General features: G+C 32.5%; 4 protein-coding genes across 4 annotated transcripts; 1 reads left to right on the top strand and 3 right to left on the bottom strand.

Moving 5' to 3' along the window:
- Window positions 1-4,220: 4,220 nt before the first annotated feature.
- Window positions 4,221-6,303, bottom strand: LOTGIDRAFT_118054 (hypothetical protein; the record flags this gene model as incomplete). The annotated part of the gene is made up of 6 exons (XM_009056476.1): window positions 4,221-4,298; window positions 4,530-4,665; window positions 4,929-5,086; window positions 5,504-5,635; window positions 5,918-6,052; window positions 6,214-6,303. 6 exons carry the CDS (start codon window positions 6,301-6,303, stop codon window positions 4,221-4,223), a joined length of 729 nt encoding a protein of 242 aa, XP_009054724.1.
- Window positions 6,304-7,169: 866 nt separating this feature from the next.
- LOTGIDRAFT_118033 (hypothetical protein) lies at window positions 7,170-19,059 on the bottom strand (the record flags this gene model as incomplete). Its single annotated transcript, XM_009056477.1, has 9 exons — window positions 7,170-7,343; window positions 10,673-10,808; window positions 13,114-13,258; window positions 15,418-15,541; window positions 16,206-16,303; window positions 16,857-16,893; window positions 17,144-17,220; window positions 18,452-18,539; window positions 18,844-19,059. 9 exons carry the CDS (start codon window positions 19,057-19,059, stop codon window positions 7,170-7,172), a joined length of 1,095 nt encoding a protein of 364 aa, XP_009054725.1.
- Window positions 19,060-32,812: 13,753 nt separating this feature from the next.
- On the bottom strand, window positions 32,813-33,097 carry LOTGIDRAFT_118171 (hypothetical protein; the record flags this gene model as incomplete). Its single annotated transcript, XM_009056478.1, has 1 exon — window positions 32,813-33,097. A coding segment is annotated over one exon (285 nt), but the record flags the coding sequence as incomplete, so codon positions are not given.
- Window positions 33,098-70,189: 37,092 nt separating this feature from the next.
- Window positions 70,190-70,591, top strand: LOTGIDRAFT_99202 (hypothetical protein; the record flags this gene model as incomplete). The annotated part of the gene is made up of 1 exon (XM_009056479.1): window positions 70,190-70,591. A coding segment is annotated over one exon (402 nt), but the record flags the coding sequence as incomplete, so codon positions are not given.
- Window positions 70,592-72,089: the final 1,498 nt, after the last annotated feature.

Below are 72,089 nucleotides of genomic sequence, written 5' to 3' on the forward strand. Positions count from 1 at the left end.
GATTTAATGATGAGTTTAACTATGATGAATTTGTGGACAAATTTTGCTAAATATCAGAAACTTTTACAGAATTTTTACTATTTATAATTATAATATAATATATATTATAATATTTTAAACTATGAAATGAAATTTTTTGCTATAGCCAATAAGAGTGTCATCTTTTCCGATGCCATCGCTTAAAGCTAGTATATCATATTTGTGTTTATTTAGTATTTTAAACTGCATCTCAAGGATGCATCATCAAGCTACTATCTTGTAGTAAATAACGAGTAAGATTTGATGACATTGTCTGTATTTGCATTTTTTGTTATCGAATAGGTGTTCGACAACCTACTTTTGGACTGCTATAAACATAAGGACATGGAACTGAAAGCTACTATGGTGATGAGGCTGGTGCACTTTTATTTGGATTATACATTTATTTCAGTAATCCAACACCTCAACCAGTTTATGGATCGACATGGATACCTTTTACACCAGTCGATCCCTACCAAGATCATGTATCAGGATGGTAGCGACGCGTGCTCGCTAGTCCGGGGGTCAATCCAGTTTCTCCACGTCAGTGAGGCAGGCCCTGGGATTACTTGGAAAATGTATCTAATCGTTCGGATGTGACCACAAACGGAGGCCCCATGTGCTACAGCCTGTGTACGTTAAAGATCCCTCAATACTCAACATAAAGAAATAGAAAGAGTAGTCTGATACCGCCGATCTCAAAAACGCATATGCTCAAATACGGAGCACATGTGTCTTCTTAGATAGCTTGCCAACTTCTAGAAGTGAAATGAATACGATCATCCGATTGTTAACAATTTCGAAATTGACTGAGATCTCATCAATATACATACATCAAAATTTTATCAAGATGGGATAAAAAAATAATCTAGCCCCTATCTTGCCAAACCTAACACAAACTCAAGGGCAATAACTCTTAAAACGTCCATCCGATTATTACAAGTTTTGAACTCGACTGAGATCTTATCAATATATACATGCATACTAAATTTCATTAAGATTAGTTAAAACTTGTAGTCTCTATTGTGCCTACAAGAAAAGTGGACCGACGGACAGGGTCGACGACAATATACGTTCACATTTCCATATGGGCGTATACGAATGATTGATACATAGGGCAAAAAGAAAATCTTTAGGACAGGATACTAAAATGTTGTGTGAGCAGAATGTCGTAATCAATGTCCAAAAGAGTTCTTTCCTTATTGCACATAGAAACTAAAAAAAGCAGCCACTCCTAATGGAGGCTATTATGATCTGCCATACTGCCACAATTAATATGCTTCAATCCAAAAAACCTTGGGAAAATGTAAAATATACATTTCAATATGATAATAATTTTATTACAAAACACGTGACTTATTGAAATAGCAGTCAGTAGAAAAATCTATGATGATATAACTTAAAGACTAACACAGACTATAACATAACAGTAAAGAAGAACTTAAACTATCTTTCCTATCGCATGGGTATCATTTTCATATAAATAGCACATTTTTCTTATTACAATTAATGATCACTCAAACTGTCGTTCTAACTGATTTTATTTAATGGAACTGTAATTACAGAATTACAGTAATATTCTAAAATATCAAAGTAGATGTTCAATATTCTAAAATATCAAGTAGATGTTCAATATTCTAAAATATCAATGTAGATGTTCAATATTCTAAAATATCAAAGTAGATGTTCAATATTCTCAAATATCAAAGTAGATGTTCAATATTCTAAAATATCAAAGTAGATGTTCAATATTCTAAAATATCAAAGTATAAATTCAATATTCTAAAATATCAAAGTAGATGTCCAATATTCTAAAATATCAAAGTAGATGTTCAATATTCTAAAATATCAAAGTATAAGTTCAATATTCTAAAATATCAATGTAGATGTTCAATATTCTAGAATATCAAAGTAGATGTTCAATATTCTCAAATATCAAAGTAGATGTTCAATATTCTAAAATATCAAAGTAGATGTTCAATATTCTAAAATATCAAAGTAGATGTTCAATATTCTAAAATATCAAAGTAGATGTTCAATATTCTAAAATATCAATGTAGATGTTCAATATTCTAAAATAACAAAGTAGATGTTCAATATTCTCAAATATCAAAGTAGATGTTCAATATTCTCAAATATCAAAGTAGATGTTCAATATTCTAAAATATCAAAGTAGATGTTCAATATTCTAAAATATCAAAGTATAAATTCAATATTCTAAAATATCAAAGTAGATGTTCAATATTCTAAAATATCAAAGTAGATGTTCAATATTCTAAAATATCAAAGTATAAGTTCAATATTCTAAAATATCAATGTAGATGTTCAATATTCTAAAATATCAAAGTAGATGTTCAATATTCTCAAATATCAAAGTAGATGTTCAATATTCTAAAATATCAATGTAGATGTTCAATATTCTAAAATATCAAAGTAGATGTTCAATATTCTAAAATATCAAAGTAGATGTTCAATATTCTAAAATATCAAAGTAGATGTTCAATATTCTAAAATATCAAAGTATAAGTTCAATATTCTAAAATATCAAAGTACAAGTTGAATTTTATAAATATCAAATGTTCAATTCTCACTGTTGATAGCACATTCATACATTAGTATAGTATTTAAAAATATTTGACAAGCAGAATTTTTTTTTCATTTAGTCTTTTAAATATCACAGTTAACAACACTGCAGAACACTAAAATTTATTGTCTGATAAAATACACCCAGATTTAACTGATTAACGAAATGCATAGCTCCTTTGACTTAAAAACATTGACAATAAATATTCTTAAAATAAACTGTTTTTCTTCAAGCATTTCTAACTCAAGTTGTAATAACAATCTAATTCCAATCTGAGGGTATCTGAGACACAAAATGATACAAACAATATTTTATATTAAATAAAACTATATACAATTTTATATATTACTTCTATATACAATGAAATTATGAAACTATCATTGATTATTTCAATTTGTAATCATAGTTTATTGTGGATTATAGCATTTCATTTCTGTACACAGCAAGTCTCATTTTTGTATGTCAAAACTTATTTCTGTATACAGCTAGTCTCATTTCTATATGTCAAAACTTATTTCTGTATATGGCTAGTCTCATTTTAATATGTCATAACTTATTTCTGCATACTGCGAGTCTTATTTCAATATGTCATAACATATTTCTGTATGTGTCATGTCCGTTTTCTGTATGCCACACGTTGATTCTTTTTTTTAGACCACAAGTTGGTTGTTTTTGTACGCCTTATTTGTATTTTACATGACACAAATCCTTTCAGCTTACCAAAACTCATTTCTGTGTGCTCATAGTAGTTTTAAACATTTAAAGTTTAAACTTAAAATAAGTTATATACAATATTATAGTACACAGACATATAAAGCACTATACAAGTATATCAAGCATAACAATTTATTTCTGAACTGAAGGCATTTTTAAAGAAAGTAAACTAACAAACACAAAATCTAACTAGCCAAATTGCTATACGTCTAATATATTTTATTTATATATTGTATGCTTTAAGCTAGATAAGTGGAATTTCCAATAAATATTGAGTTTATTAAATTTCATAAAGATTTAGACAACTAATGAAGTAAAAAGTCATAAACAACCTCCTTCTACACATATATGACTCCATTCCAAGACAATACACAGCAGTTTTATACAAACAACTGATTATTATTGTATAAAAATGAATAAAAAAGTTGAATTAAACCTTGATTTCAATATGCAAGACCTTCTGCTTTCATTTCATCCATGAGATAATTCTGCCATTATCAATTGTTTATTTGAACTCTAAATTATATTTCAATGTATATCTGAAATGTCTCACAGTGATCTGACTCAAAATAAACTGAATCCAGTTAGCAAAATATTTGGATATTTGATTCAACATTCTCAGAATGGAGCCAAATATTTGCAATCATAATTAATACTAGTAATTCAATAAAAGACACATACAGAAAATGTATCTATTTTTGGCACTTTCCAATGATCTGTCATGGAAGAAATAAATACTGAAAACTGTATGTGTGGTCCAATTCTTCCAAATTGATCAGAAGTACAATTCAATACATTCACTAAACTAAATAGTTTATAGCACCTTGTTTGAGTCACTGTGACTCGTCTATAGTTTGTGACTCATATTTTGCATTCGTTATGACCTTGAGAATGAAGATCAAGGTCATGATGACAATGCTGATGGTGATTCTGGCTCTTTAAGGTAATCACGAACAATATCATGACAAAACTTGTACTGTTCCTAAAATTACAAAATAATTTACTTTATGCAAAGATCAAAATTGAACAAACAAATCTATAGAAAATGTTGAAAATAAGAGATGGATAAGAATTAAGTTCTTAGGAAAGTAAAATATAAATAACCAAGACCTTTTTTTTCAATTACAAGCTTTTGCTATGAAACGCCTTTCTGTACAGAGATCTTGAGGCCATCCAGCAACTTCCAAATCTATTAGGAAACAAAAAGACTTACCATGTTATCTATAAATTGTGACCTATTTAACCTAAGTTGTTTCACTGCCTGGAAGACATCTACTTCTTTTTCTATATTTAATCTTTCTAATATACAACTAACAGCACAAAATAAACCACTTCTACTGGCACCATTCCTAAAAATTGAGAAAAATCATTGATCCTGACTTCATAAATACATGATGGAAAACTGGAGTCAGTTACACCATCAGTAAAAAATGATTCTATGCTAAATTGATATCATATTAGAAAAACTTCTGGTCACTGTCACAGATGTAAGTGTTGCCTTTGCTAAAGTCAAACAAGTTAGATTGGTTACTATCTATTCATTGTACCAAGGCTTTGTAAGCAGAATAAGAATCACAAATGCGAAGCCTGTTTCATTCCTACTCTTACTTACATGCAATGGACGGTAACTGGTCTGTTGTCAGTTTGAGTCTGCCATCTTTCAACAGTGTCTAATAACTCCAGTAATGCCATTTTGGAACTTGGTACAGCACTACCTTCAGGCCAATGATGGAAGTGAAATTGTCGAATAACTCGAGGTGGTTCATCAGGCTTTGAAACAAAATGCAGAGGAATTAAAAGTCAATATCAAAGAATTGTTATCTGAGCCTTCATTTTCATCAAAAGTAGAAATTGACCTTCCCGAAGCATCAAAACCAATATATGAAACTAATCTTATGCCTTAAGATCAAAAGCACATTTAGTTATTTAATTGAGCAAGCTAATCCATGTAATATTTTGGCCTTCAGTCACTTAATGCAATATCAAACGGGTATGTTTGATAAACAACATTCTGACAAAACAATTGTCGTTAAGACTTACAGTTAAGTGTTTGTTTTCAGATAGATCCTGACCATATAATATGGCTTTGTTAATTTCTTCTAATCTCTAATGCCCCATAATAGTCACAAGAATCATTTCAGATTAATTTTGAATATTCTCAAAAATATACATAGGCTATATGCTTACCAGTAATGTATTTGTTATGGTGAAATCTCTAACTGTGACACTAGGATCTGATTTAATCTCAGCTGTGGTTTCAACAATAAATGGACCATAATTAATACCACAAGGGTCTAAACTCCAATATACCTCACATGTCTAAAACAAATATACATCATCATGAGCTTTCTTAGAAATAAGAGTAAACAATCTATCTTCAGAAGCAATTTGCTAAATATACAAATCAATATATTAAAGGCAGTGCAGGATCACAAATCTGTCACATGGATGGAAGCTAAATTGAACACAGCTTTATAAAGGTGAAGGTTGATTTTCAAACTGTTAGTTAAGGTCAAACTTTGAATTGTAACTCTATGTGCCAGTGCAACTCTATCTATGATTACCATATTACTAGTTAATAAAGGAAGTCAAACAGTTTACCTCATCATTGAGATCCAGTTCATTTAACATAACAATACAAGATGAATTATGATCATAAACCAGTCTCCAGAAATCTACCACTGTATTTGGTAGTGACATCTGGGTAACAATAAAAGCATCTTTAATGTGGTAACTCTGAAAGTATAATTAGTAGAATACTGCAGAAATCGATTCTTCCATAATCTCTAAGCTTCCCAGTAAGAAGTAGAAGGAAGACAATTTTGATATTTTTCAAACAAACTTTTGCTTAAACACCGTAAAAACATGTAATAGGGTCAAATATAATGACAACTTACATTTACAAAAACAGCATTAACATAATCATTGCCTTCTTCCCAAGGTGTGGTTAAATATGGCCGACAACGGTTAGCTGAAAGATAAATCATATGAAATGAAATAAAAAAACATACTTTTTGATCCTTTAAAGGGATTGTATAGAGGATTTCTTAATTTATTATGCTTATCAGGGACACTGATAGCATCAATTTCCACCATTCCAATTTTCAATCAGACATCTGTGGTTCCTGCAATTCCACTAAATCTAAGTGTATTACAAAAGACTTTTGTGGGGGTGACTTCATAAAACACTTAGTTTTAGTATAATAAGAATTGCTAGAACCACAGACTTCTGATTGAAAAATGGAATGCACAAATTGATTCTATCATTGTCCCCGATACATTCAAAATTTAGAAAACCTCTTTACAATCCCTTTAAGCATTTATTTGCACATGCACATGAGCTTGAACAAGTAACCTCATTGGAATAGATTTTTTTCAGTTTAGATAGTTCAAAAAGATTAGGCCTACATTCTATTTCAGACTTAATCATGCCTTACTATTTTACCTTCACCTTTACCCCGTTTAGTAAAACATCTACATTGCTTACCAGGCAGAATATTTTTACATCTATTCTTAAAGATATTTTCTGCTCTCAATGCTGATGTGGATTCGTCCCTTTCAATTGTGGTTGTTAATAATTTCAAGATCTAAAACATATATACAGTTAAATTAGCTAAATTTGTTATGAGGTTCTGATAGCAATACATAAAAAATGCTTACAAAGACATAAATGTGAAGCAATTACCAATGGATTTTCATTAGCTATTCATTTTTATGAACAAAACTTGCAATCAAATAAAAGTTATTGCCCTCTTTTGAGTATTCTTAGATATTGATAACCTTATATGCACTTACTGAGCAGTTTAAATAAGTATTCATAATGATAATCATAAATCAACTTTAGAGAAAGTTCCTATGCCAATGATAGTTTAAATACCTCAAATTGTTCATCCAACTTGGATTTGCCAATATTCTGATCATATTGTACAATATCTCTGTATACATGTTGATAGTTTACTATGGGTATTGTTGTTTCTCCACAAATTAAAGCTTCTAATAAACAATCATATACAAATATATATTGTTCCTGTAAATAGAAATATTGAAATATTAAAACAGAACCTGAAATATGTTATTTTATATTTCAATACCGCTCTACAATTTATGTATTGAGCTGTATTTCAAGAGTGAAAATAATTGTTCCAGAAGATGTACAAATATATATTGTTCCTGTAAAAATGCAAAGATATATTGTTCTAACACATATTACATAACATTGTTCCTTTTAATATGCATAAAATAAACTCCAGTAAATACAACAATATGTGGTTATCAAAGTAATTATTAATCTATTAGAATGTATGAACTCCTGATACCATATGTCACTTAATGATTTCACAAAGTCTAGTTTTAACTATTGAATTTCTCACATTTGTCTTCTTTGCTTTTGATTTTTTATTGCAGTATAACTATAACATTTAGTAATATTGTTGGATAAGGTCAAAGAATTAACAGATAATTATCAAATTGAATACTATTCAGGCATATAACAGTAACACGGAAATTATTCATTAACTTTTTTATTTCATTATACAGAAATTATTTCATAAAAAAATCCTAATTCTATTGTCACAAAATCAATACTTTAGCTATTTTCAGGCTTGAGTGATAAAAGCAATTTTCTAAAAGCAAATATTGGAGGTTGAGTTTGAGGCATTGCCTTTTGATCATTTTAATCAGAAGGGATGAAATGGCAATGTTTAATGGTATTGTTTATAGATTGTATGATACTAACTCATTTATAAAATCTGACAGTTTAAAACTGGATTGCTCTACCCAGAATTTGTCTTTAGAAATATCCCAGGTGAATTCTTTAATAAAACTTTATCATTTTTAGTGAGGATAAATTTTATCTATAAATTACTCAATCCAACATTAGTACGTTAAAACAGAGTTCACAAGTATTGTCCACAGCAGTTTAACCAGCCAGATTTGATCCAAAACCCTGTGAGTGGACAAAAGTGGTAACAATTATTTAAAGCAACACTTTCTGTGAATTTTACACAATAATTTCCAAGTTATAATTGTTATATTATACCATGAAATTACATCAGATAGTATAAAGATAATTATATCAATTTGCAGACTGGAATAATAATGGAAATCCATAGTAAAATTACATTCAGATACTAAGATAGATTGCCAGGCAAGGTAATTTATGCTCATTGACTTCAATAGAAATATTTGGCAGCACAGTAACAGTCACCAGTATGAAATATTCAACCTTCAGTCATACACTTCTTTTGAACATTTTGGGGTGATGCTGAACAAAATTACTAAGTTTTGTTAAATCTGGCAAGAATAGAGCCTTTTTACTAGTTAAATATTGAATGCTTTTCAAGAACAAGGTCAAGTCATACTTGGTCATAAATATTTTTTTTATTTTTTCTGATTTTCAATAAGGTTCATCCTTGGGTTAATACAAATACCCACACAAAGTTTTGTCAAAATCTGTTTTTCAATAGGGTTCATCCTTGTGTGATATCAAACACTCACACCTAGTTTTGTCAAGCCAAATCCCAATCTTGCAAAACCTATTTATATATGATTTATAATTTAGTTAAGTCACTTATAATACTGCATAGGAATTTGAATAATCAATTCAATTACAGGTAAGTATATGAATATCTTCATACTTTTTTACTCAAAACTTAAACAATTTGAAAAATTGAAAGATCATAATTGTTGTTAAGATCAGAATAGTTGAAGTCTCCAAGAAATGATTTGGCTCAGGTCTTGATAAATGATCAAACTCATTCTCAAAATGTTTTTTTTACTATTTTATAAATTATCACTGCAGATTTATAAAAGAGGAGTTAAGGCGACAAGAGCAGAATAATCATTGTCTTAAATTCAATGATTTTAATGTCAATTCATTAATTATCAAATCTCACCACACTGGTATTTTATCACAGGACTGTCAAGAATCACAGTAATGTGTCAACTTGTTAAGATTAATTAACAAATCAATTTAATGGAGTGTTCACAAAACTGACAACTTCACAAAGAACTTCTATTTTTTCTGCTGGAATTTGAAGTTCATCAGGGTTAAAAGCTCCACAATCTGACTGAATAATTCGACTCTTGCATGCTTTCAAACTTTTCTTCAGACAATTCTGTTTTTTATCATTTCTACTATTGTGAATACCAGTGAGATTGCAGAGTTCAACCAGGCTAAAAGCTTTATAGCCAGATGAATTTTATCATTCAATTCAAAGTATCTGCAAGATGTATCTAGATATAATGAGAGTAAAGATTTCATGGTGCATTGAATTCTATGAGATATATTTTTTTTCTTTTCCCATGAGAATCCTTGAATTTCATCCACCAGTCAGCCAATAGAATGTTTGAATGTCATCTACTAGTCACAGAATTGGAACTTCCTGGAGGCTTAGGAAATTTCAAGACCAGTGTAATAAATCTATAAATGACCTTGCTGTTCATTGCATTCTGGATAAGATGTCATTTTATGTTATTTTGTTGCAGTATGCTGTGATAGTTTTTGAAGTTTGTGTAATTTTATAAAAAAATCTTAATTAAAATCACTAATACGAACCGCAAAATATGTCATTTCACAGCAGTTTTTACCTTCCTGTGTTTAAGATATCAACCTATCCATGTTTAAAATGATAACCTACCACTGTTATCAACCAACCAGTGTTAAAAACATCAGTCTACCCATGTTTAAAATGATAACCCACCATTGTTTAAAATATCAACCTACCCATGTTTAACATGATAACCGACCACTGTTTAAAATATCAACCTACCCATGTTTAACATGATAACTGACCACTGTTTAAAATATCAACCTACCCATGTTTAACATGATAACTGACCACTGTTTAAAATATCAACCTACCCATGCTTAAAATGATAACCCACAATTACTTAAAATATCAACCTACCTATTTCTAAAATGATAACCTACCAATGTTTAAAATATCAACCTACCATTGTTTAAAATATCAACCTACCCATGTTTAACATGATAACTGACCACTGTTTAAAATATCAACCTACCCATGCTTAAAATGATAACCCACAATTACTTAAAATATCAACCTACCTATTTCCAAAATGATAACCTACCATTGTTTAAAATATCAACCTACCATTGTTTAAATCAAAGCATACCAGTTCTTAATGTTTAAAATGATAACCTACCAATGTTTAAAATTATAATCTACCAATGTTTAAAATAATAACCTACCATTGTTTAAATTATAACCTACCAATGTTTAAAATAATAACTCACCAGTGTTTAAAATGATAACCTACCAGTTTTTAAAATGATGACCTACCTGTGCTTAAATCAAAACCTACCAGTGTTTAATGTTTAAAATGATAACATACCAGTGTTTGCACCATATTCACTCTCTGTGTTCTCATCAGCTGAACAAAATTATGTACATCTATAATACCCTCTAATTTAGCTCTTTCTAATTGACTGTCAACTGAGATATAAGTACCAGTTCTACCAACACCAGCACTAAAAAGAAATTCATCATTTCAATTTAAAATATCAGGCAAGTTGCCATAGAAATATTCATTGGTTCGGAACCACTTTGATTGTCCATGATTATTTGACCAAAATGGCATCTCCAGCAAGTTATTGAATCACACGTGCTAATATTATTTTCTTAATATGAATAATCAGACTGATAAAGTGTTGTAAAATAAATATTAACAAGCGTTTTATGTAAATTACACACAAATTTTCAATTCCCTCAGCTTGAATAAAATTTCATAGTTGAAAATCGGGATAATTTTCTTCCGAGACAAAAATAATTAACAAACATTTTCCAGTCAAAGTTTGACAACTGACTTGATAATTACAGTCATATTTCAAACATGGCTGACAAGATCCCAGATAGTGTTACACAAGACATTCATTTCTGATGTCAAAGAATTCAAATCACCATAGAAATGAGAAAATTTAGGCAAATTCATGTTAGAAATAATGATATCTGAAATTGGTGAATTTAGTTTCATCTCATGCTGTTTAATAACAAAGCACTGGAAATTAATTTGACTTTTAAATAAATTAGACAGTAAATGGAGATAATAAATTCCTTGCCAATATCAGCATTTAAAGACAAAGAATCATAGAAAAGCTTTTATTAAGGGCAATGTGAAGTCTAGTTTTTATGATGCCAAATTTGTTATTTGTGACATGTTCAAACACAAATAACATTACTTTCAAGCATTTGTGGATGTGATTACATTATGAAGCATACTTTTCAGTGAATTTTGTGGTCTAAAAGAAATCTATTTGTAAGCTGAAATTGCTGAATGGTTTTTTTTTCCCGAGTATTGGTAACTTTTCAATTCATGATTTTAAAAGAGTGATTGCTTAGAGCAGAGTTGTCTTTAATAAGCATGTCTGACAGTTTCAAATAAAGAATCAAATAAGAAGAAAAAATGTTTTTTTTTTTAAATTTAGAAAACACTAATCTACATTGAACTTTTCTAAAGATATATTTATATGACAAAGCTGTCAAAAATAGATTGTTTCAAAAAGGTTAGAATCCTCTTTATAAATATCTTTATACCATTTGGACAATTTTACATTTTGCAAATGTTTATTAAATTATAAATCATGACTGAAACCACTGAATGACATGAAATTTTTCATTTAACTGCCCTGTTGACCACTTTTAGTTATAAATCAATATTATTGACATTGACATTCAACAGTTATTATGGCACTAGGGGGGTTGTTCAATAACACATCTATTATAGTTAATTATACCCCAACATTCTTTGTCCCATAAATATTTGTCCAATTTCTATCAAATATAATTTCCCTGACTTGCTGTCATTAATGATGACATCTGGCCACAATCATTCACTTTTGTGATTGTCAATTTTGCCCTAATTTTTTCATGGACATGAATAACAACAAGCTTTTTTTAAGGGATAGTAAAGAGGTTTTCTACAGTTTACAGTGCATCAATTTGCACCATTCAAATTTTCAGTCAGATTTCTTGAAATTATACTCAAACTTAGCATTTAATGAATAGCTATCGTAAGCTATTAGCAGCTCCTGTCATTTATGGACAAAAGTATGCTTTAATAATTTATAGAGTTAAAAAATCATCAAAACATATCATTTTTCAAACATTAATGTATCATTTTTGTCATGATAGTTTCATGAATATTTATGAAAAAGGAAACATGATATCATGAAACAATAGTATCCAGGAATCTAAATTACAACAGGATTTGAAAGAATTTTATCAAGGGATAACAATTTAATGAGAATGCCATATGAGCAAAACACAAAATTATAATCAATTATGCTTGTATTGTTTTCACGTTATGATAACTTTATGAATATTAATGCAGAGGCATTATTATAACATAATAAAATAGAATCTGTCTTAATAAATTACATGTTCATTACAACATTGATATCCTTTGAAAAAGGGTGAAATCAATCTTCTTAGTTCTTTCTACACACAAAAGGGTTCTCAGCCTCATTTATCAAATAACAAAACACAATTTCTTTGTATACCACTACTCTTGAGTTTTCTTGTACACTGTTACAGGCCTAATGGTGGTCATGTAAATTGTCAAAAGTAAACTTCCAGATATTATCCAGGTTATTGTCTCAATAATGACTTAATTTGTAAGCAATTATGTAATATAAAACAACGCTGTTGTACATTGTATTTGATGAAATTGTATTGTATATGACCTATTGAAAACAAAAAAGAATTTAAAAATTTAAAGTCACATTTCACGTTATGCAGTCAAAACACCTTGCTAGATATAGAATTATTAACACATACCTGCAGTGAACAACAACTGGACCATTATCAAGTTTATCAAATCCTCTAATCTTCTGACGGAATAGCAACAAAGAATTGCCAAATTTAGGTACACCATGATCTGGCCATGTTGTATAATGAAATTGTTTCACATATTTTGATTGGTCTCCCTGAAAGGAAAATAAAAGTATATATGCAGGTGAGCTATTTAAGATCTAAGTGGTTTTCATAACCCTTTTCTTGATTCTTGATTGATTGTGCTACCCCTCTTTCCTTCTATAAATCCTCAATATTTTAGAGAAGGTCGCGGCACTATTCATGGCAATCAAAATGTACAATGAGATGTTTCAAAGCAATTTCTTCAAATCGCACGACCATTTGCTTTAACAATACTATACAAATTGTAATTATGGTATTTAACTTGAGATACCAGTTGTAAAAAGGCAGACAAAAATACTTTGACTGTGGTTGACATGTCAGAAGCCATTTTCTAACTTAAATTCACCAATTTACTGTTCAAAACCATTACAAAAAACATTTCTCAATAGGAAACTAATGAGTGGTCTCCTTATAAACTTAAATGATTTTTTACCAAGCAATAACTTTTTTGAATTACAAGATTTCCTTAAAAACATGTAATAGACGACGGCCAAATAATTTATTTAACTGACACTGTAGGGGAATTAGAAGTGCTGGTGATTAGATGGCTATTGATGTGAAGGTCAACTCCTAGTGGATGATTTCAATAAATTGTTTGCTATTTTCTCTCTGTAGTAAAAGCACTCACTTTATTTTGATTAACTGACTTTGAAACAATTTAAGGCTTTCACTAGAAATCCTCTTATTCTTACTACCGTACTTTTCCCATAAAACAGCATGATAGATAGTAAAACAAGGAACACTCCACTTTATTAATGACAAGAAAAATAACCATATCCACATGAGTTATTGATTTTTGGTTAACCCCTGAGAAGTAGTATTTTACAAGATAAAAACATGCATACAAATTGCTTTAGATAGTTCCTACCGAATTTGGCATATCAAAAAATAGTGCCGGTTAAAGTGACCAATTTTTAAAAGTGAAGAAAGTATCTATAACCTATGATCAGTAATAATAAATAGATGCCTTCTTTATCTCAGAAAAGTAATCTAAGCACATGTATTTGATAAGTTTCTCAGAACACATTAAGGAAAAGCACGATTCAAAATGATTCTTTTATTTGAAGTCTCATCAGAAATATATTTAGACTTTACCGTTAGAATACAGCAACTTATAATGAACTCAAATTAGATAAATAAGGCATATCAATGAGCCTTGGCTGAAATAAGTTCCATTATCTGTGGTTATGTGGTCACAATCAGAATCTTCTAAAGATGATAGTATTGTACTATTGTACCTCGATATTATCTTAATCATGTATATCAATATCTTCTCAAGAAGAAAAAAATTCATCAAAGAAAAAAAATACATCCATTTAACTTTTTCTGACACGAATAAAAAAAGATGTGATATAAATGTCTTTAAATCTCCTTTTATTTTATTTATCCTAACAAACCAGAAAGTAACAAGCTAAATAAAACCTACTCATAAATCACACCATTTTCAATTAACGAATAAAAATGTAATTCAAAGAGATTATTTACATAGTCAGCTTATTTGATCTTGAAATCCAATAACGCAATTTGAAGAGTTGAGCCAAATTTAATCCTTCATTAATTTCACTTTAAGCTGAGAAAAATTGGTTTGGCGTGAAAACCAATAAAAGCCAATAAGTAGTGACTGTTACTCATGAGACAGTTTGGAATCCTGCAAGCAGAAGATATTTATCTTGCCAATTTTCTTTCCATGTTAATAATAGAAATCGGGACTTAAGTGAATTGTATCAATCACGACACCCTCAAATAATGATGGTCAGTGATTTACACTAAAAAATATTACAGTTGACGGTAAAAAGATCTTATAGTAAAACAAGCTCTTACCATGGATAGTAAGAAGATTTTTATAGAAATAAATAGTAAAATGTAGAATGAACAGGGGCTATTACAATGGAAAATAAAAAGGTTTTCCTAGTAAAATAATAACTTACCATGGATAATAAAAAGGTTCAAAACAGAATAAAAAGGTTCTTATAGTAAAAAAATAAATTATCATAACAAAAAGGCTCTAATAATGAAAAAGAAACTTGCCTTGGATAATAAAAAAAGTTCAAATAGAAAAAGACTTACCATGGATAGCAATAAGGTCCTGAAGATAATAAAAAGGTTCTACTAGTAAAATAAAAACTTACCGTGGTTAATAAAAGGGTCTAATAGTAAAATAAAAACTTACCGTAGATAGTAAAAAGGTTCTAATAGTAAAATCAGGTAAACAATCTGTATTTAATATCTGTACTGTATAATTACCATAATCTTCACTGCCATGATCAGGCCAATATTGTTCACATTTTTTCTGAAAAAAATTCAAAATACAAGATACAAGAACAAGGTTTGAAAATATTGTTTTAATTTACTTTCTTTTCAACGAAAATTAGCCTCATTTTGATAGAGTATTGAGTCAAGAAATTGAAGTGAACACAGTTTTCTGGAAACTAATAAAGAAATATTATCTAAGCATTCAGGAGGTATGGTCAGAAAAATGATGTAAAAAAAAAGGAAGAAAATATTTCTGTGAAGATGTTTTTTGACACACAGGCCCTAAATTTGGGAAATAAGATAAGATAAATCTTTAATACCCATGTGATTTGGACATACGAAACATCAAACAAACAATATACAATACAATACAATTGAGACTAGAAGAAATATCACAGATTGATTTGGCGTTTGTTTAATAAATTAATAGAATACGGAATAAAGGAATTTTTTGCCCTATTTGTACTGAAGTTAGGTACTAGATACCGTCTTCCTGAACGTGGTAAATTGAATTCTGAGTTTAGAAAATGGTTTGGATCGTCAACTATATTTTCAGAGAGCTTAAGAACAGATTCAACGTTTCAAATGTTGAGTGAGGCACACTTTACACCAATGATTTTACTTGAGATATTTGCTATTCGGTTAAGTTTTGCTGTATTCTGTACTGAAAGAAAAGCATTCCAACATATCAAGTTACTAACCTTTCCTGATTCAGTTGAATTTGTCAACATTATAATAGTTTTAGAGTTAAGTTGCCACATCATTCTCCATATATCATCTATAGTTGGTTTATTGGGGCCTGAAAGAGCACAATAGATGGCTTTTTAGGAAATGGAATAGCAACATGATACAGTTTAGTATGTGGTTCTATACTGGTTTCAATGAACACATTGTAAGGAATTGAATATAAGTCTTTATGGATAACAATCAATTTATTTCTTAAACACAACATTTCAACTCATCTAACAGTATATCAAACATCACTATAGAGATGCCACAGCAACCTTAATGAATATATTGTACACTTGATAACCACAAGTGGAATTTTGTTGAAATGTTGTGTTTAAGAAATAAAGTGATTGTTATCCATAAAGACTTATATTTCAATTTTGTGCCAATCACTAAATGCCTATCAAACAGTACATTGTAAGGAATTACAATATGTAATATAAGCACATACAGGTACAAAAAGCAAAGTTGGCAAACTTGAATTTTTACAATCAGATGAACATCTTTGGGTAGGTATTTGAAACACCTTAATCAAAATTTTATCATCAAAAAAATTGTTCTTCAACCCACAACTACACATATACCATATACCATTCATTTAATGATTTAGTTAAAGCTTTTACCTTGAGCAGCAATATAAGCTCTTGGTTTATTGTATCCCTGTAAAAATAATGAAATGTATTGGGAATTATTTCAGCAGGAACATACAATCCTTCTTGCTGTGAACAAAAGGCAAATGAGTTCAATTTTTTTGCTTCACTTTAATGAATAAAAATGTGCAACACTATGCCTTCTCTATGCGGTCACTGTTTATTTTCTCACCAAAATGATTTCTCACATAAAAGTAAAAAGTGTGCATAAATTGCTGAATCTCATCAAAATAAAAAACACCATGATAATATTAACTTACATCAATATAATTTGCATTGATATAGTCATCTGTAGGATCACCATTTTCTGATTCTAATATAACACGAGTATGGTCATCTAAAATAATAAAAATTCATTTTAATCTCACAGTAAGTAAATTGTACATTGTAATTATCTCATTGCAAATTAACCTTTAATACATAATAACTCTTACTTATCCACTATCAATCATGTCTATATTTTACAAACATTATAGATAAACAATAGATATATAGGTACAAATTATTTTCAGCATAAAATTTGTACAAGCAAGACAATTATTTAATCAAAATATTGCCCAAAGAATGGCAAAATCGAGAGTTGTATAGTATACTCCATCAGGTATGCTTCGCATGCGACACCCACCATTACTATATAGGTCAACTTCATGAGATACATCCTCTCTACCAACTTAACAATAATCTTCAATGTATTAAAGATGACTTGACTTATTCAAGGTCAGAGGAGTATCGCACACCTTTCAAAATTAGATTAAACTTAGATTCCACAACAAATATTTCCCTTGAGATTGAAATTCTTATATTAATCAAGAAGAAAGAAAAGACCATCCCAAATCACTTCAAAACAAATATGGTATCAGACAGGATTTTCAGAACATAAACTAGAAATTTAAATTGACAAGACACATGAAATAAATTCTTTCAAGAAATTGCTCTTTGAAAATGACATTTCCTTACCATTTCAAGTGTCATTTTACACAAATTTATATTTCCCTACATGCTATTTAATCATTTTTTCTATAAAATATACTAGGATGGTTTCTAGATGATTAAATTTCATGTCAATCTCTAGACATCTTTATTATCCTTTAGGAAATTCAAAATGTATTCATGAAGAAAAATACTCTCAATGTTATTTCATAGTTAGACTGCCTGATTTATTCTAAATCTTTGAGGTTTACTACCTAAAGGCTTAAATCAATATAAAGATAAATAGTAAGTAGACTTTATTCCGACACATTTAATAGTCATTTAGCAGAAGAGATTCAATTTGTTTCTTTTCCTAAAACAATAACATACTTGTTAGAATCATTTTATGTGGTAAAATTTTACTATAAAAAGTGAAAACTGGCACAAAAATGTATATCTGATTAAAATTTAGACATAGACATGTCTTTTTGTGTTTTGGGTGTGTGCAACCTCACCTGCCATCATTTTTCTATCAAATTACATTTGTAAATTTAAACATGTTCTAGGTCATTAAATATTTGACAAGTATGTGATGCAAGGAATTTCACTTTCTTTGGCCTGTTTTTGTTTCATACAGATCTACGAATCAGACAACTTACATGCTATAATGTTCCCATATCTATTTTTGGGTTTATTTTCATTTCTTTTAGCAACTTCACAACTAGCTATCAAACCAGCTGGTATCAACTGAAAAGATATTGGTAAATATATAAGTGTCATTTCATTAGTCTGTAATCTCCCGATAGGAAAACATTAATAATAGTCTGAAATTGTGATAATAAGTGATATAATTTAAACAGAATATCACATTTGTGTTCTGAAAAGTGATACCCAAAGCTGAAATTGAGCTGCCAGTAAATTATTAAAGACTTTTTGATTTTTATATCTGTAAGTGTTAAATTTATGTGAATTTTTTTTGATTAAATGGATTTCTGAGACAAGAAAAGGACAGTATATATTTAACAAACAGATTTTTAACAAAAAGATATACCTTATATTCACGTTTAAATCCCCCATAATCATGATCTTTAGAATTTTTAATATAATCCCATAAATCTTCTACTCTGATTGGAGGAACATTAGTTCCCACATTACTATATATTGGTTCACATTCAATATCATTCAATGAAGATGGTATTATCAACGGTTCTGCTTCTATATTAGCTGAAATAAATGATATTTGGTTCAAGTTAGGAATATGTTCCATGAAAACAATTTCTTAGTAAATATATTGTCAGAAAGTAAAGGATAACACAAGCTTACCTATTTCTGCAAAGCCTTTAGAAAGCATAAAAAAGAATTGATATAGATTTAATAGATATAATATATCAACACATCTCATACCATAATACTTATACAGCACTATTTTAACAGTGAAGATATTTTATTATTGTAATGTAGTTAATGCAATATTACACCCTTCAGGTTGATAAATCCCATCATGTCAACAACCTCACCAAATGTCATGAATTGTATAAAATCAAACTTGGCACTTTCGGCCTTTTACTGAAGTGGACAGAAAGAACATTGTCAACCATCCATTCTAGCCTTTGACAGAAGATGACCTAGGTTGATAAGCTCAAAACTGATGACTTACTCATTGGTGTCAATGGAGGACTTGAATCTGGTTCTGGCATAATTGTTGGACCAAAGTTGGGCAAATCAGATTTTTCCCTTTCCACTGATGACTGTCTTTTTCTATATTAAAAAAAGAACATATATGTACAAAGTATAAAAATTAGTTGAATACAACTGTATAAAACATTACAACTAATTAATGACATGTTTCAGGATAGTTTTGTTCTGTTAAGGTTACACATTTTATATAGCATTGATAATTCAACAATTGGGCCCTATCTCAAATAATCTGATCATGTTTCAATTCAAATAAAATATAATACATCAGAAATCTGGCTAAAGACTAATTATGAATACATGACATAACTATCTATCTTACCTCCATATGACTAGAATAATGGCAAACAATATGATGAGCAGAATAAAGACCACTAGGACACCAATAATAACTGGTATATGATTACTAGATTCTTCTACTGGTATGGCTCGTACTGAAAGAAAAAGAGAAAACTGGGCTTTTATTCTCCAAGAACTTAGCAACAGTGTCCCCTAAATGCCAAACAAAGAGCACCAACAAACCACTAAATAAAGGTACATCTAGATGTTTATTCATAGTTACAATATTGAGTTCCAGATCAATTGTCTACTTACCAACAACAGGTCCATCTGTTCTGGAAAATGATTGTCTTAAAGTCTGAAACAGAAAAAAACATCATAAATTGTAATGAATGCAACATTCAAAGGAATTTCATTTACTGTGCAAAATATAAAATTGTACCATTATTAACAAGAGCCAGTTTGCTAAATTCACTTAGATTTAAAACTCTTACCCCATCAATTTTTGAATAAGCACCAAACCATATATTATATGATTTATCAGTTTTTAAAGGGGCATTGTAAAATCCACCATATGTTTTATTATCACCAACTACAAAAGGGCCACTGGCAGTGTTTTCATCAAGTTGGGCAGCAATATAAGCTCTGGATCCATCTCTTTCAGCACTCTTAACATCACTAGCTGCTAGTTTGACATGAACTGGTGTATCTCTTTTTCTTCTGACAGTCACATTTTCAACTATTATACGGTAGAAACTGAAAAGTTATTTTATCACAAGGTTACAATCTTTGGGTAGTTATATAGCACAGACCAGCGTATCTTAGTAAATAACAAATGAATAAATGAACAGATGAAAATATATGTACCTGATTGTAGAATCACCCAGAGTTTTTAAATCTATAGTCACAGTTCGATCTGATGTTCCAACTACTTTAGGTGTTGATGGTACAGCTGGATCTTTAAAACAAGAGCAAAAATTTATATTACAATAACATGGCATAGTTTAAATGTGACAATAAGACAATACACACAGATTTGTTCTAGTCTTCCACAGGTTAGTTTACGTAATCTGCTGAGAGTAGTAAATGTTTATTTGATGATAAAAACAAGCAACACAATAATTCAAGCAACTAACCTTCAGCCTCTGTCCATGTCAGCAAACTTGATTGGGCACCAGAACCTTTTCTACTACTAGCATTAACACTACAAGCATACTGAGTTGCTGGGTATAATCCTTTCATGGTATATTGTAATGTTGATGGTTCTAGCTGTATTTCACGATGGTCATCAACATCAGCTAGTTGTAGAGATCTCAGTGCTTTACATGTTAACTGAAATAACAACAGACACATACTTGGTGAATATCAAGGAAATAACTTGTGGTCAGTTATTTTTACATCTTAAAAGTCCTTGTTCTCAAACTGGGGTACTATTATCACTGGAGGTAATATCATGCACCATTTGTGGTTTGTTCAGGCAAAGGGGTATCATTTTATAGCATGAACTATTTAGAGTTAAAACAAAAAGCCTAAATAATTTAGGGTTACTCCAAAAGGTTGGGAATCAAGAGGCTCAGTTTTGTTGGATCCCATTCATTAAGAATGATATTTTTATTCATTTTTTACTTACAGTATAGTACAATATCTGACCATGATAATCAAATGGTTTATCCCAAGCTAGCTGTATAAATTTCAATGATCTGGAGATATTTCTAAAATTTGGTACAGGTCCTGGTACTATAAAAAAGATAAATTTATGTTCATATCATTGGATAAAACCCAAACATATATTCAAAAGGAAAGTTTATAATCATGGTATTTCAACACATAATTTTGGGTTCAATGTTTTAGACACTGTTTTGAAAGACTACTGGCATAACCCTGAACTACCACTTAAACACATATGTATGTGCTCATTATATGACAAGGATTTGATTTCCCATTTCATGCTGTCAGAATTAGAAAAATCCTACCTCCTTCATCTGTACTAGCCGTTAAAACAGGACTAGGTTGACCAGTGCCAGCATTGTTAGAAGCTTGAACCTGAAATACACATTTATGAACTAAATATAAAATTGTCATAATACGTACATTCATATTCATATTATGTATGATTTGGTTTAGTAAGTGCAAGTGGCGTTGTAAAGACTGTTTGGTCAATACTTGAGAATACCAGATGCTTTCTCACAATTATAACTGCAATAATAGTAGTCAAAGGAGTTTTGTTGTAGGCCTAACTTGTTACCTTGTTCATTTCGATTGAGTGATAATATACTGAATTTTTTATAAAACAGCAGGAAATGAGGAATATATAATGATAGAATCATGCACATATTAAGATATACTTTAAACTGAACATAAAAATCCAAGAATCATTACTTTTTCATGTCAAATAGGTTTCATGATGAACTACAGCATGTTCACTATCAATTAGTCCTGCCAAGTAACACTGCTCAGGCAAATTTGATTGCGTGCAATTCAATCATTGTTGACTGTTTTTTTTATTCCATTTCCAGCAGTCAGCTCATAAAATTCTCATTCTATAAATCTAACATGTTTGAATAACGAAGTAGAATTAGGACAATTTATTGAGCTGTGCCTGACTCAATTAATTCTATTGGTTGAAACAATTTGTTTTTTTATACAGACAAAGACTATTAAAAACATTACATTCAATGTCAGTCAGTTATAAAAATATCAAAAACGAAAATAAAAATTAAATTTGTATTAACAAGACTAGAACAACATATGTGTGTTATGATGGAAATTAATAGAATAAGCTTCTTTTTTAAAGTCTGCCTAAAATGCAGTCAAATCCGATTCCACATAGCCAAAGGTCAGCAAAAGAATACTTTTATAAGGTTAAATGCAAAAGCTATAACATTTTCACAATATGACAATGAACTTCGGTACTAAATGTGATTGTAAGCAATGCAATATAAGCCATGAAATTATCAAAGAAACAGCAATACTGGACAGTATTATTTTTGGGATTTCAGTTAACTTCAAATATTATTAACCACATCACAGGGTAGTTACAATGAACTGAAAGCAAGTCCTGTAACAAAAGATATGTGCACACATTTAAACTATAAAATAATGAATTGGTTATTTAAACCTCCCAAAGAGACCAAAATGTTGACAAAATTAATTTCGTGATAGCCTTTGTTTGAAAAGAATATTTATTAAGAAAATGTCTCTGTGTGTAAAATGAGATGGTGACTTTGTAGTCACTTGTCTCAGCATTAATCAAACATTTTGGAATTAGAAGTTGGATGTTTTGGATTATGAATTATTTAATAAAGTATGCTTTTCTATCAGATTGCAATCTTTTAAAGTGGTACATATATATATATATATATAAGATTGTCACAATTAGGACTTTCCGATTGGTAATTTTTATTGAGTACAAGAAAAATTTCGGGAAATGTGACATGACAGTCAAGAGCCAAATACAACCAAATATTCAGTATTAAACTGACTGAACTGTGAAACTAATGAATTCCCACTGACTATTTCATTAACTCACTCATTATACTAAAAAAATTCAAAACTCTTTCTTTGATGTTATTTCCAATTTCCTCTTTGGTGCCATGAAATTTACTGGCATTATATTGAAATTATTGGAAATTATAAAAGTTCTATCCAGTGCAATACAATTCAGATTATATCTCATATTCATTTGGATATTTGCTCAGGAATTCTTTCACATAATGAAAAAGAAAGAACCTTTTTTTAAAAATGATTACAAGTTTGGTCCTCAAGGATCCTGTTAACCAGTAAATCCTTGTCAAAACTTTTTTGGATTTGATCTTCCCAGATTATCGTTATTCAATTAAAGCTGGGTCTACTGGAATAATGAGGAAAGATAACTTATTCAAGGTCACAAACTTTCCCTTGCTAACCAAGACTAGAACCCTCAACTATCATTTGTTTAATGTAACTAAGCAAATAAAGTAAAGATTCTAACAAATTCCAAACTATTTTGTGGTATCAGTAATGCTCAGATTTAATCAAAATCTATGTAGTGGGATGTCCATTTATTGGGAATTTGGGATTATAACAATCACAACAGTGCAATCCAATTCAGACTATATTGATTATATTGAGTCAAATAATTCACAAATTCCACTATTGTTATTATTTATGATTTTATCTCAAGCTGAGTTGAATTAGGTCTTGAACCTTTACACAAAACTCTTCAATTGGCAAGTTCAGTTGGAAAAGTAGAACACCGACCAAATTTCACTACAAAAAGTTTTAAAGAAATTAAACTGTTGAAATCATGGATATCATAGAACAGACTCTTAAACAGTTTTACACTTAATATTTATGCCTAAAATGACAATTAATGTAGCCATATAAACATTTAGTATATCTTTTCAGCACTCTAAAGAAGACTTGATGATCAACAAAACAAATTTCTTGTCTTCATGCAATTCACTTTTTGCAGTTACATGTATACCATGTAGGCCTTTTTACATGTACTTGAATAAATTTCCCAAGTGACATAGCTCCTTTAATTATGTCTGCAATAATAGTTCTGTTAATAATTGACAATACAGAACAATAGAATTATATCATTCTATTAATCTGCACTATTGATTTCTGGTTCAATCTTAATATCAATCTAAGATTGTCATTATTGTTAGATAAGTGCTTTCAGCATTGTGCAACCAGACACTCTATTGTCATAATGGTTTAATCAGTCAAGTTATGTTTGAAACGAATTTAATATCTATGGATTTTATGAGTGTTGTTAGGAAATACAGACTGCACCAACTGGCTAACTGAAATATTCAATTCCACAAACTAAAGATGAAAAATCCAAAAGTTGAGTTTGGGTGTTAGGGTGTGAAAACTGACTTCGGCTGACAGTTGAAAGCACTGGGCGAAAGCCAATATTTTTCTAACAAATTGTACCACTTGGTAATTCAAAAAGTCAATGCTTGCAATAGACAAGATTACCTTAACTATCTTTATAGCAAAGAGATAAAAAAAAAAGATAAAAAAACTGTATGCAATTCCCTCCAGTAGTTCTCAATATGTATTTTGATCCAAACATTCCTGCATTAATAGTAAATCCTTTCTTGGAGAATCATAATTGCATCTAGATGAAGGTTATAAGTTTAAGTATGTTGTTATATGAAAAAAAAACTACATTTGCATATTTTTTTAACCACTGGTAAATGATGTCATACAGCTGTCAGTAAATGCAAATTGTGTTATATTTTCTGCCAATAAAAAGTATAAACAGTTAAGAATTGTTTGAATGACAATGGAAAAAAGCAAACATGTCACTCAAGATGAAAATGAGTTATATCAAATGGTATCCAAACATTTTATCCAAGGGGAATTTGCTGAAGGAAGACCACCAAATACAGAAGCTTGTCCTTTTTTCAGTTTTGAGTAGAGGTTTCTTTGGATTGTGGGATGATGGTGTGTCCATGTAAAGTCTACTCTTTTCAGTCATAGCATGAGGTTCAATATGGTGCATTATCATCTTATTGACTTTCATTTACCCAAACTCTAAACAATCATTTCAATTTAAGCATACCAAATCTGATCTTTTGAAATAATTTTAAAAAACTGTGCACACCAACCTTTCCCTTCCAATCAAAACAACCTGTCTTCATTAGCCCACAAGACGTAAAACTCCATTCATTTCATTTCCAATCAAAGCAAAAGTGATTGAAAAAATGCTTTTGAAAGGATAGAAACTAGTAAAATTATTTTGGCACTTGTCTGAGGGGTTAATAATTAATTGTAGATTATGAAAAGTGACATGGGTAAATAAAATCAAATTCTGAGCCGTTTTAGCAAAATATTACTTTACTATATTACTTTAATCTCTATTACTAGCCAACAACGAAACTTACCTGTATCTGATAGTTGGTAAATGGTTTTAATCCAGTAAGAACATATGTAACTGTATCATTAGATGATCTGTGTTCAGTACCAATAGCAGTTGTTGACATACCTTCCCAATACATGATACTATAAATAACTTCTTTACTAAATGTTGGTTTAGGTCTCTTCCAAGAGAATGTTAGTGATGTACTGCCTCGCTGAACTAGAGTTAATCCTTCTGGTTTACCAGGAACTGAATTAAAGACACAATGAAAGTTACTGACTTGCTGGAATATATAAAAATTAAGCTGACATCCACACCCATCCAATAGACCTATACTTCATACATTATAAATTGTCTATTGTGATCTTTGACCCTAATACATTAGTCAAAAGAAATGATAGAAAAGCCTCAAAACTTACTGGTAACAGGTGTAGTCACACATTTACTATTAGAAAAGGCACTTTTAAAACCAGCATCATTTTGGTATCTTATTTTAACACAAAACGTTGTATAAGGATCAAGATTTGGTATAACAGCAGTCTGTTTACTTGCTGGTACATTGATCATCTTATTCTGCTCTGATCCGTCATCATGAGCTAAATGTATTGTATAAAACTTAATCTCTTTACAATTAATACTGTGGTGGTCTGGATTCTGAAAGAACAAAAGGTGATGGGTGGTGAAAAGGAAGTTTTCAGGTTAATCATTATATCAGTTGTATTGTATTTTTCATCGTTAATACAAGCATCAAATGGGTTTATTTGGTTTTCAGTCAAATCAATTCCAAATCTACCTACCTGCCATGACAAAGTAATTGTAGTTCTTGGTACTGATCCATTAGTTTGTTTCCTTGCTTCAACATCCTTTAATCTTGGTGCTTGATCTGGTTCTACAAAAGAAATATGAAAATGAGCAATATCCCTTTTTGGACAAAATCACTTTGATTTTGATGATTCTGTCCTATATTTATTTTGATCTTAAAATTATCCAGATTTTGGTGGGGCTACTGCCAATAAGATTAGTCTTCAAAATTCTCCTTACAAATGTATTTTTGCATACAAGAAGGCATGTATACATGTTATTTCTGCAAACAAACAAACATGAATAGAATCAAATAGACAACTTACGTGTGCAAGCAGTAGTAAAATGTATAACTGGACCAGGAGGTCCATCACCACCATTCCCTTCTCTACTAGTTACTATATATATAGCATATTCTGTATAGGGCATTAATTCTGTTATAACATATCTACATGATATACTACAGGATGAGTCATATACCACTCCTGTCTTCTGGTAGGATTTACTTCCTAAAAACATTTAAAATATATTATTTTGTAGGATTATACAAAAAAATATAATGAATATAACTAATTGTCAAGTCCACAATAAAGTGATATGTCACATCACTTGCATATTTTTTTTATTAACCAAGCTATTTGTTTGTAGCCTATACAGTTTTCAGTGTTATCATAATGAACCAACCTTTAGGTCTGAGAAAGATACTATATGTAACCACACGACTATCACCACTATCACCTTGGTCTTTATTCCATTTCCTCCATTGTATAGTAACATTATGAGCTGTACTTGTACCTTCTACTATAACTGGTGGTGATATTACTCTTGGTAGTTCTGTAAAACATAAGCAAGGGTCCTATATTGAATAGTTTATATCACAGGGAGAAAACCAGAGAGATTATGTCAGCTTCTCCATGTCTGACTAACAAAGACCTCTAATGCTTGTCTTAATTGATGACAAAATATCACTTTTTCAGGTTTTCTAATTGAGATTGAAGGAGCTAGTTGACTAATATTACTGGCAGATATCCTTATTGTGTGATAGAAACATAATATAGAAATTATACAACTATTTCATTCTTTTATAGACTCTGTTAATTTTGAAAAAAATCAAAATTATAGATTGTCATTTGTTACAACTTTAGTCAATGCAGGTAACAAGGGTTTCACAGGAGAATACTTCTACTTTTCCACAGTTTCCCTCTGCCATGATTTGTCTACCATTGAAGTCAATTATTTAATGCTGCTATTGACTGTTGTATTGAGGGATTAGATAAAAGAATCAAATAATATTTATCATAAGATAATAAAATTCAGTTCATATTTTCATATCATTCCATCTTGATTATTAGTCTCTGGAGCGACTGTTATACACGCATTTCAATTCTGTAGCAGATAGTCTTATCTTCTTGGATTGAACTAACTACTGTAATACTGTAACTTTGGATCATAGTAAATCAAATTCAATATTTTGATAATTCAGTGAGTTTGTAGTTTAATATTCTGCAAATACTGACTTTGGATGACTTATATTTAAGAAACAAAATACTGGTATGTTATTTTCAAATCAAAAGATTTTAAGATGATGATTACATATTGCAACTAATCAAAAAGAATTTACACTAAATCAAATTGTTTGAGGATGTAAATTAATGGCAGTAAAACGATTAAGTTGTATTTATCAGGTCCATCTAACAGCTGGCTAGTCTATGTTTTTAAACAATGTCCCTAAGGTAAAAATGATCATTTTTGTTTGAAAGTCTAAGCATGAAATTGATCAATGTATTGATTCGTAATAATGTTCAATCATTATAAATTAAATACATGATGACTCATAATATTGGTGTCAAAATTATTTTCTAGACAATAAAACAAAGAATGGTACAGACTAACATAAAAAATATTTCTTTGAATCTGATAATAAATCCATCATTATTGTATAAAAAACATCAATATTTAACCATGAAAAAATGTAATAAAGTGACAACAAAACCTTTTATGTCCTTTATAGCATTCAAAAGACTAATTCAGTTTATGAAAATTTAAACGGAAGCTTAATTTGATAATCACTTTATAAATTAAAATATAATATTCTAATTACATCTGTCTTGCACCAATAAGGTGTTATGTATTCTGTGAAACAGTCTGTTCAAGACAAGTAAATGCTGCTGCACATTTTAGCAATTAATTAGAGATAAAAATACTTTAATATAAAATATAGAGTCATGTAGATCCACTTTCCAACTGAAAATGACAAAGCCAATAAAATTAAATATTAATCTAATACCCAATATTTTTGTATTACAAATTGACTTATATTAGATGTTTAATATAAAACAGACATACAGTTAGCTTGCATTGTCTTGATTTTGTTTTGCTAAATTTATTTTCACAATAGACTGCAGTTTTTATGTTTCCTTAATTCATTTTCCCTATTTTTTCTTTTAAAATATGTTTGGTCATGGTATGATTGGTCTCCAGGAAATTTATGAAAAGGAGTCAGTTTTTAAGTCTAAGCACCGTTTTAAGATTATGTGTTCGTCTGGGTTATATTTCAGATTCTAGGACCAAAATGACTTTTATTTTTTTAAATTTCTTGATGGTACAGACTACTTTACATTCTCAAGATTCTTCACATTTTGAAACCCTTATTCTGAATAAAAACTTTCAAAACTTACCATAGGTTTCAGCGACAACTGTCATTTGAGTTGATCCTGCTGTAGCTTTTACCACACACATAAATCTATCACCACTCATTATATAGTCAGCTACAAAATGATTTATTCTGGTATACAAGTACTTCTCAAGAATCCTGGAACCTAGCAGAGTTATCTTTCTTCCCATTGGACCAACCAATTTTATCTCATTTTCATAAGGTGTGGGAAATGCAGCTACTGTACAATTGAACTCTGAACTTTGACCTGGATTTACCTTGGTGTTTTTGAAAGAAACGATCCTGGGTTCTGTTACTGTAAAAAAAAAAAAGCCATATCAAGGTTTCTAAAAATATTCTTCTCAGACTCTAGTAAAACACATTTAGCTCATTTCTTAAAATATGATTTGTATTTGTGCAAGCATTCAAACTTCAAAGCAGACCAAATTTAAAAATCACTTAGTGCTACTATTTCACAATATCTCTGTAATATGGGTTCCGGTTTTCTGTTAATGGCTTTGTGCCAAACTTCTCTATGTGATTCGAAAGAGACAAATGAAAAGGGTACCTGGTTCACAATAAGGAGGTTTGAAATATCCTTTACGACATGCACAGTTTCTAGTTGGACCAGTAAATCTATCACAGTCTCCAGGGTCTTGACAATGACATCTTTGTGAGCAATCCCATCCATAACGATTATCAGCACACGAAATAGCTAGTTTATAAAATATCATCACACATTTTATACATGCTAGGATGGTTCTTTCATAACAGAGGTATACAGAGTTTTCTAAATTACATCTATTCCAGATGCATAAGTCTATTTGATTTATTCCAGGTGCATGAGCCTATTTGATTTATTGCAGGTACACAAGCCTATTTGATTTATTCCAGGTGCATGAGCCTATTTCATTTATTCCAGGTGCATGAGCCTATTTCATCTATACCAGGTGCATGAGCCTATTTTATTCATTCCAGGTGCATGAGCCTATTTGATTTATTTCAAGTGCACGAGCCTATTTCATTTATACCAGGTACATGAGCCTATTTCATCTATACCAGGTACACAAGCCTATTTTATTCATTCCATGTGCATGAGCCTATTTGATTTATTTCAAGTGCATGAGTCTATTTGATTTATACCAGGTGCATGAGCATATTTGATTTATACCAGGGGCATGAGCCTATTTGGTTTATTTCAAGTGCACAAGCCTATTTGATTTATACCACGTACACAAGCCTATTTGATTTATACCAGGGGCATGAGCCTATTTGGTTTATTTTCTAGTGCATGAGCCTATTTGATTTATACCACGTACATGAGCCTATTTGATTTATACCAGGTGCATGAGCCTATTTGATTTATTCCAGGTGCATGAGCCTATTTGATTTATTTCAGGTGCATGAGCCTATTTTGATCTATACCCGGTGCATGAGCCTATTTCATTTATTTCAGGTGCATGAGCCTATTTCATTTATTCCAGGGGAATGAGCCTATTTCATTTATAGAGGGTACACAAGCCTCTTTGATTTATACAGGGTACACGAGCATATTTGAGTTATTCCAGGTGCATGAGCCTATTTGATTTATATCAGGTACATGAGCCTATTTGATTTATTCCAGGTGCATGAGCCTATTTGATTTATTCCAGGTGCAAGAGTCTATTTCATCTATACCAGGTACACAAGCCTATTTGATTTATTCCAGGGACATGAGCCTATTTGAGTTTATTCCAGGTGCTTGAGCATATTTGGTTTATTCTAGGTACATGAGCATATTTGATTTATACAGGTGCATGAGCCTATTTCATTTATTTCAGGTGCATGAGCCTATTTCATTTATTCCAGGTGCATGAGCCTATTTGATTTATTTCAAGTGCATGAGTCTATTTGATTTATACCAGGTGCATGGGCATATTTGATTTATACCACGTACACGGGCCTATTTGATTTATACCAGGTGCACGAGCCTATTTGATTTATACCACGTACACGGGCCTATTTGATTTATACCAGATGCATGAGCCTATTTGATTTATTCCAGGTACATGAGCCTATTTGCTTTATTCCAGGTGAATGAGCGTATTTGATTTATACAGGGTACACAAGCCTCTTTTATTTATACAGGGTACACGAGCATATTTCATTTATACCAGGTGCATGAGCCTATTTGATTTATACCAGGTGCATGAGCATATTTGATTTATACCAGGTACACGAGCCTACTCCTAGATAACTTAAACCACCCTCCCATTCTTTTCTGTAATCTTAGAATTTATCCAACTAACTGTTGGCCATTTAACTTATGGAGTAATCAATTGGAGACTTCATTGAATCAAACTTATCTGAACACATTCAATATTAGAGAAACTCTGTATCAAGATGGACTGTGCACCACTAATAAACCTAGAGATTCCTGGTAAAAAAATGATAATAAGTTGTTCTGCTACTGATTCCGACTGTAGTTGTACCAATATTGGATCATTTATGCAATGCGGAATGGATTAAATGATACATTTTTTTTTTGTAAATGCATTTAACATTTTATAAAGTTACAAACTCTGTGATACCTTTGTCATAAAACTCAAAATCAAACTTAATGAGGCAATTTGTATTCTAATACATTCAAAAGTTTTGTGAACTCTCAAAAAGTAATGTCAAGCTAATGAAAAATGATAACATGTAATATTTCATAAAATTCATAAATTCCTTATCATTTATCATAAAAGTTGCAGTGGTTCAATAAAAATAATAACAGAATGACTATCTTTTTTTTTCAATACATAGTCTTCAAAGGATGTGCACTGATACATCCGACATTATGATATTATGACCCTAGGGTAAAAGAAACAGTATGAACTGTGAGTCAGACCACTATGTTTTTTAAGTGTCACTTGAAGTGCCAAGGTTTGATAGGTATTGCATGAGAAGTGCCATATAAGAGATCATTACAGCTATGAGATGGAATTTTTAATTGCTGATTATTCTTCCTGTCACAGGAAGTTTTCAAAGATCAATCCCAGAAGGCATGTTCCACTAGCGGCCATATTGTAGCGTAACATGAGTCAAATGACCACTGTGTAAAATGAGATGAGATGGCATGATTCAAATTGTACACACTCATTTGAACTGATAGGCAAATAAAATCTACTCAAAATTGTGCAAATTCTCCCTTGTTAAAGGAGATGCTTCTCTCTTTTTCTGAATTGAAAAAAAAGTAATATATTTGGTTTAAAGTAAATGTCTTTTGCTACAAACCAAGTATTTTTTGTCCTTTTATTTAGTAGAAACATCTCCTTTATGTCCTTTATCTATCAAATTTCACTTTCAGTTCAACAGAATCAAAACAGGTTGTGATGCTATATAAATGGAAGACTTACCAGTTTGACAATCATAATCTTCCCAACCTGCAGCACATCCCGACTGACATACACCCATGATACTATCACAATTCTCTGTGATATCACGACAGTGACATTCCTTGGCACAGTTATTACCAAACCTTCCTGGGGGGCACACTAAAAACATATAACATTATTGAAAATAACCTTTCTCAAATATCTGATTTCTGTTATGTGCCACCATTAAAGAATAATTTGAACAATGGACAGTCTTTTATGATTTTAAACAGATTGTCTGGTCAATTTATATCTGTGTATTATGTTATGATCTGCTTAATGTAAAGATTCTGAATGTGCATTACAAATGTAATAGTTGTGTAATTATTTTCTTTTCCAGCTAAAAGAAAATTGTTTCAAATCCTTGACACCTAGGAATAGAAATAGACTTACCACAATTATTGATGTTACAATGTTCCCAACGAACTTTTCTATCATTGGTATAACACCAGGGTTCATTGGAATCTGGGGTAGTTCGGCAGAAATTCAAGGTGTATCGTCTCTCAGGGAAATCATTAGGTTTATAAGAATGTTGATGGGGATATTGTGAATCCCATCTCTGACAGGTATATAATGATTTTGTCTGACTTTTACTTCCCATGTAATTTCTCTTCTGGCCATTATAATAACAATTGTTGGCTGAAATGGATGGATTTTTCCATAAATGACAAAACAAATCTTTTGAAACAATTGTAATGTGGTATACCTAATCTCCTTCTCTCCTTTCCCACTTCAAAATTTATTACCAGGCAATTAATGGCATAAAATGACATTTGGGTTTAGATAATTCAAAACGATAACCATTATGACCTTCAAAGATGAATTCGTGGTCAAACTATGAACAACCATTCATAAAAAAAATTAACGAACAACATCTATCCAACATAATTTTGTCCTTTGAGTAGTATTATGTCTTAAACTCCAGATTTTGGAATACGAGCCCAATTTCCAGTTGTTATCTTTTCCGTTTTGCGGCACATATCGGAAGCATAAGATGAGCCTTTGTCAAAAAAGAAATTTAATGAACTCCAAGTTTTAAGTTCATTTTCCTCAATGTGATTTCTGAAGATCATTTCAGAGATAAATTACAATAAAATACAATAAGAGATAGGAAAGTTGTAAGAGTACAATACAAGAATATTATCTTCTAAGTAGCAGCTTTTTGTTCAAAGAAGTCATGTTTCAAAGGAAGCCAAATGATATTTTAAGATTACAAATCAGAAAAATTACAAAGAAATCTTACAGATCTCATATATTATTTTTTCAGTCATTTTTATCTACAATAGTTATGAAAGCCATGCATCTCTCATTTGGAGTAATCCTCGTGTTTTTAAGACAAATTATAAATTGAGATGGGTTAGGGGCCAAATCAAATCCATTATTAGGGTTATTTCATGTAAAAAGCCACTTATACTAGAGGTAAGGGCCGATAACTTGCTCAGATATGCAGCGAAAAAATAAATATATACTTACATAGTTGGCAACCTGGTCCCCAATAGCCATCAGCACAACCAGATGGACACGATCCTGTGTCTTTATGGCAATTCTCTGAACCACGACACCGACATTTAAATCTACATTTGTACCCAAAATAACCGTCGGGACAACGTCTCTGTAGGTCTCTTATTCCACCTGAAATTATTTAAGAGGTGGGTATTAAGATTTCAGAAAAAAAATATGCTTGTACTCATGCAGTTTGTCTACATATTTAAAAACGACATCAGCATCATTGTTGGTGAACAGAACATATACTCTTACTTCTGGATGATTTGACGGTGTACCTTGGATTTGCAATGTAGCAGGATCTCTATTTTACAAAATTTTATACAGTTCCTATACGAGTTTTTAAAATAAAGTGTTGTGTAATCGATTTTTACTTGTTATATTTTTCGAAAAGATACAAGCAAAAACAATTTGACACGTTTGCCATAAAAAAAAACTTTTAGCGATTTGAACCGTGATTAATGTTTGATTTATAAGCTGAATGAATTGTGTTTCATTTTGTCACTTAAAAATACCATTGGTGAATGGAGCATATAGCATAATGACCATCGATCAAATTGAGGACTGCCAAGTGAGATCGTTTTCATCTTAGATCTCGACCAAAACCGGTAATTAGTCTATAAAGCTTAAAACGGATTTTGTCCTGAACATGCCGTATTGATTTTGGCTCTGATTTACCACGACCACTCACCGGTGACCAATGGACAATACTCAATCTTTGTCCATTAATTTGTTAAAAGAACTCACTGTTTCTTGATTGATTTGATTAACAATGTGAGAGAATACAGATTGATAAATTTGTCTCAACAAATGGTGTGCTTTTGTACGACTTCAGTTCATCATATGAGTAAGCCATTGATTTGCGTTTCGGAAATAAAAGCTATCTCCAGGAGAGATTGTTTGTTGTTCGTTAGAGTGTCAGCACCACCCATATGCACACACATTCTCCCTATATACGCTTACTACATGCCTAAGCCGCTCCACTTATTGCGTCGTCTAATCAACCAGAAGGAAAAAATAGGTTGCAGTAGAAAGTTGCATTGTCATTTTGCTACTTTCGGAAACCGAGCAGCTGATATTTTTCAATAGTCCCTCGGTTTTTTCTTGTCAACAAGAAGAAATAACTGATATGCTGTAGATCTCTGGTCAACAAAGATGAAAAAAATAATGTTTGCAGCAATCATGAAAATCTGATAATCGATAGGTTTCTTCTATCAACGACCATTCTTTGACACTGAGGCAATGTCATTATGTTTAAATAACATAAGTCTCAGGCCCGGAGCTAACTAGATCTATATATAGTCCTAGATGACCAGTTTGAACGCACCTATAACCTAGAGGTTCATTCCATGCTTCATGTTTCCTGATTATTCTTGGTAATTATCATGTGAGAAACCTTCAAGAAGCTATCATTTTGTTTGTTGCGTCCTTGAAGATGGCTTTCCACTTCCTTTTTCATTGAAAGTTGGGCGTTCCTATTTTCTTTGATGCAATGGATGATGTGAAATAAGCGTCTCGTCAACACACCAAGTCCCCGTGTGCACATTAAAAAACGTCAATCGACGGCTAATGAAGTTATCTTTGCAAAAGGCCTCATTGTACATTGTAAGTAAAGCAAAATACAAAAATATTACATAACATCACATCACAGTTTCATTCGAACAATATGTAAAAAAGGTATTGTTTCTGTTTGTGAAAGTCAAGTCAAGAAAACTACACACTGACTGTTTGACCCTGTAACTATTAACCTGGTTCTACATTTCGCCTGACGTCTAAGGACCATTATCTTACACATGGCAAGGCTGTGGCTAGAAATACAATTTAAACCTCACTTATCATTGCAAGTGTTTCCTGTAATTTACCGCTTGCAGAAGATGAAAGCAAGAATGTTTCTACAAAAAGATCTTTCGGTATCGATCACTTTATCTATTTGTTCTAAGGAGAAGGGTTATTGGAGGTTATATGTAAACGAAATTGGACATGAATTGCCTCGCATTGTTTTATGTTTTGAATTATTTTAAACCAAACCTGTGCCGTTCTGACAATTAACTGTTTTAAACTTATCTGTAAGATCTATGAGAATGGCTAATGCAAGAGATTCTTTTTACGGTTGTCGTTAGTTTCAACCTAAGTTGGTGAAAGGCCATAATTACCAAAGGTAAGACCCAAGAGCAACTACAAGAAATAATGTTCTTTATGAATCATACTTTATTGTACATTGTATATTATAGTATGTTTGAATTTCTTATCACGTTATAATTCAGAAGATACTTCAACACCATCTTGAATTCTCGCAATACTTTTCATTCCATTTCGTACAAGGATTGGAAGAAGAAGAATAAAAGCTAAGCTACAGTTATTGACTGATTAAGACATGACATAAATCTGTTCAATATAGACTCAATACACAGGACATGGTCTGAATATCGACTGTAGAGCTTCAACAACAAATTCAATAGTACTGATCGTAACCTTACACATTCACTTCCACTTAAATTGTACATCGGTCAGGAACGAAAGCAAATACAGAATTGAAAATGCTAGGATGATTTCTTTCCAACAGATCAACAAGGACAAAATGAGGTCACGCAATTGACTTTTTAATTGTCAGACCTTTTTCAAATATTTTCATGTTATGTATATTCTCTACGTTAGAGGTAATTCTAACATTTCTGACCTCTGTTGATATGTAATTATTCCCTTCATAACCTTTTAATTTTAATATCCAAAGATTTAGCCGACATTAATTTTTATTTTGAATTTTTACTTTTGTTCCCCCCTGAAAATTCAGATTTTATTTATTTCATTTTAAACGCCTTTTTAAGCCATAGTTTCTGACAAAATTACAGAAGAGATTATTTCGTGAATGATAGTGAGTTTCAGAGCTTCCTTTTAAATGTTATGAAACCCTAAATTACGAAAACATCAAAAAACAATGAGCACATAATCTTGGAGGTTTATTCGATTTGTTTTCTTTTTACCAGAATTCAATTACTTTCAACAAGTCAAAGAAAAAAACTCTACATGAGAGGATTAAATTGATCAAAATTGTTACAAATCTGTAGCATTCTCTTAAAGACAAGCGACCTGAAAACAGGAATTTTCATCAGCTATTGCAACAACATCGATCATTAGGTTGAATTGTTTTTGTTTTATGTGCACCAGGGTCAAAGGACAAAAAATGTGTTGATCATGTGAAAGGTGTTATATCAATAGATTCTTTAGTATTACACGATAGTCCCTTTTCATGCTTTGGCAAAACTATTTTGAAAGAAGTAAGCTTATTGGCACCTGAACTCTCAACTTTAATCCATGTTCGGGGACCTACGTGTAAGTTATGCTCTTTGTGTCTTTTTTTTCATTTCTTTTGGGAATTTATCCTCATATATGCGATTCCCCCATGCATTTAATGTCACGTACACAGTTTGTATACCTGATATCGACTGAATCAAACTTTCTGTTTCTTAAAAAGAGACACTGTGTTGAATGGGAGATTCAAACGAACTTTGTGTAAGATATAGGTTTATCTGCATTGACAAGAAACGATACTATAACTGTCAAAATCAACCAGTAGGTCTTTCCTATATTACATTGTCTGATATTGGCGTCGGGATTTCACAGTGGTCAAGATTTATCAAGCTGTTTATTGATGGGTCAATAAAGAATCCAAATCAATTTCTTTTTATCTGAGATCATTAGTCATCGAGTGGTCAACCTGATTGAATTGACCATGTAGTAAATTTATTCAAATCATGCAGCCTTGTAGAATAGTAGAGGTAATAAAGGTTAAATTCGTGATTTCAACCGAGTTAAATCTATGAAGTGGCCAATTAATGGTATTAAAATCTATTCCAATGAAATTTACGAGGAAAGTATCAATGGAATATAACGAAGGCTTTGTGACTTTGTACTTATTTAAAAACAGAGTGACTTTCTAATGTTACAATAACACGGAGATTCTCTGAATGCTACATGGTTCTTCTAATTATATGTGTATTTCAGAATTGAATTAAAAGATATCTTGACGGGCAAGGTAATATACGCCCTCTGGCAGCTTTCATTTTGAATAAAAGTATTTAGCAGTACAGTAACAATCGCCAATATGAAATATAGTGTTTCAGAGCTAAAATTTGAAAGCATTTTCGAGAACGAGGTCAATAACTCCAATGAAACGTATTTCGATTTTTTTCATTTTTGACAGGGTTGATCCATGGGTGATAATGAACAATTTCACCAAGTTTCGTCACAATTCGTCAAGGATTGTGCCATCTAGAGTGCTTACGAGTGTACGACCATGAACAGCACTCATTTAAAGAGACTATACACTTAAATGATATATCTATCTGTATGATTTGCACATGATGATGAAACGTTGGTAAAATGCTTCTGGTATAACCATTTCCATTGTACTGTTCTGCTTACATCACCCCTATCTATACCTCAATGTCCAAAATGATAACTGTTCGTCAACCTCCATCAGTCCCTGACATGTCAGTTCATAAATCAAGAGAAATTCCCATTCACAATTACTTTAAATAACCAGTTTGATTATCACTTGATTATCTCCAATTGGATATTCGTTGGTCATTTCCTGTGGATTTAGTAATTTTGATATGTGCTGGTCATACTGTGGTCATCTATTGTCCACGCTTAATAACGGTTGAATACTCATTTAGATGAACTTTAATATGATTCGTCATTTAGATTGATATAATACTATAGATGTAAATGAGGTTTATTAAAGTAAATTAAGTCATCACCATATTGATGTGAGCATCACGCTCTTCTCGATATAATAGGGACCTTTAGCTTTATGGGTTATCAAGAATGGAACAGATGAATTTTATTGGGGATGACCACATGTTCGTGAAGGATATTACAAAAACCGAACATGATGAATTATAAATGTAGCAGGCCTTGACTTCACTTTCATTAGCAAGTATCGGAAGCTAATCGTTGACAAGAAATTTCTTCTTACATGCGTCAAAGTCATCATTCAAAAATGTTGCATATATATACTGATGCATATCTCCTACATACTTACTGTGGTGAGTGCCACATTCATAGACACTCTACGACAACGACTTTCCTCATTTATAATATATTTTGGTTTTATTCATATTTACACAACATAGTTCTTCAGTGTGCCCATTATATGTTTAGGAGGCAAATTATTTCTGACCAGTCGTGATGCCCAATGCCAGGGTCTAAAAATACGTTCCCATGAATGTTAGGCGAAAGCTCACTAAATATTATATTAATCATATAAAGTTCTCGTTGATTAGATACAAGTGGTTGGTAGGAAAAGATGCACGCTATTTTAATAACCAATTTACATCTACATAACAAGTGTCTTGGCATTCCCTTCTAGCTATTATTTCTTCAATTGCCATTGACTAGTGTAGGGTTAACATAACAAAGAAATCATGAAATGTCTAGAACGCTTGCGGAAGCAATTAAGTGTACATCATTTCCTTAGAATATTATCTTCTTGCAGTTTTCTTGTAGATTTCCTGTTAGAACACGTGCATCTATTTTATTTCTTTTATACCTCTCTATGATTAAAATACATTTATTTAAGTGATAAAATAGGTGTTATATGGTTAAAATAAGGTATAATGCACTTTGATAATAGTAAACATAACTTTAGGTCTAGAAAAAGTTTCCTTCCAAGACAAAGAGATCTTCCCGTGACAAGAAACATATAGGCTCAGCTTTCAGTTGCCCACTCTTAAAAAACAGTGTTCTGAATACTTTTGTCTCGACTTCAGCAAATGGAATGACAAGACTCGTTGAATGCAAAACAACAAAACCTTACCAAACGTTACTGAACGCCAGTTAGTTTTATAGAATTTCAGAAAGTAATTCCTATGTGATTACTCAGAGATCAAATCCCATTTTAGTTCGTTGGAAGCTGCCAGACCTACCAATGATGCCAACGTCTTTTCGCAAACATAAATTATTCTTTAATGGCATCCTAGATAATAATATTGGTAATTCTAGACGTTTTATCTCAAAATATAATACAGTAAATTTTATATACGACACCCTAAAGATTAGAATTTAAACGATGACATAAATTAGAAAAATTGTCAATTAGTAATAGGATATCATATTTTAATCTCAGATCAACAGTAAAAACTTAATATTATCTCATTATTTTATAGAGGTGTTGCTTCTCTTGAGACACATCATTTATTAAACCAATGTTGAAAACTCTAGATAAAAAATATTATATTACTTTTTATTATTAGGTCTACATTATGTACATGTTAAAAGAACCACTCCAATCCATGACCCCCATTGGTCATACTTCCGTAAAAAGACCATGTCGAAACCGGTATTTGGGATACGATGGAAGAACTAGTAAACTATGGAAGGGTTTTTGAGTCTAAATAAGATCCTCTGTTAAATTGTCTAATACTTATTATGATACCGTCAACTTGGTCATATTGCTTAAGTAAATTGTGATAAACAAATGTTTTTGGTCATTTCCTCGCTCCAACTCTTCAAATCACATGTTTACATATCATTTTGGTATTATCATTTAAAACATATCATTTTGGTATTATCATTTTAAACATATCATTTTAAACATATCATTTTCAACATTTCTCTTAGCAATATGCACATGAGGTCAAAAGGTGTGGCTATCAGAAAATGTTTTCACACACTGTACTGTGACTTACTTCAAAAAAGTCTGCAATTTCTTACACTTTAAAACTAGAAGAAATAATATATTCTAATTGCTCTGCTAGAATTAATATCCTAGGTCGACCTGTATAACCTACTGTTGTTGAGGTTGATAAACATCTTTGTTTCCCGTTCTCTTTCGTAGCCTGTGCTTCGAAATTATTCCACGCTAGGGCCAAATTATCCAGTACGATCTGCAGACAATCACCTATACCTGAAATTCCATTTCAACGCTTATGACTCCTATTATTCCGGTGTACATTCAATTTCGAATTTTACATCCGTTGTAAGTGATTGTCTGCACTCTAGTTTTGTGGCTACGTTGGTAATTCTGCTATGAACTTCCAAGAGCAGTTTTTCATAAGCCACGGACATTTTCAAATTGTTGTTATTTAAACAAATATTATCATAAAAATGCGCTTTGAGAAATGTTGAAAATGATATGTTTAAAATGATAATAGCAAAATGATATGTTTAAAATGATAATACCAAAATGATATGTTTAAAATGATAATACCAAAATGATATGTTTAAAATGATAATACCAAAATGATATGTAAACGTGTAATTAGTGAGGAAATGACCAAAAACATTTGTTTTATCACAATTTACTAAAGCAATATGACAAAGTTGACGGTATCATAAGTATTAGACAATTTAACAGAGCATCTTATTTTGACCCAAAAACCCTTCCATAGTTCTTGTGGTAGATATGTAGAAAAAGATATGTTTAAAATGCTAATACCAAAATGAAATATGTAAACGTGTAAGTAGTGACAAAACACATTTGTTTTATTAAAATTTACTTATTCACAATGACCAAGTTGACGGTATCATAATAAGTATTTTGACATTCTGAACATTTCAACAATGGATTACACAAATTAGCAGATTATCGTATTTCTTCTTTAATAAGGCGGGTAAATCTACGTGTTCTTCGTTTTTTTTGAAACGTTGTTTAACTCTGCTGTGAAATGATCCACAACAAGAACCGACCATACAGTAAAGCAGGTATTTAAAATGTCATCTTTAACGGTAGAGCCATTCTTCGACGAATGTAATGAAAGACTAAGGCTATCAATACACCGGAAGTGGGTGCCTTTAAAGCTCGTAATATTACACATTAATGTCATTAGCTGAACAAGATATTTTTTCAGTGTAATAGAATTTTATTTCTAATACTAAAACCATTGATCTTTTGATTACTATTTAGTGTTTGATTCTTACGTGATAATAATACTAAAGAAAAATGTCCTCTTTCACCTTTTAACGTTTAATCCCAAATTCTTCCAATCAGTCAGATTTAGTTTTTCAATGACATGTCCTCAGAGATTGCACAATAGAATAAGTGCATTGATCTTTGTTCATGGACATCACTTTCATTTTTGTCACAATGGAGGATTCCTAAGAAATGCCAGCATATTTGAAAGGGAATTGACTACTGAAAAAATATACATAGTTCTCGTATGGTTTGAGTAAAAGCTTTTTGTATTATCTGATACTACCAATTCCTTAATGAATTATCGAAACCATCCTGTACCAATATTCCTAAGCGCTGTTCTGTGCAGAAGGCTTTAAAAGCGTATTGATGTGAATAGGTTAAAACAGTTATCAATAATTATTACTGCAATATCGACATCAGTCTGTTTTCTCAACTGTGAAAGTGGTATGAAATTTAATAAAGAAATTAGAAAGGTTATAAGGAGTAAAATGAGTCACAGAAAATCTTATTTTTTATTTCAAGGATTTGACGGTGTGGATTAGAGCCCTAAATTGTTACATCTATTGGTAATTTCACGTGCAGCTTCTCAAGGAAAACGGCTGGAATAATAGATGATTTATTGCTATTTGAGAATAGACGGGCGAAGTCATCTTATCTAAAACTCATCAACTGTATGATTTAATGGGACTTTCTAGTCACCCGTTCATAAATTGATTAAATATACACCACTAAAAAGTAACATCATTCGGGACTGGTTTTCTGATGACTCATAAGTTGGAGATGATGAAGTTACTGCTATCGTAGAAGGACAAACATGTATATTTAAAATATGGTTTAAAACCAACTGCGTATCCGTATTTAAAACGTATTATATAACCTCCGTTAAGGACTTGCGATCCACTCGTTACTATCACTTTAGCGATCTGTAATTGAAAAGGAAGGGCATAATGACACTACAACTTGTACCTTTTGGTCAATATTATCATTACAATTAAACAAGTGCAGTTCAAAACATAGTATGTACAAGTCCAATTCATCCCAAAGATTCGAAGACTTTTTGTCATGCAGTGTAAGAGACAAAAGGAGCTTACATTGATGTGTAAAATCATACACCTTTCGGAAACCGTAGTGTAAAGAGATAATTATGATTCATGTATGCGTATTATATTGGTGTAGTAAAAAAAATTAAAATGCCATTGTCCTATTAGAACCCGATCATCAGTAAACCAATACAGCAGTAATCATTATTAGTATATGACTAATGTCTGAACATCTACTAATTCCGTTCGACACCTTAACTTGCCTCAGAGACATGGCTAATACAGAAATGGTGCTGGCTAGTTCAGAGGTTATAACGATACAATATAAGATACCAGATTTCTTCACTATATATTCAAATATATCTCATATAATATTGACATTCTCTTAATTGATACGAGCAGCCATAATTTGTATCATTGTCTGAAAGGCTTCTAAATTAAACTAGACTCTGATTTAACAAACGACTTCACACATTTCCCTCTTGCCCAAATAGATCGTTTGCCCTTTTTTGAAAGGATTTCCAGTCATATCACCAAGTCAAAAACTTTACTTAACGTGTAGATAAATATGCAAGGAAAGGTAGCGATCAGCTTCACTATTGATCTGTACCATTTGGTCAATTGTCGTGCTGTTGGAAAACTTACACCTGAATAAGTATGTCACCTTAGTTTAGAATTAAGGATCTGAGAATAAATCAAATAAAAGAAAAGTGATGGTTTTCTTAGCTATTGATCTGTACCCGTGGCGTCAATCAGTTTATCAGCAGAATAAAACAGGGTAGTTGTAGAAGTTACAGGGATGAACGACAGGTTCAATGGGATTTCAATCGGACTAGATGATCTTATCAATACTCTAAACTGTCAATTTTAACATGGCATTAAACTAACTTGGTATAAAACCACCGATCTTTCCAATGCAGTCAAGTGAAAGCAGATTAGATTACATGTATTCAAATGTCCAACAAATCAACGATTGAAATACGATTCGAGCGAGAAAAAAATACAGATGATTTGAATTGCTAAATGAGGTAGTTTTCGTCATTGCTGCTTACGACTTCACATGTTCGACTACAGTGAATCAAACCTTCAACAAAGGTAATCCAATTGTCAGCCACAACGATAATTCTAAAATGAACATTTAGAAGACTACAATCAAGCTGAAAAGTAGAAGAAACACTCCAAACACAATTTTGCGTGTGATACTTTTCTGAAGATTTATAACTTATAAGTCAGTAAAAGCCGCAGTGAACAAGGAATATCGCTAAATGGGAGAAATTTGTTAAATTGTGAGTTAACCAACGAATAATTTTAGTTGACCTTACAGAGAAATATGTTTTGTTTCCCCAGCATATTTCTTTGTTTACAGCAACATGATCTCATTCACATGAAAATATTGTTCCAATCCATAGACCACTTTCGCGGCTTCTACATATAGTTTAGGAGTTGACTCGTCAACTACCAAACAACCAGTTTGATAGCGTTTACTCATATGGAAATAACACAAGATTAGTGAAGATTGTGCCATCCTCAAACAAACATCTCTAACTGACTCGAGTGCCTTCCATCTCCCCAACACATGACAGCAGTGAAGCACATAGCAAATAAACCGTGACACATTACTAACACATTAGCTGGAAAACTTGTTGACTTGGATTTATAATTAAAACTCTCATTAACTGCTATTCTAATTATATTAGTGACGAACGACTTGAATCTGGTATAAAATAGGGAAAGCAATTGCGACCTCGTAACCTCCACGTCATTGCTTTTAATCAACTTGACGTCTTCATTACACCATACCACTTGCAAATTACTGGTGCAACACGCTTAATCTAAATAGCTTGACATTCAAATTAGAATTACTGACAATATTCACTGCTCATATGAAATGTGGAAAATAATTTCTTTTTCAACAAAATTCCACCACAGAAATCATCGGTTTGAGAGGTCAATTCTACTTACGAAATAAAGCAAACATTATTGTTGATCATATGATATATAATTATTATATATCGGAGCACAGCCAGAACATCTTATTATCATAAAAGTTGTGGCTTAAAACTTCGGATTTCGTAAGACATGTGATCACTCCTCAACCCACTACAGAAATTGAAATAGTTACATCACGTACCTACTAAAAATGCACATAGAAAATCGTCTGCAAATGAATTATGAAACTGATTGTGTCTTTGAAAAAACCTAGAAGAGAAGAAACAGTATTGAACATATAGCCATTATGACGTCTTCTCCTTTAGAAGATAGTTTTTTTTGCAAATCCCTTCTAATCCAAGTCTATCTACAACCAAATACTAACACAAAAATGCTTCTTGGTAAATTAAATAAACGAGAAAGGCTGTATAGAAAATTGCACAAATTAGTAGATCTGTAGAGACAGGGAAAAAAGCTTCAGATCACTAAAATAAACCAAATCTTGTTAACAAAAAGGGAAGTAAAATCGATCAGTTGAAGGAAGGAAAAGAGGCATGTAATAAAATACTGTCTCCAAGATTTACTGAAAAGGAGAAAAAAGATAAATGCGTCTAGCGGTAATGGCTTACTGTAATTGCTACAAAGATCTAAGTACAGTGGAAAAACTAAAGATGCTAAATGCATGGCAAATTATTTGTTATAAATGCCTGTAAATTGAACGGCTCTCTGTAAATTAAGTTATATCTGTCTTGGAATTGTGTCATGGAGGTAAACGTTGTGTTCGCTCTAAAATAAGCTCAGAAGATCATGCTCGGAAGAAGCATTTAATACAACTCTACAACTTCAGGTGCAACACAACATTTGATCCACGATCCTCACAGTAGAAAATGTAAAAAGCGATTACGCAAGTCGAATTTCCACATACAAAAAACTGGCTTTTATCCTAATCAATCTAGTCCACTGTATTGTAATTAAGACAGACAATTTGCAAGTTACCATTTTAGATTTCATTTGAGAATTAGGCGACAGACATACATACGATCTCCTCAAATTGACTTCTTAAACCCAATCTCTTATTTCGACAATTTAAATCTGTTAATAGAAATAAAAGAATCAGATTAGAAAACTTCAAGATCTTGATGAATTATCTATTCACTTTTCGTCTGAAACGTTAATTGAACGATTAAAATCTCAAGATTGTTTTTCTCATTACCAATATTGTCTTTAGACTTGCTTAAAATTTAATTGCAGACCATCACCTTCTTTTATCGAGTTAACAAAAAGAGCCTTCCATCAGATTGCTTAAGAAATCAAGTAACGCCTTCATAATAATGCTTATTTTCTTCCTTTCCTCATTTCTTTGTGTTGTTAAGTACCCCAAGAAACAGCAATAGAGTTGCAATTATAGACAGATAATAAAGGCCTGAACGGATGAATTGGATATTCTATTTTTGTATTGTATTATCTGATGCTTATAAACCTATCGAAACGCGTTGCTTTCAAAATAAGATATTTTCCGTTTTATTTTGAATGGAATTAAAGTTATGAAATTTCGATGACCTTTAAATTCTTTCAAATTTTAAGTTGTGGTAAGCTATAGTTGATTGAATGTTAACCATCTTTGCCTTAAATATTGTCTTTTTAATGAAATGTCAACTGTTAATGTCGAATAAGAAGAGAACTTTGTTCCCCGGAATTAAGATATATGTTATGAAAATAGACAGACAAAATCACACTTAAATAGATAAGCAAGATGAAATTAAAAATAAACCACATGCCTTCACGTACAAGTTATTTGATATAAGCCACTAATAGCCCGCTGTAGTATCTGCTACATAAAGCAATTTAACAGATGTTGAAAAACGATACATGATGTATATTCGTTGAGAGATGAGATTTTTACTTGTTAAAATAACGAAATAGAAGTTTACTCATTTCTATTCAACAAAGCATTAGACTACTACATGAGTGTTTACCGTATGCCAGAAATAATTCTTACATTCTTTGTGATGAACTTAAACAAATCACAAATTCGGGTATTCAACTCATTTTTAGTAAAACGATTCAATGGAGATTTACAATTCAGAACATGCTCTGCGTCACTAGAGACCCCGCCCCCTCTAAATATTCGTGAGTCAATGTATTAAGCATTCGCCAATAATGCAATAGATGTCGATATTTTGGATCTGCATCTCTGAAAAACAGAGAAAAGGGAGATGAAAAGAGACTTCAGAATCTTGACAGAAACATTAGAAATACTGCTAATTAAAAAAGAACAAATCTTGTGAATTCCATGAAATTAGAAGGAAACTGACAGAAGCAGCTGGTGTAGAGAGAATACAATCTGGTAAAATATATGGAGTATAGCCAATAATGGTTATCTACAAACCGATATTATCAAGACAAAATATACTACAGTAGGCTATCTCTATTTTTTTTATTCTACTTATTATTTATACGTTTGTCTAAAGTGCAGTCAGGCGAAGGGGATTTAGAAAATCTGATGAGATCCAAAAGAAAGACCCGTTATTTGTGAAAGTACTTACTCTCTTTATCCCAGCTTGTGTCTACAATTCTACACCATGTCTATTCAACACGTAAAAAAACATTTGTATTTGATACGGTTACCAAATGGGTATTCCAAACAACCGAACAAACTGTACCGATCCATCTCATCGATCCTGATCCTACTACAAACTACTACGACTACCAACTACTACCTAGACTGTGATACGATACCATTTAGCTGGAATCCTTAAATTGATTCTGGACCTTCTACCACGACTACTACTTAGACTATCATTAATTAGCTAGAACCATTCAATTGACCCTGCTACAAACTACTACGACTTCAAACTACCACCTGGACTGTTAGCTGGAAGCGGCCGTTAACAACTACCGATCGACCGACCTACCACTTTTATCTCCAATTATGTATGCTTTTTTGGATGATACGAACTTTGACACATTAACTCTCCAGATAAAATAAGATAAGAAATCCTTTAAAGTGTAGAAAAGAAAACAAGAGATAACAGGTGTGCGATTTATCTTGATGAGTTTCAACTCCAGGTAAATTGTTTACGAACTCGAGAGTTCAAATCATTCTGTTAATAAGAAGACATGTTGTTGTTCTTTCAAAGTTCAGAGACACAACCGGATTTATGATGGTATCGTGTTATTAAAAAATGACATGTTGATGTCGGAAATGAGATTTTCTCTATTCTGTTACACTTTTAATCAGCCAAATGTGTCTGATACTAGTATTTAGTCGTGATACTAGTGTTATCCCGTATCACGTGTACTTGATCCATCAGAGATATAATTAGATCTAGTGGGATTACTACCTCGGTTTACTCTTTTTAATATCTTTCGAATTCATTTGAGTTAGTTGGTTCTCCCACTAATGGCTTTAAGTGTGTAATAAAGAAGGGCCCTAGTCCTATTACTTCTTCTTTTTTTATATCCGCCCAATGTATATCAGCTCTATAAACATCTATTTTTTTTTATTTTTTCCAATCCCACTCTCTTTTGGATGGGATATAGACTTGGGAGATTGTACTTGAAAATTCAATGCTTTTAACCTATGATTTTAACACCGGGGACAAGGAATCCATTTGAATACGAACGTCAAAGAGCAATAAATCAGTGATATTGGTAATAATATAAACGGTATCTAGATTACTTCCCAAAGAGGAGACCCAAATGATCGTAAAAATACAACCATTCTCTTATTTAATAGCCTGCTTAAAGGATTTGTAAAGAGGTTTTCATGCTTTTTAATATGTATTATGGCCATTTATGACTTATATTTGGATCATTCAAATTTTCCGTCAATTTATGTGTTTCCGGTTCATGTAGAAATGCTTCAATAAAACCAAAGTTAATATTACATCAGGCTACGATATTTATTAGAGAGACATATTGAGTACTTCCTATGCAATGCGCATGCGAGGTACACTAAAGGGAGATAACAACAATTAAAAACAGTTAAACAGATATCGTTACATTCGATAAGAAAAAATAGACACATAAGTAAGTAGGAATTAAAATGATTGTAAGATTTCTAATAAATATTGACATACATTAGTTCTCCATTTCAAACATTGATTAGCACTTTGAACATTTTATAAATAGACTTGAGGTTTGTTGGAATTTCATTAGATGACTGTTATTCATCTAAAAGATCGTGTTCTGAAGAAGTTATTATTCTCACTCCTGAGCTCTCCGGAAATAAAAACACTTAAGGTATAGGTGATTACAGCACGTGATATCAATTATTGAATAATTGACCAATGAAATGGCTTGTAACAGCTGTTGATATAAGAAGATGAGAAGATATTTCTCGAGGATGTTTAAATGTCTGAATAGGGAGATTGTCAAGTTCAATGATGTTGTTCTTCTACTTGAACTAAACTAATATTAGAATCGACTTGAAGATATTTATGTTTCTATTATAAAATACCAGTTCGCTGGCTGTAAGCACAGTTGGTTTGAGAGGGTTCACTGTCATTGAGGCACACATATTTTAAGCACAAGTTATACACGGTACCTCAGGCACACGTTCATATGGGTACTCTTTAAGCACACTGATGTAACTCTCTTCCTATATGACTTGTACCCAAATGAACGAGTGCCTGAAAAACCATGTCTAACTCACTTGTACTTAAGATGGTTGTGCCCATTTGTCTGCTTACCGTTTGAGAGATGTGCTCTTTTCATTAATTCATTTGCTTGGTTATGTTGGTCGTGGGTTCTAGTCTCGGTCAATTTGTAACAGTCTGGTAACCTTGAATAAATCGTATTATATCAGTCTTCCAAACTGTAATGAGTACGGATATCGAAAAGATGGCGAAAAGATGGTAGCTGGTAGATACTTGTTATCCTTTTAAAAATGATTATGTTTAATTCTTACGTGCGCTACATTGCGTTTCTGTTTGCCGCTTTCGAAATACTTATTACTACGACCACGTGGGTCAATGTCTCCGACCTGATGGCACTGCCCTTTTTTTATTATCAAATGCATCCATTTTCTTTCATTTCATTTAGTCCATGAATCCATTACATGCATAAAAAATGGCTTGTGTGAATGAAACTTTATTGATAAATGATCAAATTGAGCGCCAGCAATATTGTGGTGAGAAACTTACTACACAATTCGTTTCCTCAATGTTTTTTTTTTAAATTTATAAACAGTCACGATACACAATGAAAGTTTCAATGGATGATATGAGAATAATTCTTTGAACACGACCAACCTCCACCAATATTCTTGGAAGAATTATTTTTATCATATGATTAATCTTAGACAATACTACAGTATATAACAAAGCAACGAGGCCATGTCATCAGCACAGTCTACATTGGATCCGGAATAAGGAATTGCCATGAGGCATAACCAGCGATAAAGATCTAATGAGATAAAGTAAGCAAGGCATTCCTCTCCTTTCTTTTCAACAAAAGGATATCGAACCAGTCTGGTTTGCATCCGAAATACAGTTTTGTCTTGCAGTTTGCAGTATACATTGAAGAAATTATCACAGGACACATAAGCCGATCCTGTTTTTTGGCCTTGGATGATCGGTGTATGTGCCATACGAGCGGTTAGATGTTTTATCCAACACTCCGACCTGCATCATGAACAGAAGATAGTTTGGTTGATACAATATACAATCTCAAACTATGTAAGAATAAAAAACAAAGGATGCAAGGATACAAGCAAGCCGGGAAGATATATAAATGAGCTACCTGGCGCAATAAAGGCCTTCATTGATACCAGGAAAAGCACATCGTAGAATTCATGTATGGCGGATTTGACGATGACCAGACATTTCAGAGTAAATTAATGCCTTAATATTATTCGATGACAGCTGTCATTGACAGTCCACTGATCTCCTGAACAATTATTGACCACCAATACAAATGTCCATATATATTATTAATATGTAATGTAAATAACATGTCTAAACCTTGTTTTCATGTCAACACAATACGATGTCAATGTAAAACATGCTATAGAAGCATAACAATAATTTTAGTAATAGTCAGATCTAATAACAGTAATTGATTCTTTCAATTGTCAGCTATTTGTATAAATGACCATGAATAAGCGTTGTTTACATTAGATCTTGATAAATAATGCAATAATGTTCCACAATATTCAGAACATGGATCATATAATCAAGTAGGATTACCTTTATTGGTAGTGACCTGTATAGTATATAGGAATACATGAATATTTATTTGCATGTGGATTAAGGCTGTTTTGTGGCTACTGTAAGATGACAGGCAGTCTTGTTAGTAGCCCGCATAACAAATATGAAGTAGATTAAGGTCTAGCAGAGGTGGGGGAGAAACCTAGAGCATATTTTGGATTGTTTTTACAAACACAAGAAGAAATCTTCCATAAGACAATTCTGCATCTACGCAACTGTGAATATTAGTCTACAAAGCTGTGTTAGTGAAATGAAATGAAATGATGTATACGTCCTTATTTTCTGAATCTTAATTAGACTAGTTAAAGACTATACTAGGATGAGAGAATTCTTACAAGGACAGTGGCATAATTCTACCCTTAATTCATTTAAGCTGATGAGGATCTTTACAATGTTAACAGTGTTATTGGTTTATTGCCCATCAAAAAGATAACTGACCGACTGAACTCTTGTCTTAAGACAAACAAATTTGAAAGTTTTCTCTTACTCAAATCATCAACCGTTTTTTGTCCTATAATACAAACATACAGCAGAATATCCTGATACTTAATATATTACAAACTATAAAACAATTATTATAGATAGAAACATGGGATTTACACACTGAATAATGAACTAATCAAATTAGGTAATATTTCCAATAAAAACTTGTAAAGTATTATGTAATTCATATTCCCAAAGGCATGTCTCGTTTATATCATATTTGTAACGAGTAAAAGCCACTGTTTGCAAGCCTTGTGGCTTGTAAGAATTGATGCGGGAGAGAAGCACAATGAGGCACGTGAGTGCATTAGAATAACCATTGGATTACAAAAATGACCACAGGAAGTGCATATTTTTAGAGGCTTCTATTCTAATCGGTACGGGTTTGGATGATTTGTAATGCCATTTTGTATAGGCTACCCTCTTTCATTGTAACAAAGGGAATATTTTTGATGAGCAGTTAACTTGCCTTGGGGAAGTTTTACATAGTTTTACATGATCTACGCAGTGTTATTTCTGGGTAGATCCACGTGTCAAGGGAGAATGCAAATGCTAAGTCTGAAACAGGTTCGTTGTCTGTTGTGGTACCACTCCCCTCTACTTATATTAAACAAGTATTCATGATTACCACAGACCAGTCATTCCATACCTCCAGGTCGCAAACCTATTCCAATTTATTGTATACATTTAATAACCACGTCTAAATCTCATCTCATGATACATTGTAGCTTTTGGAAATATTTAATTCGAAATATAACATTATGTCCGATTTTATCACTATACAATAAATCTTATTGACATTTATTGAATATAACTGACAACTTACGTAATAAAATGGATAGAGTGATGGTTGAATGGGATAACGATGGCTAATGTACATAAACAATAGAATTACTTATGCATGGTGAAATACATGCCAAGGCAATATTATTTGATAGTTTGCAATGCTATTTCCTTGTATGATGACCATCAGACTCAGTGATAGTTCCAGAAAATTGCACATTTAACGCTTGTCCAGATTATTGTTCTTGAACTACGTTGCCTCAGACAAGGTGATGCTTGAGACGTTGGTCATATTCAACTTTTCAAAGTCTGTCTGTATTTTACTCTAAACCTACAATTGAGTGCACTGTATTATCTTTGTCACTTTTACCACACACGATCAACAAGATAAAAAACTCCCAGTATCAATAGGTGATCTAATTAACTTTTCTCAATGCTAAAATTCAATATTTCTTTACAAAATGTAAAGAATTAATAGCTTTATTTACCGATCTTTGAATCTCAAGTCATAATATTTAAGAAAATAAATGGCTTGTTACACCATGAGTCACTGGGTTATGAAATAGAAATAGTTTTACACTTCTGATTACATGATATAAAGATGATAACTAATACAATGTTATGAACTCTAGATCGACTAAGCTCTAGTTTTTTTTTATCTTTATTCAACTTTTTGGATTTGTTCTATTTTGGCAATGTTCTTTCATAACTGTCAGACAGGCACTTTTCTATTAAAATGTTTTATAAATTCTTTTTTAAAGATTTCGTGTGTAACAGAGACATTGATATCAATGTGTAACATTCTAATTTTCATACAGACATAATATGTGGTCTTTATACGTTTTATGACCTTTCTATCGCAAAGGCCCTTAGATATCATTAGCAAGTTTAGTAAGAGTGACGTTATTTAAACATTTCTATATAAAGAAATCACAGATACCTAACACAAAAATGAAAATGATGCAAAAAAAGCATTTAGAATAATTGGTCCCGATACACATAAAAAAGAGTATAAACCTCTTTAAGTATAGAGTTTTCCAAATGCTAAAGTCAATTTATGGAAACAATACACATATAACTTATTCGTTTTTTAGCTTCTTCGGAGACTGCTTCTAAGGAGAATGTTCTTGGAAAACTATTCCTGGCCTTTCCAATTTTATGTTAAAGATCACAGCCAAGATGTTGTAGGCTGTACAAATTGTCAAGACCATAGCATCCATCATCCGCTCTTCAATTAAGAAAACAATAAAAGTGCAAGATGATCTTGACTGGTTTGACTCTTCAATCTAAGAGACTCATTTGTTATGATGAATAGATTTCGCTGAGGTTTGATTCAATAATTGTAGTGAATGGAATTGGCAATAAAACTCACATCGTACATTCACAAAGAATACAAATTGACATAGAATTGTTTCAACTAATCTCATCTAATACATCTTTCACCATTGAACTATTGAAACTAAGGATATTCCCTACATATTTCTTGATTAACATTTTCATTTACTCGTTAAGCCACCAAACCATGGAAGTAAAAATAGTCATTTAGTCTGAAGTGCTTCTTATCCTGTGAATAAATCAACGGCGGATCTTTTTGTAGAGCTGTAGGACCACACTCTTTATTATCTAAGCTCTATATAAGACAATCTTTGATTTACCTCTTCTAATAGCTCGGAGTGTTACATTTTTGTGTTCTGTAAAGTTTTGGTATATCGCCGTTAAACCTAATACAAATGTTATTCAAAGTCGAAAAGTGAGTAATTGCTAATCAATGAAACAATTAAAACAGAGGAATTGGTCGTTCATGGTTGCCATTTTGTTCTTTCATTTTACAAGTTAACCTGACTAATGTTTCTTTCGTTCGTTTAATATTTTCATCACGATCCTCAAAACAATATAATCACAATTTCGTCGATTGGTGCAAAACTATACCGGGACATTCAAAGGCAACCTAAGAGAAGTGAATTAGAAGTTACTGCAATTGAACGCGTGTTTCCTGCCCACGATTTCATTTTAAGACCAAATCAACATGATGCTTAAATTCACTAAAAAAATCTAATGACTGATATTCGTGAGCATCTGTGGACCTCAACAGAGAAAGAAGGTTATTAGTCTGTTCGACAGTTCCATTTCTAAATTCAAAGCATCACAAACAGAAGTCAAGAATTGATTAACGAGGCAATTTCCGTTGTAAATGTTCGATATGATGTGCCAGTAATGAGTTGGAACAAGTCATAATGAGAATGGTTTTATTGTAGTGGTATGATGTAAAAAGGACCAGGTTAGATAATAGTTTTGGTAATGAACAAATATTAATCCTCTATTAGAATCAAAGGGAGCAATACTTGTAGTTGAGTTTTCAGCTTATCATCGGAAATGAAATTTTGTTGAAGCAAAGAATCATTCATTTAGTAACTTCTGTTTGCTTGCAATTTACACATACAAAGTAAAAATCATGATTTATTCAGGTTTTTTTTGTTAAGCCGATAAAGTAAAATTGTTTCAGACATGATAGAAAACAGATATACCATAGCATCTCAATGGCAGTTTCCTGTACAGACCTAATTTCACACTTGTATAACTTTACTTGTGCTCAATTACAGTTCAGACAGACTGTACAACAATTTGGCGCGAAAAGTAACGCGAGGAGGAAACGACGTCTTTAATCAACATGCAAACTCTGATCTTTAATCAACCTGATCGCTAGTCTTGTCAATCATTTTAGACAAATAACTCTTTTTCATCCAGTCGTTTGTTTAAACTAATAGCCTAACACGATTAGATGGCAATCTTTCCTAATTACTGAGACATTTCATTGATTTCTGGAAGTTCGAGACCCGACCAACGTGACGCTGTCTTCAAGTGTTAAGTTTGTGGCGAGTTTGCCTTAAATTTGGCAGATATTAAGAAAACTGCAACCATCTTAACTACCCCCACATCACTGAATTTTCATAACTTGTGTAACTAAAGCAGGAAATAAATAGCCGGTGACTGTTGTCTTTTTCTTGATCATTCTGCTAAAAAGTGACTGATCTGACAGATGATCATTACGAACTGGACATTTATGAATAATATACCAATGCGGGACAAGATCCTATTATTACCTTGGGGCAAGTCTTCTAGAATTTTCAGCAATGTTATACAGTGTGGAATAATTGATTGGCCTCAAACTCCAATCAGAAGGTGAAAAGTTTTGATATTCCAGAATAATCTTTACCTATGTTTTTCATAATAAATACAAATACACATTAACGATAGGCATGAAAAGCTGTGAAAATGTCGGCTCGACATAACTGCGTAGTTTTATCAGATAAATAAACTTCAAATTTACGTTTGATTCTAGATTGTTTTTTGTTTCAGAAAGGGGATATACTATACTGTGCATTTTGCTTTATCACATGAGCTCCTTAGAATATAAACTTGATCACATTATCAGAATGTGTGTACCATCAATAAGCAAACTATCATGAAACTTCAAATAAGTACTGGGTAGAAGACTTAAATTGAACTTAAATTTGTAACTTTATAGCGAACAAGGAGTTAATGAAAGCGATAGATTGGAGCTATGATTAGTGAAGTGGAATGTAACTTATGGTAATTAGGCAATGTGTTTTAATAGTCAGATTTTATCCTTTCTGACTCATCATTTTATTGAGCTCATCAACCAAACCGTAAAGCACGTTGAGGGCATGTACTAGCGTACTACGATTGGGCCTCTTGGTATAAGATAAGATGGTGCCATATGAATGAACTTATTATCGCGCAAGCTGGTGTAATTCAAACGTATATTATACGAGTATGACGATAATTTGTCGCAAATCCTACAGATCCCTTTGTACATACAAATTTAACTGACAAATCTGAATAGAACCAATTTCGGATGTCGCTGATTTATATTTCAATTTTGTTCCAATTGTCGCCCCATTTCTCAGTGGAAGTTACAATACAAACTTTTAAAATAGGACCATTAACTCGTATAACTACATATCTTTCTAGAACATCTTGAAATCAATTCACTGTTCTTCTGATTTCTGATTATTTAATTTTTTTACGAATAATGAACACTAATTCAGCACCAGTGTCTGTATTTCTCAGGTCTTCCCAGATTTCTAATAATTTGGGTTCTATAACGGTAATTGGCTCATTTGAAAAACATGATTTTTACATTCAACGTAACTTTGATGTTGCTGATTTATTTTTATTAGATTTTCAATGTAACTGGAGAATATAATAATTGAAAAACAGTATTCGTCAATTGCATTGAAAAAAAGGCTGCCTATAGAAAGACATCTTTTGTCAATTAGCTACTCAAAACTCTAGGCGTTGATCTTCTTCGAAATCATTTATGGTTGGTTGATTTGACTAATAATACGAGAACATAATATTCAGATTAACATACATAAGACAAAGAAAGTTTATCATACAATTCATTATAGCAAATGGAGACACATATCAGAAAAAAACGGCTAAGTTGCGAAATGGGAAATGTTCAAGAAATTATCATCCTAGTTTAAGCAAAAGTTCATAAAGAAAGCATTTTTATAAATCGTATTCCAATGCCCAAAAGCAAAAGAAATCTAACAATTTCCTTCTCAATCTACAAAATCAATTTGTCAGGTCCCGAGGGAGAGGCGGTGGTTAGAAAACGGTTTCCCAAATCAGACTTAGTTTTAATGAGATCGTCTACCTTGGTTCCAACTGATAGATTTTATTCTCACAATCACGTCTTTTGACAACTTCTTAATCCTCGATATTGAGTTTTTTCTCTATGTAAGGCATATGTTGGGAAGACACCTTGCGTGAACTGTTCAAAACTTGTAGGTAATATTTTATTCAGAAGCCAGGGCGAGTAAATGTAGAAACTGCACATATAAACAGATGTGTACTATATCTTGCTTGCAATATATCACAGTGTGTATGGGTGTGTTTGCACTGAAACCGTAGTGACTAAGGTTAAGGCATCATAATAATGTAAAAGATCTACCTCTACGTGTAGAATAGATATGCCGACTGATTTGTCTAAATACCACGATGCCCCTTTAGCGATTGCCAGTGTAGAACAAAAACTGATTTGTCCATAACCATGGTGAGAGAAGAGTAAGTCGTCATAACCATGTACAAGATCTGGCCCTATATACATGTAGACATACATGGAAACTTATTTGTCAGAAACATTGGCGAGTCATGGAACGTGTATTATAATACTGTACAGGCTCTGACAGTACATGTAGACCTACTGTGGAGATTACCAGTGAAGAACACCAACTAATTTGTCCAGAAACCACGATGAGTAAGGTTTACAGGAACTATGAATCACAATAGTTGGACAGAACATGTAATAATGGTAATATTCCAGCGTCTCTATAAACATTGTGCTGTATGATCTATTGATATCAACTACACCAATACGTGATAAATTAAATCTTCAATATTGTTGTTAGGATCTCAGTTTAATGATTAATAACTTCAGCCACTTACCAGCCAATAGACGTCGTGGAAATCTAATAACTCAAAACGTCTGTGATGGTAGTTTAAGTTTATTCTTGAGGCTGTTTGTTTTTCTCGGACCTCTATTGTTAGTTTTAATCTCGCCTCACAGTGTTTTCAATCAATTTCGTTTTTACAAGTTTACAAATGGACCTTTGGATTAAAATATGCCCTCTTTCCTTACACATACACATTGTGTCGTGTACGAAGTTACCCCTCCATTTTGAATCTATTTTGAAAAAGATTTGCATAAGGTCTTCTTGTGGATGCATCCATTCTCAAATAATTATATCTTTTCATGTAGAGGTTCATCTTTTAATGGGGCATATAGCACTATTTGCCCACAAGTAAAAACTCCATAACCCAAGACGCCCCCCCCCCCCCTTCCCCTTACACACACAAGTCCCCACGCGAATATTTAAAGTTTATCAGACTACCGAACTGAAGTAGACTGTTTTATGTTAATAAAATATGGGCTTGTACCTACCCGACCTCCACTTTAGCCAATCAATATATGCTTTAAGTGATTCCTCGTGTCCAGATTAACTTGCAAGAATAAACAATGACCAAGGCACGGAAGTCAGCTGTTATTCTCTTTGTTGCCTTTCTCTATTGCTACTTATAGATACATTTAAGACGTGGGAAAATTTGTTTCAGTATTTCATATTAACCGAATTTCCATTAAATTTTGTCACAATAACATAGAGTATCCATTCCATATGGGTATCCCATAATCATTTATAGCTCTTGAGAGGAATGAAAAGGTGATAAATTCAGAAAGGGGGCACTCACCGCGACACCAATAACAGTCAATAAAGTATAAATAAAATTAGTTTAATTCTCGACACCGTATAAGGCTATGAGAAAATCTATGAAAATTCATTTGATTACATTCTATGATTGAAAAGCTGATAGTTGGTCAAATATCAGTAAGTCAAATTTGATGTGTTCGTCTAGTCGGGTGACTATTTAAACACTAAAATAATTTAACATATCAGATGTCAGATATTTTGCTGACCATGTCAGTAGCATGCTCGTGCCAAATACTCGGATAACCTAGACATATACCAGATAAATTCCAGACTATTCCAGATACATGGATTACTATGTAAGTCGCTAGGAAGATCGTGTCAGACACTACGACCACCATGTCAAACACTAGAAAGATCATTTCAGGCACTAAGATAACAGTGGCTAACACCAGGAAGATCTGTCGGTTATTAAGATGACCATGCCAGACACCCTTATATCCGCCTCCTCATATTTTATTTTACAAAACTGGGACACTAAGATCTGGTCAGATCATACCCGAAAATAGTCAGGTAAGTCAGATATTTAATGTGTCAGGGTGACCATATCTGATACTTCGAGTCTACTAGAATGACCATCTAAATTTTAAGAAGACCTTATGAGGACCATTTTAGATAATAAGAAGATAACCATGTAACACATGAGAGTTTTCAAATTGAAACGAAATTATGATGACTGCGGGTCCTAAATTCTATAGACAGCCAGTCTAAAATTATAATATACCAAGGAAAAGTCTCTCTAATTTCCAGCAGCTTAGAATATTAAACATAAAACTTATCAGAGCTAGACATCATCTTGGTATTCATTAAAACATTGAATACAATATTATTGTAAAAACTTGTTGAGACGACTACTCAACCTTTATGACTTTATACAATTATCAACTATTACTCTGATATGAGAGTACTTATATGGCTATTTTGTCTGGCTATTTGGATGATTTTCTTTACGATCCAGACATCACCCGTAGGTGTATTGGAGTGACCTTTGAAAGAAGAGTCTAGTCCACGCTATGTCCTTTCCCAGACTAGCCACCTACATTATCCATCTTGTCAAAATGTTTAAAGCCACGATGATGGATGAAATTGACCTGGTGGGTTGCACTTACAACCATTTTGCTAACCTCTGTTCCCTCGATGTCTATCTACAAGTGTCATTGATCGTTATGTATGCATAACTACATTCCCTCAAAACCACATCGTTCAAATCTGAAGTTGGACTAAATAAAGAATACATTACAGGTTCAGCCTGAAAAGAATCAGACGACAAATGCAGTCGTATCTGCTGAGGTCCTGTGTCGGTGAATATCATAACGGTTTAATAAGAAAGGTCAATATCTACTGATAATAAAAGTAAAAGTAAAGCCAGTGTTAAACAGCTGAAGCGTTGAAAATGAAAGATCAATACCTAACTGAGTGTATATTGTTTAGATAAATGGTTTAATGTTATTTTCTAATCATATTATTTAAGAATAATGCCAGTTTATTACGGTTTCTAGTATATGCAAGACTAAACCCTTCCACTGCATTAGACTTTGAATTAGAGTTTACTGCTTTATCATTGAGTTAAGTTTATTTGTATGAAATTTTTCATCTCAAGTCTCAGACCAATATCAGAGGCTGGCCATAAGAGAAGCAATATACCACAAATAATTATGCCAGGATAAAAAATTTATGATTATTCTCCAGGCATGGTAGGTTAGAGCATTCATCAGTGTCATTTACAAAATCGGCTAAACATTTGAATTCGGCGTCAAATAATTTTTTCAATCGACATCATGATATATTCAACCATATTTCTGAATCGTGATCAACCACGAGAATTCTTTTTAGCAGATTTTTTTACAGCACAATCAAGAAAACAATTAACAGCCCCTTGGGGTCAATATCTTAACGCAGCGTTCAATACTACCCTTGCGGTCAGTCCGTGGCGAGTTTATTGACCACCACCTGATCACCACAAGGCTATTAATAACACACGCACGTGTAGAAGGACTGGGATTGTCAATTATACAAATGAATTCCTGCAGATTAAAATCAGGACATGTGCATGTGTTGATGCATGACAGGTATTCTTTTAAACAAATTCTACTTTCAGTAATATCCTGATTTATGACTTGATATTTTAGCATGTGCCAAGAGTATGCAGCTTAAAGGTCAATATTCTATTAGGTCAAGTACCCATACGTCAAAAATTGTAAATAACGAATGTAAATTTCATTCTGAAATATTTTCCTCCTATTTGAGAAGTGTCGTTACCATGTAGAAATCTGTTTAATACGAGTTCATCGTAACTCTTACAAGCAGCTCGAGCTACCAGATTCTATTTTAAGGTAAACCTCTTTACAACACAACCCGTGCCTGATGTGTGGCGTACTGTAGAAAACCGTTTTATAGACATAATGCATTTGAGAGCACACGTGAATGTAAGATTCAGATATAAAAATCATATCAAGCAATTAATCTGAATGGTAAAGATTTATCTATATTAAATGTAATGTGTAATAAGTATTACTAAATAGATTGATGTTATCACCTAAAGAGAAATAAGTCTATCAATTCAATAACACAACATAATAGAACAGACAATGAGTCTAGAATAATATTACTAATCAATCAGTTTTTATATAATAAAATTGTCATAACGTAATGTATTCTGCACCAAAACACTCTATACTGACTTTCATAAATGTACTGAGAGTTTCATATTAATTGCTAATTTATCTGTTTAAACACGAGTTTTATGCTGACTTGAATTGTATCAATCTACAATTTCCATATCGCAAAACAACAAAGCACTATCATTAAATGTCATCCTTTGTATCGTATAGACGAGATGCCAGACAAAACGTTTTTATGCCGGAAATCAACACGATTGGTCTGAAAAATGTCTGATATTTTTGGCATAACAAATCCATTAGACAATGTAAGATAATCCGACAGATGAAACTCTACACCCTGGCATTGATGAACTTTTCATTTTTTACTTCCGATAGAGTCTGATTGGTTAATTGATATTTTACTGAATTATGTCAATTCCTTCATATATGATGAATTTCGTCCTTGAGTTCACAATGACAATCCAGCTTCCATAGCCTGGTCAACAAATTTATGACAAAAGAGCAAACCGATCTGTACTCGTCTAAAGTGTGATGGAGACACGTACATACGAGTATTTGAAAACACTCAGACATACTTGTAAACCATTTGCAATAAAAGGATTTATATTCAAAAAAGGAAAATACCTTATGTTTATCATGGTCGTAGACAAATAAATTTTATGCTTTATATCAAAATTCTTTATCTAATTTAGCAAACTTAATTCTTGCCACTCCCCTTATTGTCATCATTCAACCAAAGGTTACATGCTGACACTGCCTCTTCAAGGGTGAAAAAGAACAAATTTAAATTGGTTTTAAATGAAGACAGTTTACTATGTGTGACAGAACGTAATTGCCGTGGATGCCAGGCCAGAATTTAAAACTGTCAAAATATTTGGCATGACAGCCATGGTGCGGAGGCCGTAGTAAAACTGGGTAAACGCTACAAAACGTAATAATACGTAGTAGGTCGTTATAGAAAACTTGGAAGTGGTCCGTCGTGGGGCGGGAATCGTATCTATCTGTCTATCCCGTCTTCATTAACAGATCAAGCAGGTGGGCAGAAAGTAACAACTTCCTGGTTTGGAAATTCTAATTAAGTATATTTTCTGTCCTCCCTTTGGGACCAATATATTAAAATAAACATCAACTGGCGTCAAAAATCAAGCTACATTTAAAATTAAAACTCATTCTCAAAATACGCAACACTTGTCAAGTATGGCGGCCTCTAGGCAATCAAACTTCATCGTTTTCCTATTTCAATAATTTAATAATATTTCCAATTTGATAAAATAATTTTCTGTCGGGCCATTTCGAGAGCTAATAAAAACTACTAATATTCAATAAGCCAGTGACAAGTGTCTGAGACGAAAATGATTTGGATAAAATAATCCGATTTCATTCAATACAGATGGTGCTATCATGGAACAACAGACCTCCCTTTACATTGACGTCGTTGATTTATCGACTTAGTTGGATCAAATCAATGTTAATTTTAATAAAGTGAAAAAATTCTCACTGCAGACGACCATAATTCAATTGATTGCCTAATTGAATTCTCAATTGTGACGGCACCATCCTGCAGATTGGCGCTGGCTACACATAAAAGGGTTAAATCGGTGTCTTTTGATCGCGTTCACCAAACACCACTTCACGTACTAAAGAAGTTAGTCACGAGATTGATTCGACTTCCGATTAATGCAATTTCCGGTTTAAAGTAGATCACGTGACATGTATTTTAGCATTATCATCATCTCGTATTAATATTTCATGGAGAGCAATTCAAGGCAATTAAAAACAAGGTTATTACAGTTCAAGACAATTCTAACGGTTTTTTGCATAATGCGCTCGGTGATCAATTACGTTTAGGCGGATTTGAAAGAGGTGTTATTGTTCTAAACAAGGCTATTATAATGATGCACGTGTATTGGGGTGAAATGCTTGTTTTTCACATATCTTTAATCATGCCGCTATTATCCACTGACACGAAATAAAATAAATTGTATAACACCAAATTTCCTTTTCACATTCATCACGGTAATTGTCTTTCTACCAGTTTTAATATTCAATATATCATTCCTTGATTGAATCGATAACATATTATGCAAAATCAATGCTAAGCTTTAGCTATTGCTTTTTCTAATAGCATATTTCAACATAGATAACCAATATGGACTTCAGATGTGAATTGCATTCCAAAATATCTCTTCCGTTATGAAACTTTTGTATTGAACTTTTCCGCTGTTTTTCCAAAGCTTTTTTATATCATATTTTTGGAAAACAATAGCTGAAACATTAACAAAGTGACCTTTAGTGCAGATTCAAATCGTGTAAGTTCCGAGGCATAAATTTGACCACATGTGCTATTGACTCTTTGAACTTATAGCAGAATGAAAATAGAATAATTGAGATGGTATTTAGAATATAAATACTTCATAGGGACATATAATATTAATAATAGTATGTTTTGTAAATGTCACAGTGATTACTTTATTTACACAAACTTGACTCTAGCACTGTTGGAGTGTATTAAAAAATTATTGACCAAATTTCGCAGCAGAACAATGGTGGAAATCTCTACCTTCATCAGTACATACTCTATATAAATTGAAATAATATTATTATCACCATGACCAAGCTATCTTTTTTAAATTTTATTTAAGAGGTATTATACTTTTGTACAAGAAACACACGTGTATTCAACATCTGGTTGCTTACCTAACATGTAATAAGTTGTACAACAAACTCAATATATTCAATCAAATGTCGTGTTTGTTCAGAAAATTAAATTATGTGTTCCAACTTATGCTGTGGACAACAAACATCACAACCATTCTAGCAAACGCCGAATCACCCCCAATGAACTTATCAGAGCACATGCTACCCTTTACCAACAACGCGACATACACCGAAACTATAGACACGCCAGTAGCCTGAAAGATGCTCTGAAAAGACAGGAGTACCAGGTGACATTGGAAAAGAAGACGTCCCAAAGCAACCGAGAATAAAATTTCCAGCGAAGTCTGGTCGCCATCGTAACAGCTGGTATGATCGATTTCCATGGCTGGAGTATTCAGTGTCAAGGGACGCCTCTTTTTGATTTCCATGTCGGGTGTTTCACAATACATCTGCGGGTGCATAAAAATTCATCACTGAAGGCTACACAAATTGGAAGCATGCTGTAGGTGATACTGGAAAGGGCCTCGAGAAGCATAACAATTGATGTGTCAAAACAATTTCTCCAAGATAACGTTGCCAAGACAGAAAAACAGGACTCCAATCTATACGAGCAGAAATTAGCTTTCCCTAAATTATATGCACTGGCTGCAAGCGTTGCCACATTCGGTTCTAGTACCGCTGTGTGTGAAAGCAGCTTTTCAACTCTTACTCGCGTTGACTCACCACAACGACGATCTATGACTCAGCTTCGCCAGCGCAATCTTGTTCTTCTTGCCTTCAACAGGAAGCGTACCCAGAAAATTAACTTGGACGTATTTGTTCAACGTTTTGCCATAAAACATACCCGACGACGTTTAAACTAAAACGGCAATAAAAATGTAACGTATTATAACTTGTGTGTTTTAACAAAAATAATCTCGAATCTAAAATACTCCATGAAAGTCCGTTTCCCGACGTTTAATCGTCTGTTAAAGTGCTTTGCTAAATTGCCCCCCCTCGATTGCACGTTTGCCCCCCCAGGAATACTGGTCAGGCTACGGGCCTGACTATAGATAGACATTCATTCCAAAAAAATCAAAGAAGATATTATTAGAAGCCTTCACTTGAAAATTCCATTGATGTATTGCTTTGAAACTTGTTGAGTCATAACTCTCCCAAAGAGAAAAAAACTCAATAATCTAGAGTACAAGATTGTTACAGATTTAACAAAGGTAATTATTCCTTAGTAAAGCCAGGCTTATTGAGTTCAAAAAGTACTCCTGTTATTCTAATTTGATCCTTCAGCCTTTGATTTGAATAATACAACTGTACTGTAATGAAATATTCTTTATAAAGATAGCAGGTCAATATGAAAGAACAATTCATTAATGAAATTAAATTAAAGGAGCACTTTCGTGCAATTCTCGTAATTGATCATTTGCTCCAAACCCACCTTCTAAACATGACTATAGTATTTTCTAGAATAGAAAGTGTATATAATTAATTTACAACCTATTAAGAAAGAACATCTGCTTATAGAGAAATCTCTCTGTTTTTAGTTTCATTATGCTTATACATCAGATGAGGAACAATTACTTTAAGAAAATCCACATAATTACGTCCAAAGAAATTAATCACTAGTAGATTTGTCTGAAGCAGTCCCGTTGTCTGATAAACATATTTCAATGAATAAAATTCTGAAGAATAATGAATAATAAACTGTGACATGTAATAAGAGACTATTCATCATTCTCGGTTATCAATGTCATCTGAAACGAGAACACTGTTCCGGTCTTATTAAATTGCTAAAAAAATACGACGTTATTCAATTAGTTCAATAACCAATAAAAAGATTTTCCCAATTTATGTAACAAGCCTACCGATCTAGGTTTATTTTTAAAATCAAATCGCGCCTTTTTCCTTATATTCGAATAACGTGCATTTTGGAAATCAACACTGTCCGGTTATCGGCATCTCGCATCTAGTAACTTTCAATGTGGACAACGCTGTAACCAGTCAAACAATATTTGGTCACCCAAAATCAATAAAATTACCATTTGGCTTTTTTGTAAACTAACCCTTCGAGATTAATTTAGCTGTAATAGATTGAGGTTCACTGCTCGTGTTATTGGTTGGCTCCAAAAAGTCTTGCTCTCACAGATCTACGGAACTCATGATAGTATTATATAAATCATTAATATCACAACAGTAAGAGTAATTAATAGGTACTATGATACAGTAATAGATCTAAGAGGTCAATTTTCTATGGTAATGTATAGTTTGTACATACGTTCACATCATGTAACCATGCCTAGGGTGTCTAACTAATGGGTCGACACCAGCCTCGTCTAATTATATCTGACCATATTGCAATAAAACATAACCAAACAATGATGTCGATGGTGTTTTTTAAGAGACAAACCCAGCAAAATTCGACTTAAATATGGATAATATGCAGTGGTGGAACAACAATTTCCTATGAAAGATTTTATTAACATTCCTTGTTTTTAAATTGTATGGTTCATTCCTTAAACTATGTATGTTACTCCGAACCCCTACAAGAATTCACATCATTATGTACCACACATGTTTTCAGCACATGTTTTTTACACAGATTATACCCTAAAACATTTATCACGAAGATTTTTTACACGATGCAGTTGCGCCATTTAGCTCCTGGGCAGTGAAAGCTTGTGTGGCATTATTATTCTATAGCCAATCGAACCTCCATGGCAGCTGCTTAGAATAAATAATAGCATCGTCAACATTTACATATAACTTATAAGTTAATTTCGTCACATCCATTATTGTGGTTCAGAATTGGTAATTGATTAGAATTACCTACAAATGTAATTGTTGATAATAAGTGTGATTCTTAACAGTAAACGACAGTCGCAAGTCAAATTGGATGTACATTATTCCCATGAGTATGTTATCGAAGGCCGAGGTACAAGTACATCTATCTGTTTCTATAAATAGCTGATAATCTAATAAAAATCATCTTTGCTTTAACACAACGTGCAACGTGGATGGCATCCATCGTGACCGTAGAAAGTTAGGTATCTTCGTACGATGTTCGTTCAACTTTAGGTACATCATATCCAATGTTTACATGGCATAAAACGGTTGACTGAAAGGCTTTCGAGCATTGAACGTCTCTCCACAAGGCATGGTACATGTAAACAAAAATAAATAAGTTGCAATGATTTCAGACTGTTTATTGGAATGCGGCCAAGATTTACAACCTACATTCTTAATTTACTTACCACCTGCATATCATTTGACCTTTCAACTCTCAATTTCAATTTTGACCTTTGGAATAGTCATTTCATCGTAATCACGTGATCCGGAAGACAATATTGAAAAGAGTTGTCAAAACATTCCAACCTGTGACCTATGACCTATCTGAAAACTGCTTTACATACTACTGCACAATGGTTTACTTCTTCGTGGAATCGAATGCGTGAGAAATTTGTCAACATATAGAACTTTCTCATGCACTATGTAAAATACACTGAAATACGAGACACATACAGTGGATATACTGTAAATAAATAAAATAAATATGTAAGTTCACTAACTCTAACCTCTTTAACTAACAACAACGGAATAATATGTCAAAGACCATATTTTTGTGAGAATCCTCCTCCAAAATCTTGTTTGTACCTAATTCACTTAATTTTGTCCCGAAACATATTCACAATTGCTAGGGCTATATTTAACCCTTACAAAAAAATCAAAATTACTTGATTATCACAAATCCCGTCTAGTCGTTATGGTATTAAGGACACGTTAACATATTTCCATTTTGAAAAAAAATCTTGCTATTCGTGATTACCTTTAAGGCTTACAGTCTGTAAGACTTTGAACTGATGTTAACTGCAAGTGTTTTGTAATTTATCACAATGACAGTGAGCTGTAACATTACACCATTAAAATCTCATTTACAACTCTCACTGTATTATTCCATTAGTTAACAGGTTACTAGTCTAACCAACTTTAACAAATCGTATTAGTGTTATATGCTCACATATAGCAACTGGCATTACGATAAGTCTTATCTAGCTGCACCAAGAAGACGGACAATTCCATGTAGTTGCAATGAGGAGCATTTTGACTAGGAATTGGCATCGCTTTCCAAAGGCACAGATTCGAGAGGAACAGAGATAATGGATATATTTCCCTTAGAAAACCTCCTCATTTTGTGACGGAATTCATCCGCTTTATAAGATTGCTTATCAAATTTTATTTTTATATTTGAAAGATGAACCTAACTAAACCAGGTATGATATAGTCGAACACATGTGACGTAAAGGTAATTAGAACTTCAAAGATCTCAACAGGAAACCACTTTTGCAAATTCATCATTCAATCTTCAGAGAGAGAGAGCCTTGAAGACAGTTACCCAGTCCTGTTGTAAAAGAAAACACTCTTGTGTTTTTCTACAAGACTTATATAAATATAAAAATATGTAAAGATGTTATATGCTATGGTTATAACGGTATAGAAAAGACGTTTAGATTATTTTTAGCTTCTAAAGTTAAAAACAATCTGTTACCTGAGTCGTTTTATCACCTGCTACATATTATTTGCAGATTTCACGTAGTTTAAAGAGGCAGAGAGAAACCCATATTGCTCAGTATGGCTTGGTAAAACCCATCATTGTTCAGCATAGCTTGGTAAAACCCAACATTCTTCAGCATGGCTTTCTACAACCCATCATTGTTCAGAATGGCTTGGTAAAACCCATCATTGTTCAGTATGACTTGGTTAAACTCATAATTGTTCAGAATGGCTTTGTACAACCTATCATTGTTCAGCAAAGCTTTGTACAACCAATCATTGTTCAGCATGGCTTGATTCAACCCATCATTGTTCAACATGGCTTTGTACAACCCATCATTGTTACAACCCATCATTGTTCAAAATGGCTTTGTACAACCTATCATTGCTCAGCAAAGCTTTGTACAACCAAGCATTGTTCAGCATGGCTTGATTCAACCAATCATTGTTCAGCATGGCATGGTTAAACTCATCATTGTTCAACATGGCTTTGTACAACCCATCATTGTTCAGCATGGCTTGGTACAACCCAGCATTGTTCAAAATGGCTTTGTATCATTGTTCAGCAAAGCTTTGTACAACCAATCATTGTTCAGCATGGCTTGATTCAACCCATCATTGTTCAACATGGCTTGATTCAACCCATCATTGTTCAGCATGGCTTTGTACAACCCATCATTGTTCAGCATGGCTTGGTACAACCAATCATTGTTCAACATGGCTTGGTACAACCAATCATTGTTCAACATGGCTTTGTACAACCCATCATTGTTTAGCTTGGCATGGTTAAACTCATCATTGTTCAACATGGCTTTGTACAACCCATCATTGTTCAGCATGGCTTGGTACAACCAATCATTGTTCAACATGGCTTGGTACAACCCATCATTGTTCAACATGGCTTTGTACAACCCATCATTGTTCAACATGGCTTGATTCAACCCATCATTGTTCAGTATGGCTTTGTACAAACCATCATTGTTCAGCATGGCTTGGTACAACCAATCATTGTTCCACATGGCTTGGTACAACCTATCATTGTTCAACATGGCTTTGTACAACCCATCATTGTTCAACATGGCTTGATTCAACCCATCATTGTTCAGTATGGCTTTGTACAAACCATCATTGTTCAGCATGGCTTGGTACAACCCATCATTGTTCAACATGGTTGGTACAACCCATCATTGTTCAACATGGCTTGGTACAACCAATCATTGTTCCACATGGCTTGGTACAACCCATCATTGTTCAGTATGGCATTGTACAAACCATCATTGTTCAGCATGGCTTGGTACAACCCATCATTGTTCAGTATGGCTTTGTACAAACCATCATTGTTCAACATGGTTGGTACAACCCATCATTGTTCAGCATGGCTTGGTACAACCCATCATTGTTCAGTATGGCTTTGTACAAACCATCATTGTTCAACATGGCTTGGTACAACCCATCATTGTTCAACATGGCTTGGTACAACCCATCATTGTTCAGTAGGGCTTTGTACAAACCATCATTGTTCAACATGGTTGGTACAACCCATCATTGTTCAGCATGGCTTGGTACAACCCATCATTGTTCAGTATGGCTTTGTACAAACCATCATTGTTCAACATGGCTTGGTACAACCCATCATTGTTCAGCATGGCTTGGTACAACCCATCATTGTTCAGTATGGCTTTGTACAAACCATCATTGTTCAACATGGTTGGTACAACCCATCATTGTTCAACATGGCTTGGCACAACCCATCATTGTTCAGCATGACTTGGTTAAACTCATCATTGGTCAGTATGACTTGGCACAACCTATCATTGTTCAGCATGACTTGGTACAACCAATCATTGTTCAACATGGCTTGGTACAACCCATCATTGTTCAACATGGCTTGATTCAACCCATCATTGTTCAGCGTGCCTTGGTACAGCCAACCATTGTTCATCATGGCTTGGTAAAACCCATCATTGTTCAGCATGGCTTGGTACAACCAACCATTGTTCAACATGGCTTGGTAAAACCTATCATTGTTCAACATGGCTTGATTCAACCCATCATTGTTCAACATGGCTTGATTCAACCCATCATTGTTCAGCATGGCTGGGTACAACCAACCATTGTTCAACATGGCTTGGTACAACCCATCATTGTTCAACATGACTTGGTAAAACCTCAGTGCTCAAAATGGCAAGGCACTAGAACCAACCATTTTTTAATATGGCAAGACAAAACTCATTCTTGCTTAACTGATGACAAAACCCATCATGGCTCAATATGAAAAGATAAAACCTTTTATTGCTCAGCATTGCAGAATAAAATCTACCATTTAATAAATATGCTAAGACAAAACTTAGCATAACTCAACATGGTATGGTTAAAGAATATCATTGATCAATATGACATGGTCGAAAATATCACTGCTCAAAATGACGACCTATCATTGATCAAAATTGCATGTATAAAACTTCATCTATGGATAAGCCTATCATTAATCAAATGACGGCCGATCATTGATTAACAGGGCATGGGTAAAACATCATCTATCAATATGACATGGTAAAACATTGTTGCTTAAATTTACAAGACGAAGCCTATCATTCACTATTGTTTGACAACATTCATCATTCCTTAAACATTTTTACAGGCTTAAAAAGTTGATATACTAAGACATAATTTTTCGGAAGTTAAAACCAGCACCTTTAACCTATGCGCGAGTAAGTTGAGCATCTATCATCTAACTAGAAGTGTAGGTGGACTTACTGTTAATATCGTTTTCCACTAAAGAAACCAGTTGAAAGTATGCCCAATCTTTTGTGAAAAAACAGATAACTACTTCAATCTCAATCTCTAGATCTTCAAGCTCGTATTTGCGTCACGCCAGTTTCAACATCTGAAGTAACCTATATGCAAATCCAAAATATCACAATCTCAACTGATGTTTGGACCCACCCGATATTTTGAGCAAAAATAACACCCACAATTTCTCTGCTTTTCAGTTGTATAGTTCTTCTCAGATACATTGAATTACAGTTCTAGTCGAAAGGACATCTGTTATAAAACTTTTCTCATTTACTCTGTAAATGCTTGCAATACAACTTTCCATTGAGAAATGTTCTCCTAGAGATGTTTATTCACAGTGATTAAAATAGAAGAGACCACTTAACTGTTTATCCCCCCAAGATATCACAATGTAAACTGTATTATGTAAAACACGAAAGTAGAGGAAATGTCTTGTGGTACTGTTTACAATTGTCAATCGAACACTTATAGATTTATTTTAATGAAACGACCACCCAAACTACAATTTACATAAACATGGTCATGGATATGATAACTGCCGATGACGGTAGGTCCCATCATGCTTATGTTTGCTGTGTAAGTAACAGACAGACAACTGAAAAAGAAATGGCTAACGACGCTGTCCTTAGTGGAAAACGATATTAACAGTAAAACCACCCACACTAGTTAGATAATAGATGCTCAACTTACTTTCGCATAGGTTAAAGGTGCTGGTTTTAACTTCCGAAAATATCTGACAAATTTTTATCAATTCGAACTTTATGTAGCACGTCTTTATTAGCCCAAACTGGACAAGACAAGTAAATCGTTAAGTAATTTGTTATTAAACTTAGACATAAAGC

This window comes from Lottia gigantea (genome assembly GCF_000327385.1).
Source record: "Lottia gigantea unplaced genomic scaffold LOTGIsca_28, whole genome shotgun sequence".
Classification (NCBI taxonomy): domain Eukaryota; kingdom Metazoa; phylum Mollusca; class Gastropoda; family Lottiidae; genus Lottia; species Lottia gigantea.